Source organism: Nycticebus coucang, chromosome X (assembly GCF_027406575.1).
Source record: "Nycticebus coucang isolate mNycCou1 chromosome X, mNycCou1.pri, whole genome shotgun sequence".
NCBI lineage: Eukaryota > Metazoa > Chordata > Mammalia > Primates > Lorisidae > Nycticebus > Nycticebus coucang.
This window is the reverse complement of record NC_069804.1, coordinates 22,094,990-22,167,078: the sequence shown is the minus strand read 5'-3', so window position 1 is coordinate 22,167,078 and position 72,089 is coordinate 22,094,990. Positions and strand designations below refer to the sequence as shown.

Here is a 72,089-nt window from a genome sequence, read left to right as displayed (position 1 = left end):
TTAGAAACCATATCCACACTGGTTAGGTCATGCTGGAAAACTCTTACTCATTTCTTTATGCCAGATTTTAAGATGGAATACTAATAAACTGGCAAGTCCAAGAAACATAATGAAGTGTTGAGATAATTTTGACAACAGGTCCCAAGAAGAATAACTGAAGACATTATGAATGTATAGCTTTGAGAGGAGTTGCAAATAAGGTAGGATGCTTTAAATACTTGGAAGGATGCCATTAGGAAAAAGGCTGTTAAATTTAATTGATTTACTTTCAACACTTCTTTATTCTCATTTATCAAATATTTATTGAATACCTACTGTGTAACCTATTATTGAAATATACATATCTTTAAAGTATTATGTAGGACAAGATCAAGGGCATGTATATTCTACACTTTATTTGCTTATAGGGAAAGACTGTGCATAGTGTTAGGTAAGGAGCTATTGAGATTGATGAAGATTACTATTGAGAATAAGAAAGATAAAGTGGCTCTTCTCAAGGAGATAATAGCCCTTATGTATACTATGTTACATGGTACATAGTATATCATGTGTACAGGTAATATAGATGTCAATAAACATACGCCAACATTATTTCCAAAAGTGTTAAGCACTCTTTAGGTGTTAGAGACTCAGAGGAAACTAGTTTAGTTCTTGATGTCAGATGGTCAGAGAGTCTTCTCTGAGGAGATGATGACACTTGAGCAAAATCTTGAGTGACAACATGGAGCCAGCCATGTAAAGAGCAGAAGAAGAGCATTCTAGATGGAAGAGTAAATGCAAAGGCTCTGTGAAAGGAGTGATCCTTGTGGGACAATTCCAAATGGGACAGTATGAGGAGGAAATGGTCTGATGTTGCCCTTTCTCCATTGCTATCTGCAGATGGAATGTAAGTGACGATGGCAGGTATATTTTTCCTCTGTGCCAGTCTCAGCTATGGTGGCAAGCTGAAACAGTAACTGATCAGTTACCATAGTTTCCAATGGAGGCAATGTAGCCTGTAATTTTGCATACAGCTATCATTACTAAATCTGCATAGCATTTGATGTAACTCAATAAATAATTTGAGTCATAATTCGAGAAGGAAGGTGTGACTGCTTATGGGGTAATGTTTTAAAGAAAATTACTTAAAATATTTTCTCCACACAGCTTGCCTATCAGGAGCACTGATGAGTAAAATTTGGTAGTTGATTCTAATTGCTTTTCTCATATCACAAGAAAAATTGGTAAAAGGAGGTTTCAGGTATGCCTTGATAGGTAAAGTAGCGTTGATTCAGGTACTAAATGAAACAAAACCCTTCATTTGGTTTTTAGCATGGTATTTAGTGAATCTTATTTCTTTCGGTTTGTACATCTTTAACAATGAAATAAAAATGCATGCTTTGTGGAACGTATAATAGAGAAGAAAGAGAGACTTTTAAACAATCCACCATCTCCTCCTTCCCTACAGATTCCCGAGCAAGTTTCCCCAATTTGTCACTGAGTGCTAACTAATTAAGGAGTTGTCACTTTCCTGGCCTTTTCTCAGTGTTATGCATGCTACAGGATATAAATGTGGGTGTGAGGGTAATCCTTCATTATATATTCAAGGGAACTGCCAAGTGTTTCCATTTCTGTTGTTATCATTTGAAGATAAATAATTTCAATTTATTTTAATAAAAGGCAACCAGACGTGGATCTGTACTAAGCTTCTTCATGCCATTGATAACCCTCTCTTAATCAATTTTCCCAGCCACTTGCCTTCTGTATTTCTGTGTGAGAAAGCCAAGGTCTTAACTAAGCCACAAATTGGCACTAGCACATGGAAAGAAGGAAAAAAAAAACAATTCCAAATTGTACTTAATCTTTTTATGAACTGGGCATCCTTTTGATACATTTCGAGTTCTTCAGGAATCAACTTCTAGAATCCTTATATGAATCTACTCATTGATATCCCTACTTCATATCTTCTTTTCCTTGTTTTCTCAAACATATGTAAGATATTATATGTTTTTTGTCATTCAAGGTGTTGTGGGATAGGTACAGAGAAGTATGAGAAAGGGATATTATACATAGTTCCTTCTCTCGAGAGGTATATGGTCTACCTGAAGAAAATAAGACATATGTACAATATAGATAGGACTAGAAAGAACATAAACATTGTAGTGCATCTGAACTGTGTTTACCACCAAAATGTTCTCTCATTTTGCCTATGGTGCTAGTTTAACTCTTTAAGTCTCTGTTCTCTTATGTATCAAATGGGAATATGCAAACTAGATAACAGTGTGCATGTAAAAATTCAATCTGACAAAATATATTGATAAATTCTGTACTTGGTCATAGAGATCAACAGAAATACAACAAAAAATAATAATGAACATCAAACATTTTACAGAGACACTGAGCATTTCACAGTTAGGTAGGAAACGTGATAGGTACATTTGAGAAGACTTCATGGATGAAGTAGGATTTAAACTTAGACTTGAAGGGTGGGTGTGCTTTATAGGTGTGGAAGCAAGGGAAACAGGTCAGTGGAAGGGAACAACATATGTATATGTGGGGGCAGCATTATCATTGATTATTTTCTCTCAATTTGACCTTCTTTAAAACGAGTGTTAGTGTTGAACTTTGTTTTATTTTTAAAACTGTTTGCATTACTCTAAGATGATATTGAGTTGAGATTTTGTTCATTATGTTGCTTTCTGGTTACTTAGACAACTAGTGAATATATTCTCTATTTTCCATCAAATACTGGGTGAAAATATCCTATGGCATTTCTCCCAGGACTTCCAAGAAAGTAATACATAAAAGGGCCAATGTAAGCAAAATTTGGAAAGTGGAAGCTTTCCGTAACACTCTTTCTTTGGTCCATGCTGCTTATTTGCCTACTTTTCTCACCCCAATCAGATATTCCTTGCATCTGGTAGCTTCATATTGTACCTTGACTGTGTTTGCCCATCCAAGTGAAACAATTTGATAAATGAAGATCACTGAGCCTAAATAATGGCTGGTCATAAATGTAGTGCCACTTAGGAAGTATTGGCGTTTTCAGAGTCAGACCAGAAAGGAAAAGCAAACCCTTAGTGGTAGGCTTAGTTTTAGGTGATAATGCATTACTACTTAAAGTATAGTGCATTAGTGAAATTCAACCCCAGCTTTGAATAAGACAGGTAAGCTAGACGTCTAGACTTAAATTAGAGGGCTAAGGTTGAGCCAAATAAGAATGAGTGCCTAAAGCAGTATGCTTTTTAAGGAGATGATTGTACAATTAAATGGACTCCTTTTAAGCTCCTTGGGAATGGACCTTCATGGATTTCATGTGTTGGTGAAAGTGGCAGTTATGCCTTCAGAGTCATGGAACTGTGTCTTTCCCTGTCCCCTTCTCCACTGTATGTACTGAGAGAGGCTCTGAATAGGAGTGTGTTACAAGAGTCAGTGGTATTGCGGGACACCAGTGTTCAAGAAATCTAGTTTGGACATCTGCAGTAGACACTGTGATGCACTGACCAGATCTCCTTTCACTCAGGGATGAGTTATCTCAGCTGCCAGGAGGGCTGCCAGCAAATAGCCTTCAAGGATTTTCTGTTCCTTTGGGGATTGCTAAAGTTGTGGAGGATAGTCCAAAGTCACACTCCTTCCCGAGGTGGCTCACATCCTTGACTGATTGATAGAGGAGTGCAGTGGCCACCTTTGCCCATTGGAGGACCACTTTTTGGGGCCATTCTACCTCCAGAGTTCCATTTGGGTTTAGCCAGGTCTGTTGTTGGTTCTGCATGATAGGTCAACATCCCACTACTGTTTGCTTCCCTCCCTTCCCTAAGAATAACCCTTTGGCAGTGTGCTGAATGCTGGACTTTATCTTAGAGGATAATTCTTAGGGAAACCAACTTGCAACCCCTCTTACTTAAAGTCAGTTTCCTAGGCAGTGTAATGTAGGGCACAGGTATATAGTAAATGAAATTAACTTGTGTTGACATAATCATTCTCTCAGCATTCAGAGTGGTGGGGCTTATCCTTGAGTGAATGGAAGCCCAAGTGGTCATCTGGAGTTACTAGATGCCTTGGCTACTTATCTCAGGTGCTGTTCAAACTGTGTCTTTTTCTATAAGCCATGTCATTTAATAGTTAGGTGAAGGCACTGTGTTTTCAGGAATTCTCCAAATGCACCCTGTTGTTCCTAGGAGATATAGTCATGTTTGTTTGTTTTTTCTATTAGACATTATTCCTTCAAGGTTGGCACATTTGTCATTTAGTAGTTGGAGACTTGAAAGCTCTGCCTAGAATTTTGAAATATCGAAGCATAGGAAGGTGAAGTTTTCATTAGGGAATAAAAGAAGAGGGAAAATTATATATTAAACTTTTTACAGATTCTTTACAAATAAATCAAAGTATCCAAGGTTCTCTTTTAGACTGTTCTTTGCCATTGCTTTCTCTTTTTCTCCACCACCCACTCAGATTTCTTCATCTCTAAGAGCTGCATTTAGCATTTTTTCATAACACATTATATTAATTTCACACCAATACTTTAAGGAGTGGTATAGCTGTAGTTGTCATTGAACAGTATATGAAATAACCTTGGCATTGTGGTAATTATTTGTACAGTGACTTTGGTTTAATTGTATGTGGGCTTTGCCTTCACATATAAAAAGGTATTAGTATAATCCTCATTAGTAACTGTAACCCCAGAAGTTAAAATTTATAATAAGAGTTTACATTTTGATAATGCCGTTCATACTAGTACCTGAAGTACTTTGTCAAAAGGAATTCTGAAGGATAATACTTGTTTTATTAGGGTTTTTAATATTTGCAGGCTTCAGATAGAAGAAATTATTCCAAAGTCACTTGGGGACAGAAAAGCGTTTCTCTTTCCTTATTTTAGCTTCCAACGAAGTTGCTTCCTTCAAAATAGGAAAGAATTGCATGGCAATGTTGGCAGGAGAGGGATAATCATGTATGTATTTAAATTATTCTTAAAGTTCTTGGAATATTATAATTTAAGCTATACCAGTAGTGTACCAGAACTGGTTGCCACCACCTTGTGAGAGCTGATAGTGGTACAAGTATTACCAACTCTTTATCCAGTGATATCACATGGGTAGCTTGAAATCAGCCATCCTGGGAGTATTTACACCACTGCAAAACTTAACGATCAGGATTTTTCTTCACCCTACTCCAAGGGAGCCAGTTGCTAAACATTTACCAGTAGACCACTGCTATCTACCCATATTCTCCCACCATAAATTATAATTGTATATGAGGGGGGTGGGGCCTTGGTGTGTGTCACACTTTATGGGGGCAAGACATGATTGCAAGAGGGACTTTACCTAACAATTGCAAATAGTGTAACCTGGCTTATTGTACCCTCAAGGAATCCCCAACAATAAAAAAAAAAAAGAAAGTTTTAAAAGCATAATATAGCAAACTCAGAAGAACAGAAGCTGGATGAACTCACAAGTTTTGGTTAACTTCGGAAAGGTAATTTTGCTGCATCTGATTTTATGCACCAGATCCAACATTTTCCAACATTAATGCTTCTTTGTAGGTGTTTTCTGTGACTAGGTTTATACTCACTCTAAGCAATAAAACAAAAAACTTTCCCTAAGGGGTTAAAGTGACTTCTCTTTGCTTTTGAGTTTAGAGGTATTATCCATGAAATAAACAGGAATGACTTGATTTATTGCTTTTATATGATGAAGGTCACTTGAATTTTGGTACAAATCACTTAAGGATATGTGTTTAGAGTGGAGCTGATGTGAAGAGTTATGGAGCAGTTGGGCAGGGGAGTGGGAAGAGATCATGGTCTATTCATTCAGATAGGGTGGCCAGAAACTTGGAAGCCCTACCTCTGGCGTATGAAACTACTATCCTTTCCTCTCCAGGATGTGTGAAGTCCATCATTGTAATAAGAGACACATCTGAACACATTCAGCTTAAATGTGGTATAGCCACAGTTATAGCAGAAAACACGAAATTTTCCATGCATTTGTACTTTGATTATTGCACTTGGGAGGTTCATAGTCAGAGTATTCCCTCCACATTGCTCCTTATTGAACCCCCCAAAACTTATCTCAATAGATATGATTATCTCCACAGAGACAGTCCCACAGTATTATAACACGATTATAAATTTGGCAATGCATTTGATTGTAATAGCTAAGTATTATATAAAACTAATGTGAGACTGGAGCAATAGAAACTAAATGAAATAATGGTATACATAAAAGACTGTGAAATAATAGTTAAGGGGCAAGATCACAGAAAATTCCTCTCCTGAACTTGTATAAGTAAATGGGAAAAATATTTATTTTTTATTTCTCAAAAAGAAGTAGAAAGCAGATAAGGGGACTGAGACAAGCTTATGCTATAAACTTGAACAGTGTCAGAAAAAAAAAAAAGTGAAAACCTCCAGATGCTCTTGTGTAACAGAAAATAACTCTTAGCAGCTAGAGATTTAGTAAAATCCTGAGAAGTACTCTGAATGCCACTCAATTGGGGGGAAAATTTACTAAGATAAATAAGCAACACTGGGAAATGGTAGAAATAATTTATGACTATACTGTTCCTATATTCAGGGGCAAGAGCAACACAAAGCTTGTTTTCTGAGAAATAGTGCAGAGAGCAAGCTGGCTAGACTGGGCCTTGGTATAGGATTTCAGAAAAGAGGGCGGCGCCTGTGGCTCGAGGAGTAGGGCACCGGTCCCATATGCCGGAGGTGGAGGGTTCAAACCCAGCCCCGGCCAAAAAAAAAAAAAAAAAAAAAAGATTTCAGAAAAGAAAGCTGAACTCAGATTTCTCAACAAGTATTTCAAAAAGTTTAAGTCAAATGCTGATTCCTCCTCTATTCACGTGAATTCAGGCAAATATTGAAAATACTCACTCTGAAGCTCAGAAGAACTATAAAAGGAATCTGAAATAAGGGGTGAATGGTGTCAAGGGGAATTCACTCAAAAACGTATCTTAACAAAAAGAGAATGTGAAATACATTAAGTATGAAAAGGAAAGTAAAATAGGAGATATGATATATGGTGGAAAAAACAGAAAAAAAATCAGTAAAAGAAAGAGGGGAAAGAATAATAGCAAGAACAAAACTTTAATAACCTAATCTTGAGTAAGCACAAACTAAGATACAGAATTATTGTTCTAGAATCATTCATGGTGCAGAAGAATTTACAAAGAATATTAAGTAGAAGAACCACAAGGAAAAGAAGATACAAAAGAATAAGATATAAAAGGAGATCGAAGCTCCTTTGAATGATATAAAAAAGCTGAGAACCATGCATAAGTTTTTAGTTTATATATGAATGAGAAAGACACAGTTGAAAATGAGATTTCAATGCAAAATCTGAATCAAAAAAATGTTTAGGTACATTATAGCTGAAAATTTCCTAGAAACAAAGGAAAAAGTCCTCTGAAACTTAAGGTAACACATATCAGCAGATAAAATTATTTGGAATTAGTGACATTGAGATATTCTGGTTAACTCAATGTGCTTAAGAATAAATAAATAATTCTTAAGGAATCACAGTCATTCAGATATCCAGGGAGAAAATGTAATTGCTTCACAAGGAGGGAAAATATCAGGACAGTCACTATTATCCATGAAGTAGTGAATTTCCACATCCAAATAAAAAGATTGTTATAGCTACTTTTAATTTCAAGATGGAAAAATGGTCTGGGGCAGTGATTTTCAATGTGTGTGCTGTGGCACACTGGTGTGTAGTGAGAGGATCTTAGGTGTGCCGCGAAAATTTTTAAAGATCATTAAACTATTTTCAAAAGAAGTTCAAAGCACAGTAAGGATATTCTTTTTTTTTTTTTTTTACTCTTTTTTTCTATTGACATAATTTAGGTGTGGCACGGAAGTTTAACTATAGATTCAAGTGTGCCATGAGATAAAAATAGTTGAAAAACACTGGTCTAGGGAAAGTAAATGGTATACATTGAGTTAGACAGTTAAAAGCAGTTTACACAAGCACCCAATTTTCTGATTTGTGGTCAAGCTGGACCATTATTATGTAGCTTCTTTTACATGTGAAAAGTGCCATGAAACTTTATTCTGTGTCTTAATTGGCTGTTGATCATCCTTACTATCATTTATTTTAGGAAAGTCTTTATAAACATTTCAGTTAGCTATACGATGAAACTTCATGTTTTCCTGCAAAGATGGTACCTCCTTGAATACTGAATTTATAACTATTTCTGGGTAAAAGTAGTTTAGAGTAGAGGCCAGAGGAAGGCAGCTGCAGTTTAGTATTAGGGGCATGGGCAGTAGAATTTGACCTAGAAGAAAGGCCATGATCAACCTGCTAAGGTACTCAGAAGAATAAAACTTTGGAAATAGGCTTTAAATTCAATGGAGAAAAGATATCATATGAGAAATACAGTATTTATTTTCTATTAATCTCTCTAGGCTCTGTTCACATAATGATCCGATTATATCAGTCACTTTGGACAGAGAACATGAGACAATGGAGCAGCCTGAAAGGAGAGTTACTCATGGCCCTGTCCTGCCCCTCATGCATCCTTTACCCATTAACATTAGATCATCTTGATTATTTGTAAATTGCTGATACTTTCTGTCATTAAGATTTTTTTTTTTTTATTTGAAATGAAGAAAAGAAAGTAAAGTGCTAAACTTTACTAACCAACCATGAACTGTGTTTTGGGTATTGCTTTCTGGAATAAAGTATACTTTATTTATTCCATTTTTCCCCCTCTGTGCAACTGAGAAAATAAAACTTCATAAAGGAAAGACACTATCATTTAGAAATTATGATCATGACCTTCTGTGTGAATTATAGGCTTTGTAACAGCCTATAAATCTATGAAATTTCTTTGCTGATAGTGTTGCAGAAAGACAAGGCCCAGTGGAGAGAAAGAACACCCAAACACCATGTTTAAAAGAGGTTGGGCTTTATTTCAGCCAGTGAAGCCACAGCAAAGAAGAATTCAAAATGGCTGAGCTCCCAGACTGGCTCAGTCTTCTTTTTATCCCCAGTCAAAAAGTTCCAGCCCATGAGTATCTTTCTCAGTAGTCAGTTTGAATCAAACTGGAGAAGTGGGCTCTGGCCATTAAAGAACCACAGGCTTTTACAGAAGTGGAAACAAGCATTAGTTTCCACCTCCCAGGAAGTTAAGTTTTTATAAATTCCTAAGAGCTGAGTCACCACGGGGAGGACCTCACAGGTGTATCCTTGGGGTCTCCTTGAGAAGGCCTCTGTTCTCTTAGACCTCACTTTTTTCAGGTATCCTCTCAATAACAATAGCATTTAAAAAAAAAAATACTTCAATTTCCTTTCTCCTTCCTTACTAAAGCTTAAGAGTAAAGAAGCTAAAGTCTTTATGCAAAATGCATTACCACAGTCACATAATAAGGAGCTCAACCCCAACTACTAAGGAATTGGAGTGTTTAACCCAAAAGACAAGCAGATTCCTGATGTGAGGATGTTCCTATATACAAGGAAGAAAAAGTATTTGTCACTAAGGTGACAGATGAATTTTTATATCTTCAAATACCTTTAAGGTCTACTGAGATTATTTTCTTCTGGTTGGCTGAAATGCTTACATTTTTTATACTTTTGAATACAAATTATTTTGTAGTTAAATTGTTTTTTTCAGTAGAAGTTGAGGCAGATGAAAGTACAGTTTACTATAGTTGAATCTTTCCATCAGAAATGCAAATTTCCTTTCATATGTAGCTACACATCTGAATTAAATATGAGTCTTAATTTGGTATTATATCTGTCTGCTTAAGGAACAGTGAAAATTATTAATTACTACTTAAAATAAATCAAGAGTTTTAGGACTTGAAAAACCAATAATCCAAAGTTAATCATTTATTTATTTAATCAACCATTTAGTCATTCATCAACAAATTGTATTAAGTACTTATGATGTACCAAGGCTGGAGTTGTACTAGTGGAAAAGAAAAAAATCCATAATTTCACAGGCTTTCCAGGCTAAATAATTAAAAATGAAGTCCTAAAGACAGACCCTAAGACTATAAAATGTCTGGAGAGTTCTAGTAATGTCCCAGTTCAGCAGAACATTCTTCCATAAAGGACTGCATGGTCTTAGTCCAGCCCTTCTCTGCAAGGGCATAGTCAGTCCTTTTCAGCTTTCTTTGGTTTCCTTGAGTGGAGTACAGCCAAGATCTCCAATTACCCCATGCAAAGAAAATGGGGCAAATACTTACTGAAATTTTTCTTTCCCTTTCTTCTGTTTACTTGGTCCTAAACACAGCACAGGTGGCAGGTAATGTGTGGCGAGATGAGATAAATAAAGCCCCAATTTTCTAGGTAGAGAACCACATAGAAGAACCCCAAGGAACCATAATGTCCTGGGGAGAGGGGAGAGTTTGTGAAAGCAACTGTTACAGAAATGTCACACTTATCTTTCTCAAGGCCACATCAGAAGAACAAGAACAAATATACCGTTTGAAGAGAAGGAAAGAGAAATTTATTATTTTGCTTACAAAGGAGGAAAAATATCAGACTATTCATCTGAAAAATACCAAATTTTCTGAACATAAGCAAAATGGGGAAGGCCTATTGTCATTCAACTACGGTTAATGGTTCTAATCTTCCCATCTGCCAATAAAGCCATGACCTCCCAGAGTTCTGCCAAGCAGACTCTGGGCCTTCATCTCCATCTCACACAGTTCAGCTGAGCCATTTACTTTAGCACAAAGAACAAATTACATTTCCCTCCCCTTCCCAGCCACAGCTGGCCTGCCTGAGGGAGGGATGCAGGCCTCAGTTTTCAAAGAGAGTGGGGGAAGTTTTAAAGAGAAAATGTTTTTACCATTTTTTATTTTTTTCAGACTACTCCCTCTGTTACACAACCCCTTCAAGTTCTTTATGAACTCTCAAACTTAGCCATGACTTTTCATAAATGTATGTGACCTATTTGGCAGAATAAACTATTTCCTAGGTCCCAGACTGAGCACTGAGTGGTGCATATGAGGGACGAATCCAAGCGATACTGAAAAGTCTTTGAAATTAGAATAGAAATTGAAATGTTAAACTACAGAAGGCTGGCCAGAACTTGTGGTCTCAACTCAGCTGGGTTCATTATTGATAAAACAATAATATCAATGTTCTCCATAGAACTTAAACATAAATTAACCCAGAGTGTGATAGTCATATATCTAAGATGGAATACAGAATTAGTCAGTATACTAGGAAAATCTTACTTGTGTGGTAAAACACAATCAACAAACACAACACTGAAATTACACAGTTGTTGGAATTTTCTGAGAAAATAAAGAAGCTATTGTAAAAATGCTTCAAAGAAGTAAGGATGAACGCTGTTGAAAAATGGAAAGATAGAAAATCTCAGCAAAGAAATAGAAAATGAAGAACCATGTGGAGATTTTAGAATTAAAATATAAAATAGCTAAAGTTAAAGAAAAGCTCAAGGAGGAAGAGTTTAATAGCAGAATGAAGCTGAGAGAGGAAAGAATCAGTGAATTTGAAAATAGATTAATATATGTGTATATATATGTGGAAATGATTCATTTGAAGATAAAAGATTTAAAAACAATGATAAGAGCCTCAGAAACCTATGGTATAATAACAAAAAGTTAAACATTAGGGTCACTGGAATTCAAAACACACAAGGGAAAGAGTGACATGCATAAAAACATTTGAGTAAACAATGTTCATAAATTTCCCAGATTTAATGAAAGATATGAACCTACTACAGATTTAATACTATAGATTCAAGAAGTTCATGATATCCTAAACAAGACAAACCCAAAGAAATCCATACCCCCCAGACATATCATAATCAAATTGTTGAAAACTAAAGTCAAAGAATCTTAAAAGTAAGCAGAGAAAATCATCACATTATTATTTATCGGAGATTAATGATTCAACTAAGAACTGATTTCTTATCAGAAACCATGGGTGGCAGAAAGTATCAGAACAACATTTTTAAATTAATAGTTTAAACATTTTTAAACTAATTTTTAAACTAATAAAAACAACCTGGAATTTTATATGAAACAAAAGCAATCCTTCAGAAATAAAGGTAAAGTCAATCTCAGAGGAAAAAAAATTAAGAGGATTTGTTGCCAGCATAACTGCTCTGAAAGAACTGCTAAGCAAAGATGTTCACGAGAAAGAAAATGATATGAGAAAAAAACTTGGAATACTAGGAGTAAAAAGAAAGAGAAATTATAAATATCTGAATAAATGTAATGACTATTATATTCTTCTTTAGTTATTTAAAATATACTTGATGACTGAAAACAAATGATAATATCTAGGTTTTTAATCTTAGTGTTATACATAAGACAATTAAAACATGAAGAAGGTAGGATAAATTTCTACATACCACTTGAAATGATAAAACATTGATTCTATATAGACAATAAAAAGTTCAGTATATATTATTAATGTAATTCCTATAGCAGCCACTCAAAACTATATAAAGGTATATAATAAAAAATAGAAAAATTAAAATGGATCACTACAAATATTCAAATGTTCTAAAAGAAGACAGTAAAGAGGGAACAGGGCAATAAAAATAGAGCAAAAATATTATATGAACCATAATTACTGCTGGAGACCTCAATAATTTCTCAATAATTGAAAGAACAAATAGGAAATCCACAAAGATACAGAAGAATGTACGACATAAATTAACTGTGTATAGTTAACATTTATGGAATGTTCTAGCAATCAACGGCAGGATGTAAACTCTTCTCAAATGCACATGGAGCATTGACTAAGATAGAATTCATCATGGAGCATGAAATAAAACTTGACAAATATAAAAAGACTGAAATCAGAAAATGTATTTCAGTTTGTTCTCTGACAATAAAGGAATTAAATTGGAAACAAATATGAGAAAGACAAGAGTAAAATCCCCAATCCCTTGGAATATACACAACACACTCCTAAATACCTCATGAAAATAGGAAATCTTAAGAAAAGTCAGGAAATATTTTGAACTAAACAAATATGAAAATATAACCTATATAATTTGTAGGATTCAGCTAAAGCAGGGCTTAGAGGGAAAGTACAGTGTTAAATGCTTGTATTAGAAAAGAGAAAATATCTATAAAATTAGTACTTCGTGCTTCCATCTTATGAAACTAAAAAAGGAAAAGCAAAATAAACCAAAGCGACTAGAAGGGAGAAAAAAATAAAGCTAAGGAGAAAAACTAATAAAATTAAAACAAAATACAGAAAAAATCAATGAAATATAAAGTTGATATTGTGAAAATATTAATGAAATTTATTTAAAATTTGCCATAAGATTTAAAACGATTAGGAAGACACATATCACCAATATCAGGACTAGAAGAAGAGATCTTACTGCACACTCCATATATATTAAAAGGTTAATAAGGGAATATTATGAACAATTCTCCAAACATAATTTAAATAAAATGGAGATTTCCTCAAAGCTCATAAGCTGAGTATTAATCTTTGGTGGTGACAAAATAGATAACCTGAATAGTCTTATAACTATTAAAAAGAAATCATAGTTAAGGTTTTCCAAAAAGGAAATCTTCAGGCCAAGACCATTTCACTGGCAAACGCTACCAAACAATTAACGGAGAAATAACACCAATTCTACACAGTGTCACCCAGAAAATAAAGAGAAGAGAATGTTTCCTCCTAAAATACATTGTTTGAGGCCATCATTCCTTGATATCAAAACTCTACAAAGACAGTACAAACAAAAAATAAAACTACATGCATGACCAGAGACTCAATAAATCCTCAAGAAATTATTAGCAAATAAAAAAGGAATAATGCACTAAAACCAAGAAGGCTATGTCTTAGGAATGCAAGACTTCTAATATTTGAAAATCAATCAATGAATTCTATCGTATTAGCAATCTAAGTTTTATAAAACCACAGTTATGTCAATTGAAATAGAAAAAGCTAGAAAAAAGCATTAATAAAATCCAACATCTGCTCATGAGAAATACTGTCAGCAAACTAGAAATAGAAGGAAATTTCCTCATTCTGATAAAGGGTAGCTTTCTTCCTAATAGTAAGAACAAGGTGTTTACTCTCACCACTCCTATTCAATAATGTACTGGAAATCCTGTCTAGAGGAATAGAGAAAGAAAATGAAATACAACATGTATAAATTGAAAGGGAAGAAATACAACTGTCTCTATTCCACAACATGACACTTTATAGGGGACATCCCAAGGATTCTAAGCAAACTTTGTAGAATTAACAAATGAACATGATGAGGTCACAGAATTCTAGGTCAAAACACAAAAATCAATCATATTTCTATGTATTAGCAATAAATAATTGGGAACAGAAATTTTTTTAAAGTGTAATTTTTAAGAGTCCTCCAAAATGAAGTGCATAGGTATGATCTTATAAAGGATATAAATATACTGAAAACTTTAAAATGCTGGTCAATGAAGTAAACAAACATCTAAATACATGAAGAGACATATCATGTTCATGAATTGGAAGACTCAGCATAGTAAATACTTCAATTTTTCACAAAGTAATTTATATATTTAAGAGAATTCTAATCAAAATCTCAGCAGGGATTTTTATACATGTATTATTTATGGGTGTGTACCCAATAACCCTCAAATGCAGTGACGTAAAACAATACACATTTATTACCATACAGTATCTGCAAGTCAGGTATCTGGACATAGATTCCTTTTACAGGTCTCTCATGGGCTGCAAACATGGTATAGGCTGACTTATAGTCATCTTATCTCTTGACTAAAGAGGGATCCACTTCCAAGCTCATGTAATTATTTAGCTATTAGCAGGATTGTTTCATGTGGGCTATTGGATTAAGGGCATCAATTCCTTTATGGCTGTTGCCTGGTTGAGGCCTTTCTCTTTTCTCCTACATGTGAGCCTTTCCAACACATTTGTTTCAACAGAGTTATCATCATCGTGACATCTAGATAGGAGAAATAGCCTGAGGTTAGACAGAGATAAAGGGGAAAAGGCAGTACTACTATCCTTAGCCTGAAAACTTTGCTCTGTAACTCAGCCAAATGAGACACCAAATCAGAGTGGCTGTTCAGTAGCATCACACTGCAGGAGCTATGTGGACATAAGCCCCTAGCCAACCTTTTCACACTGCGGGGATAATCCCTTTGTGAACTTCCCCTTTTGGGACAGGCAGCACTCCAGCTATTTACTGGAGCCAAGGTACATGGGCTTAAGCTGCCACCTACAGCAAAAAAGGAGGCCACAAGCTAACAGTAAAGATTTGTTAAGCAAATAGAGGTATATTCAATAAAAACTAAAATAAACCAGACAGAGAAGATGAGAATAACTAACTAATCCTTTAATGCAAAGACGTAGGTGGATAATCACAAGAAATAACACCAAACAGGGAGCCACTTACCTCCCCAAAAGAACAACAACAGCAAAAAAATTCAGTGACTTACCCTAACAAGATGGCAATACATGAGCTCTCTGACCAAGAGATCAGTTTAAGAAAACCCAGTGATCGGGCTGCACCTGTGGCTCAAAGAGGTGGGGTGCTGGCCCCATATGCCAGAGGTGGTGGGTTCAAACCCAGCCCCAGCCAAAAGCTGCAAAAAAAAAAAAAAAAAAAAAAGAAAACTCAGTGATCTCCAAGATAACACAGAAAACCAATTGCAATTTAGAAATTTATCTGAGAAATTTAACAGAGTTTGAAATTAAAAAAACCCAGAAATGTTGAAACTTATAAGTACATATGCTAAACTGAATAACTTTTTAGAGATTCTCCACAGCAGAATGAACCAAGCAGAGAAAAGAATCAGTGATCTTAAAGACTGACTATTTGAAAATATACAGAAGAGAAAAAAGAATTAAGAGGAATAAAGACTGCTTAAAAGACGTAGAAAATTACCTCAAAATATCAAATCTAAGAATTATTGGTGTTCATAAATGATCTGAGCCAAAACAAGGGATAGAAAGTTCATTCAAAGAAATAAGAATAAAAGACTCTTCAAAACTTAAGAAATAAAAAATTCAGGTACAAAAGGTCATGGAACACCAAATAGATTCTAGCCAAATAAGAGTACCCCAAGACACATCATAATCAAACTCTCAAAGATCAAGGACAAAAAATCCTCAAAGCAGCAAGAGAAAATAAGAAATTACATATAAATGAGCTCCAATTCATCTTCCAACAGACTTCTCAATGGAAACCTTATAGGGCAGGAGGGAGTGGAATGACATTTTCAAACAACTTAAAGACAAAAACTGCCACCCAGGAATATTGTATCCAGCAAAATTATCATTCAAATATGAAGGAGAAATAAAGTCTTTGCCAGAAAAAGGAAAGCCAAGAGATCTACCACCACCAGAGCCATCTTGCAAGAAATGCTAAAGAGAGCCCTTCAATCTGAAAGAAATGGAAACACTAACATGGGAAAGATATTTTTTGTTTGTTTCTTTAGCTGAAACAGCAGAAGGTATGATTTATTGTTTACTTGTTACACTCGGCCACAACTGAGAGCAGAACAAGTCCAGAATGTCAGGTCCAGGGCAAAGGACCAATAGAACTGTTTTGGTGTGAGCAAGGTGGGTCTCTCAGGGCTGGTCTTGGTGATTGGATGGCAATGAGATATTAGATTCATGGAGAGCAAGTTCTAGACAGTAGTGTGCAGTCCAGTAGCTTTGCGTCCTGAACCTCGGGCATCCCATGTTCCTTCTCTTGTGGCCTTCATGAGTACACCAGTGGGCAGTTTGGACCTCTGCCTCATCTTTCTCCTTTTGTGCTTCAGCTTGCGTATTAGCTTCTTCCTGCACTTGGCTCTCATGGCGCGTAGGTTTCTAGAAAGATGGCTCTAAGGCCAAGAGTGCAAAAGAAATTTTTTAAGGTGTGAAACCTATCGGTAAAATTAAATACCTGGACAAACCAGGAAAACTCTAATATTGTATGTGTAGTGTGTAATCCACTCATAACTCTGGTACAAAGCCCAAAAGGCAAATCTGTCAAAAACAATAATAACAAGAGCAACCTGTTAAAAGATAGTTAATATACAATATGTAAATTGAAGCAACAAAAAGTCAAAATGTGGGGCAGATGGAGATAAAATATACATTTTTTGTGTTTTTATCTTTGATTCAATTCTTTCAGATATTTCCTTAAAATATCTTTTTGCACCTAAAAGATGTTTTTAGAACCATCATGATAACCAAAGTGCTAAAATCTATAACAGATTCACTTTTTAAAAAGCAAAAAATTAAAATATACTACCAGAGATAATCACTTAACCACAAAGGAAGATGGTAAGGAAGAAAAGAGCCTCAAAACAATAAGAAAAAAGCAACAAAATGGCAGTAGTAAATACTTATCAAAATTAACATGGAATGTAAATGGTCTCAATTTTTTGAGTAAAAGGATTTGGGGAATATACCCTCTTGAATTTTTTGGAACAGTTTAAGTAGGATTGGGGTCATTAGTTCTTGAAATTTTGGGTAGAATTCAGCAGTGAAACCATTGGGCCCTGGGCTATTCTTTGCTGGAAGACTTTTTTTTAGTGCTTCTATCTCCTTACTTGCTATTCAGGTTTTGGATTTCTTCCTGGTTTGGACGTGGTAGGTTGCATGTGTCTAGGAATTTACTCATTTCTTCTTTATTGGAATATAGTTGTAGTTGCCCATAGTAGTCACTAATAATCCTTTGGATTTCTGCAGTATGAGTTGTAATATCTCCTTTTTTCATCTCTGATTATATTTATTTGGGTCTCCTCTCTCTTAGTCTGGCTGAAGGTGTGTCAATTTTGTTAATAATTTCAAATAAACTTCTTGTTTTGTTTATGCTTTGTATTATTTTGATTTCAATTTCATTTATTTCTGATCTGATCTTTATTATTTCTTTTCTTCTACTAAGTTTAGGTTTGGTTTGCTCTTGTTTCCCTAGTTCTTTGAGGTGCATCATATCATTAGATTGTTTATTTGAAACTTTTCTACTTTTTCAATGGCACTTATGCTATAAATTTTCTTCTTATTACTGCTTTACTGTATATCATGGGTTTTGATATATTGTGTTCTTATTTTAATTTGTTTTGAGAATTTAAAAAACTTTCCTACTTAATCTCTGGTAATTCAGGAGCATACTATTTAATTTCTTATGTTTGTATAGTTTCTGGTGTTCCTCTTGTTAACTGATTTCTAGTTTAATTCCATTGTGGTAAGAGGAAATACTTGGTATGATTTCAAATATTTGGAATTTTTTAAAGACTTTTTTGTGGCCTAATATAGGATCTATCCTTGAGAATGATTCATGAGCCTAGGAGAAGAATGTTATTCTACAGATGCTGCACGAAACATTCTATAAATATCTATTAGGTATGTTTAGTCCAAAGTGTAGAATAAGTCCAATTTTTTTTGTAGATTTTCTTTCTGGATGATCTGTCCAATACTGAAAGTGAAGGGATGAGATCTCCAATGGTTATTGTATTGGGGTCAAATTCAGCAACACATTGAAAGGATTATTCATCATGATACAGTGGGATTTATCCCAGGGATGCAAGGATGGTTCAACAAATCCAAATTAATCAATGTAATACATCATTTCAGCAGAATGAAGTACAAAAACCATATGATCATTTCAATAGATTCTGAAAAAGCATTTGATAAATTATAACATCCTTTCATAATAAAAACTCTCGAAATGTGGGTATAGGAGGAACTTACCCTAACAAGATAAAAGCCATATATGACAGACCCACAACTAGTGTCATACTGAATGGAGAAAATCTGAAAACCTTTCCTATAAACAGGGGTGTCTGACCTTTTTTCTCCTCTCTATAAATGTGAAGACCAAGAGTAGTCTGGGGCCACACTTCAAATATACAAACACTAAGGAAAGTTGATGAGCAAAAAAAAAAAAAAAAAAAAAAAAATCCATACATACTTTTCACAATGTCTAACACCACAGATAAGCAAAACAGTCCTCAAATAATCAGCATGCAGCCTGAAGACTGCAGGTTGGACACCCCTGAAAAATCTGTAACAAGACAAGAATACCTACTTTCACCACTGTTATTTAACATAGTACTGGAAATTCTAGCTAGAGTAATGAGGTAAGACAAAGACAAAGAAATGAAGGGCATCCAAATTATAAAGGAATAAATCAAATTATCTTTTTTTGCAGAAGATGTTATGTCTAGAGAACTAAAAAAATCTACAAAAAACCCTTTATACGATGCAAGATACAAAATCGACATACAAAAGAAGTAGCATTTCTGTATGCCAAAAATAAGCAATCTGGAAAACAAACCAATAAAATAATCACATTTATAATAGCTATAAATAAAACAAAATATTCAGGAATAAATTTAGTCAAAGAAGTGAAGATCTTTATAATGAAAACTATGCAACTTTGATGAATGAAATTAAAGATGACAAAAAATGGAAAGATATTCCATGTTCCTGGGTTGAAAGAATTAATAATAAGAATTAATAATGTTAAAATGTCTGTTCACGCCTGTAATCCTAGCACTCAGGGAGGCTGAAGTGAGTGGATTACTTGAGTTTAGGAGTTACAGACCAGCCTGAGCCAGAGTGAGACCCCATTTCTAAAAAGAAAAAAATAGCTGGGCATTATGGTGAGCACCCATAGTCCCAACTATTTGGGAGGCTGAAGCAAGAGAATCACTTGAGCCCAAGAGTTTGAGGTTTCCATGAGCTATGATGCCATGGCACTGTACCACGGGTGACAAAGTGACATTATGTTGCCGCACCCCCGGCATCAAGCCGTGGCGGGATGGCTCTGTCCGCGTTGTAAAAACTGTGGTAAGGCGGTGAGTGCTCCCCGGAGCGTTGCCCCCGGTCCCCCTGGCCTGCAACAGCAGCGCATAAGTTGCCTAGCATGCCTTTTAGTGAACGTAAGAATTCATGAGGTGCGGCATAAAGGCCTGAATAACCTTTACCCTGAAACCTGTTTGAAACTTGTTTGTTGAGTTGAATGGTTAATTGTTGCTTGAATGTCCTCAGAAACTAAGAATAAACATAATGACTTACTAATCCATGACTTCATCTATACAATGGAGACTAAATGTCTCCAAGGGAACACGTTCCCACCATAAAGGTCAGTTAATTGAAACAATGTATCAAGAGAATGCAGGGATGATAAGTTAAGATGTTCCTACCAGATACCCGCTCCCTCCGGTCTCTTATCTCTACCTTATGTCCCTTTGAAACTGTTTCTTTGAAATAAGTTTTCTATGAAATTGCTTTCTCTATAATTTTGTCACTATACACTTAAAACATATACATAATTCACTATCAATTCACTAACAACATAAAAATCATAATCAAATATAAAAATATAAAAATACAAAATGTGAACAAAGCAGTTTTACAAAGAAAGAAGGTTTAAACATAGATAAAGAGAAGTAAAAGAGTAACTGCTGATAAGCAGCAGTCCTTTGTTCCCCCTTACGGGCAGAAACATTGTCTAAGAAAAGACAGTTGACTACTCCCATCTACAAAACTCGATAAGAACTTTGTAAGCATCAGCAAGTCATAAAAATATCTTTTGTAGTTTGTAAGACATTGTCAAAAATGTATAAATACCATGCCTAAAAATCAGTAAAGTACAACTGCTTTCTTCATCATCCTTGGTGTGTGGCAGTTTGTCATTTTCCTGCGTCGCCCTTTCAATCAACCTGAGCCGTTCTCGCCCTGAAAGCCCTCGGACTGAGACTCATTCGACTGGCGGTCCGCGGCAGCTGGCGCCTCGAACAGGGACCTGAAGGACAGGTGATCTTTCTTTTTCTTTCTTTCCTCTCCTTTTCAGATTGAAGGCGACTCTCACCAGGGAGCTGCAGTCCCGCCGGTAAAGGCTGACCGGTTAAGTGTGAGTAATCCGCAGGACAACATGGGGCATACATTGGGTAAGGAAGAACACATGCTCAGTGTCATGATACAGCGTTTGTTAGAAAAAAATGGTTTTCATGTGTCTCTCAAACGGTTGGAGGAGCTTATGCATTTCATAAAGTTGGTTAGTCCTTGGTTTCTGGAGGAAGGCTCTCTCTCTCTCTCCGACTGGAAGAGAGTGGGACGCGAAATGCGGAAATACATGCAAGAACATGGAGAGAAGGTCTTGCCCCCTCAGGCTTTTCCTTTATGGTTACAAGTTAGAGAACTTTTAGCTGACAATACCTTTTTAGAAGCATTTATAAGAGAAACTGATTCGGAGGTTGGTGATCCTGAATCTAAAGGGGCACCGATTCCTGATGAGGTTCCCCCCGAGGTTCTTAAAGATCCTGAACCGGTACCAAACACTGAGAGCGTTGTCCCTTCGGCTCCAACGCTCAAAGACATTCTACCACCACTCCCACCGGTCGATAATTCCTCAGACAGTGACGAGTGGGATGTGGTCGATGAATTTACTAAACCAGATGAGAGGGACAGAATGAATGATTTTATTCACCCCCGCCGAGCTTACCCGGCTGTTCGTGTCCCAAAAGTCACATCTAAGACAACCTCACAAGCTCCGCTTCCCCGCGTACCTCCTTGTCTCCCTCCGCCGCCCGCGGGCTTTCAAGCGGCGGTGCGAGAAGCCCGTCAGCAGGGAGATTTTACATTTGCTTTCCCGGTACGCTTTCCCACTGAGGATAGGGCACCACCCACCTGGGAACCTCTGTCGTTAAAAACGCTTAAAGAACTGCAACAGGCTGTCCGTACATCGGGAGCTTCTGCCCCTTATACCTTACAAATTGTGGAATCAATTAGCAGTCAATGGCTTACCCCGTATGATTGGCAGCAAACGGCCAAAGCCACGCTTTCCCCAGGTGATTATATTTTATGGAGAACAGAGTATGAAGATAGATGTAGAGAAAGTATTAATCAACATGTAGGAAGAAAAGCACAGCCCACGCTGTCCATGCTTCTAGGGACAGATGAATTTGCTTCTTTTGAAAATCAAATTAAACTACCCCGACAATTTTTAGAGATAGTCAGCCATAATGCAGTCTCCGCTTGGCGAAAAATACCTCCTCCGGGAACCAAGGGCACAACTTTAGCAGGCATAAAACAGGGTATGGAAGAGTCCTATCCTGACTTTATTTCTCGCCTGGAAGAAGCTATTAATAGAATGCTTCCACCATCAGAGGGCACAGAATTATTACTCAAGCAATTGGCTTGGGAAAATGCAAATACGCTGTGTCAGGACTTAATACGTCCACTCAGGAAAACAGGTACCTTACAAGATTATATTAAAGCATGCATGGATGCCTCACCAGCAATTGTCCAGGGAATGGCGTTTGCTGCAGCTATGCGGGGTCAGAAATTTAGTTCGTATGTTAAAGGTGCTTTTGATAGAGACCCCAGTAATACATGTTTTGGGTGTAATCCCCCACATGACTTACCCACTTGTTATAACTGTGGGAAGCCAGGTCATATACAGAAGGATTGTAAGAAATCCACCGGTGCTAATAATAATAATAATAAGTCCCGTGGATTACCCCCGGGACCATGCCCTCGTTGTAAGAAGGGCAGGCACTGGAGAAATGAATGTAAATCTAAATTTCATAAAGATGGAACCCCCTTGTCAGACAAGGGTGCTAACTTTATTGATACCAACCAGACAAAAAACTAGATAAGGGGCGTTCTCCTAGCCCCGACTCCAAGGGAGAGTCTCCTGCTTCTACCGCAGTACGACCTAAGTTAGAGCCCACATCTACTATTAATTGTATACCACCTGAATGGACAATTCATGATCTCCCACGTGGGACTCCTGGCAGTGCAGGCTTAGACCTTGCCAGTTCTAAAGATATAATCATATCCAAACATGATGGTGTTGTGTTAGTTCCCACAGGAATAAAAGGAAAGTTATTACCAGGTACTGTTGGTGTTATATTGGGACGAAGTTCCAATTACACCAAACATTTTGAAGTTGTTCCAGGAGTAATCGATTCTGATACTGAAAATACAATTAAAGTCATGGTAAAGTCTCTAGTAGAAACTACACAAATTCATAAGGGACAAAGAATTGCTCAATTACTATTGTTGCCATATATACCACTCCCCACTTATCACTTACATGATGCCAGGGGAGAGGGACAGTTTGGATTTACTGATAAAGATTGTGTGGCTCTTATACATGATTTATATGATAGACCGATGTTAAAAATGAAAATAGAAGGCAGGCCCATTAAGGGCCTGATGGACACAGGCGCTGATGTAACCTGCATTGCTGCCTCCGACTGGCCGAGATCCTGGCCGGTTCATCGAACTGGGTCTTCTTTAGTTGGTCTCGGTTCTGTTTCTGGTGTCATGCGTAGTACATCTCATTTGTTATGTGAATATAAGGACAAGAAAATTTACTTTCAACCTTATGTGTTACCCTCTCTACCCTATACTTTATGGGGACGAGATCTTTTACATGTCCTAGACATGAAACTAGTCACAGGGGATCAACTGAACGATCAGTGTTTTTCATAGGGGCCACTGCAGAAAACTATGCCTGTAAGATAAAATGGTTAACAGATGTTCCTGTGTGGGTTAGTCAGTGGCCCCTAACAACAGAAAAGTTACAGGCATTACAAATTTTAGTACAAGAACAATTAGATAAAGGTCATTTAGAAGAATCCACTAGTCCGTGGAATACTCCTGTGTTTGTTATTAAGAAAAAATCTGGTAAATGGAGACTTTTACAAGATTTAAGAGCAGTAAATGCCATTATGGAAGACATGGGCTCCCTTCAACCTGGGCTTCCGTCTCCTGTAGCAGTACCAGAACAATGGTCACTTATAATTATAGATCTGCAAGACTGCTTTTTTACTATTAATTTACATCCTGAGGACTGTCCTCGTTTTGCTTTCAGTGTTCCTTCTCTAAACTTACAGGAACCGTTTAAAAGATATCAGTGGAAAACTTTACCACAGGGCATGAAAAACAGCCCTACCTTATGCCAAAAATTTGTGGCGGCTGCATTAGCAGCACTGAGAAAACAATTTCCTAGTGCTTACATAATTCATTATATGGATGATATCTTGCTAGCTCATCCTGAGCTGCCAAAAGTACAGCTAATGCTAGAAAAGGCTATAGAACAATTAACTAAATTTGGCTTAGTCATTGCCCCAGAGAAGATTCAAAGAGATAAACCATTAAGTTATCTGGGACAATGGATTCACTCTGACTATATTGCACCTCAAAAGGTGCAAATAAGGAGAGATAAATTACAAACTCTTAATGATTATCAAAAATTACTGGGAGAAATAAATTGGATTCGACCTTTTCTGAAGATTACTACGGGAACCCTTAGTCCTTTGTTTACTATCTTACAGGGAGACTCTAATCCCCGATCCCCTAGACATTTAACTCCAGAAACCTTGCAGGCTTTACAAGTTGTTGAACAGGCTTTAACTCAAGCTAGGGTTAAACAAATTAATTATCAAAACCCATGGTCTTTACTCATTTTTTCTACTGAGTATACTCCTACAGCTTGCCTATGGCAGGAAGGTATTTTAGAATGGATTCATTTACCACATGTTCAGACAAAGATTGTTGCTGATTATCCATACCTGGTGTCTTTATTAATTGATAAAGGAAGAAAAAGATCACGGGAATTATTTGGTAAAGATCCTCATGTAATTGTAACTGCTTATAATAAAACTCAAGTGGAACAACTATTTCAAAATAATGATGATTGGGTATTGGCCTTACAAGGCTATGCAGGTCAAATCTTATACCATTATCCTAAACATCCTTTAATTGAATTTACAAAAACAGTTTCACTTATATTTCCTCTTATGTGTTCCAAACAGCCTCTGTCTGACGCAATAACCTTGTTCACAGATGGCTTCTCTACAGGTCGAGCTGTAGTTTTTAGCCCAGGCCTGTCTCCTCTTATTAAAGAGGTCACACAAGCCTCTGCCCAACAAACAGAATTATGGGCTCTAATCTCGGCCTTTAATAATTTCAAACAAAGGTTTAACTTGTACACAGATTCAAAATATATTGCTTCTCTTTTTCCAGCTCTTGAAACTGCTCTTTTAACAGGAACCTCAACTATTCTACCTTTATTAAAGAAACTACAAACTTTAATTCAGCAAAGGAATAATCAATTTTATATTGGTCACATAAGAGGACATACTAACTTACCTGGCCCTTTGGCCCAAGGAAATGCCACTGCAGATTTATTAACACGTACTATAGTGGCATCAGTGGCCGACGCTGAAGAAAGCCACGCCTTACATCACCAAAATGCTAACGCATTAAGAAAAATGTTTCAAATTACTAGAGAACAGGCAAGACAAATAGTCTTAAAGTGTAAATCCTGTCCTGTTACTCATCATCCTTTAAAATTTGGTGTTAATCCTCGGGGTTTACGCCCCAATGTATTATGGCAAATGGATGTAACACATGTGTCTAGTTTTGGAAAATTACAATATGTACATGTTACTGTTGATACTTTTTCTCATTTTATCTGTGCCTCTGCAAGACCTGGCGAGGCCTACAAAGATGTTGTACAACACCTATTTTACTGCTTTCAGCAGCTAGGTGTTCCTCATCAATTAAAAACAGACAATGCTCCAGCTTATACCTCTCGAGCATTTGAACAATTTTGTATACAGTGGAAAATTGCTCATTCTACGGGGATCCCTTATAATCCTCAGGGTCAAGCGATTGTTGAAAGAACTAATCAAATATTAAAATTACAAATTGAACGCCTACAAAAAGCTCATAAATATTTCTCTCCTCATCATATTTTAACCCATGCTTTATTCGTCCTAAATCACCTTAATGTAAACTCCAATAATTTAACCCCTGCTCTCTCCCATTGGCAGCCACAATCGGCTGCCACCCTTCCTAAAGTTCTTTGGAAAGATTTATTATCGGGCCAATGGAAAGGCCCTGATGTATTGTTAACCTCCGGACGAGGCTATGCTTGCATATTTCCACAGGATGCCGACTCTCCCGTCTGGATTCCAGACCGGCTCATCAAACCGGCTCCTCCGGAGACCCCGGCGCAGAAGACAACACCTGCGGCGGATGAAGATCCTATCTGCACAAATGAGGACGACTGTGGAAATTTCACCGAAACCCTCCAAGACCACGTGGACACAGATCCGTGCCCTGGTGAAACAAGCTAAACAACTTCTCATATCTCAAGGAAACCCTCTAACTCCTACAATGTACTTTCTTGCGTTTCTATCACTAATCTCTACTCCTAAGGTAGAAACTGCAGCTTATTGGTCTTATGTGCCTAATCCTCCTCTGCTACACCCTGTGGGCTGGCTAGATCCAGACCCCATAAAAATTCTTTCTAATGATTCTATCCGCTTAGGAGGTTTAACTGACTCAGAATCCAGACATCATGCTGCGGCTTTAATTAATTTCACTGGCAAAGCCGACTCCTTGCCTATTTGCTTTACTTTAAGAGGCAACACACCTCCTTTTTGTTTACCTACTAGCTACAGGGTATTTTTAACTGATGCTCCAGATCCTCATGATGCAAATAGACGTTATGTTTGGGAATATGAAATACAAACTATTGGAAGTCCTGATTATAATGAAACTTGTTTGTCTGTGGACCACTTGCCTCTCCCTAATTGTAAAGAAAAATATAGAGATAAAAATCAATTCTGGGAATCCTCTTTAACAAAAACCCCTACTTAGCTTTCTTGCGGATTCCCAGACGCTGCTAACAAACATTCTCCCATTAATTCTAATACAATTATCTGGGATTATTCTCCTACTTCCTGCTATGATCATAACAAATATTTATCTAATCAATTGGATAAATATCATAAGTATCAATGGTCTGGTTCCCCTCAGCCAATACGGAGGTGGTTCACACCTGGTTTAGTTGAGCCCATATGGGTGGCTCAATACAACAATAGAACTCAAATACATTATGACTTGTTTAGACTTATTGCTGCTTCTAACTTAATCTTAGAAAAGAAACCTAATATGCCAAAACCAAATGCAATGTCAGTAAGAACTTGTGTTGGATATCCATATGCTCTACTTTTAGCTCCAAATAAGTATTTAACTATTACACAATCTAAAAACTCTTATCATATTTCTTGTACCGCTTGTAAAGTTACAAATTGCCTTACTTCTACTGATTTATTCAATGAACGCTTGTTTAATTCTGTTTTAATTGTTAAAAGACCCTCTTATGTACTATTACCTGTTGATTTACAAGATGATCCTTGGTATGATAATTCTGCTTTACAAGTTTTACATACTGTTAATCAGTTAATTCGACCTAAGAGGTTTGTAGCTGCTTTAATTCTCGGTATTTTAGCTTTAATTTCTATAGTCACAACATTTGCGGTAGCCACTACTGCTTTGGTTCAAGAAGTTCACACAGCTCACTTTGTTAATTCTCTCAGCAGCAACATAACTCTAGCTTTAATGACTCAAGCCAGCATAGATAATAAACTTGAAGCAAAACTTAACATCCTAGAAGAAGTAGTTTTAGCCTTAGGACAAGATATAAAGTTTATACAACATAAACTTCAAACCAGATGTCATTCTGCCTTTCCTGCTATTTGTGTAACTCCTTTACCTTATAATATGTCCACTTCCTGGGACAAAACTAAAGCTCATCTACAGGGTGTCTGGAAGGACAATGATATTACACATGATTTACATACTCTTCAAAAAGATATCACTGCCATCAGTGAAGCTCATTTACCTAGCACTTCTCTTGATTCACTGGCTCAATCCCTCTCTGACAATCTTAAATCCTTAAATCCTGTGTCTTGGATTCAGTACATTGTGTTTATTGTCATTATTGGATGCTTGATATTCTGTGTTGTTTTACTGTTACCTTGTCTCCTTCGTTGTGTCTTTTCCTCCTTAAAGGCTGTTCGCCAAGACCTCTTTGAGCTACGTTTCATTAACAAAAAAGGGGGAAATGCCGCACCCCCGGCATCAAGCCGTGGCGGGATGGCTCTGTCCGCGTTGTAAAAACTGTGGTAAGGCGGTGAGTGCTCCCCGGAGCGTTGCCCCCGGTCCCCCTGGCCTGCAACAGCAGCGCATAAGTTGCCTAGCATGCCTTTTAGTGAACGTAAGAATTCATGAGGTGCGGCATAAAGGCCTGAATAACCTTTACCCTGAAACCTGTTTGAAACTTGTTTGTTGAGTTGAATGGTTAATTGTTGCTTGAATGTCCTCAGAAACTAAGAATAAACATAATGACTTACTAATCCATGACTTCATCTATACAATGGAGACTAAATGTCTCCAAGGGAACACGTTCCCACCATAAAGGTCAGTTAATTGAAACAATGTATCAAGAGAATGCAGGGATGATAAGTTAAGATGTTCCTACCAGATACCCGCTCCCTCCGGTCTCTTATCTCTACCTTATGTCCCTTTGAAACTGTTTCTTTGAAATAAGTTTTCTATGAAATTGCTTTCTCTATAATTTTGTCACTATACACTTAAAACATATACATAATTCACTATCAATTCACTAACAACATAAAAATCATAATCAAATATAAAAATATAAAAATACAAAATGTGAACAAAGCAGTTTTACAAAGAAAGAAGGTTTAAACATAGATAAAGAGAAGTAAAAGAGTAACTGCTGATAAGCAGCAGTCCTTTGTTTCCCCTTACGGGCAGAAACATTGTCTAAGAAAAGACAGTTGACTACTCCCATCTACAAAACTCGATAAGAACTTTGTAAGCATCAGCAAGTCATAAAAATATCTTTTGTAGTTTGTAAGACATTGTCAAAAATGTATAAATACCATGCCTAAAAATCAGTAAAGTACAACTGCTTTCTTCATCATCCTTGGTGTGTGGCAGTTTGTCATTTTCCTGCGTCGCCCTTTCAATCAACCTGAGCCGTTCTCGCCCTGAAAGCCCTCGGACTGAGACTCATTCGACTGGCGGTCCGCGGCATTATGTCTCAAATAAAATGTTAAAATAACATAAAAATAAAATAAAATGTCTGTACTACCCAAGGTAATCCATAGACTCAATGCAAAAAGTCTTCATCAAAATACCAATGACATTTTCCACTGAAATAGAAAAAATAATTCTTTTTTTTTAGTAAGTCATAAACACATGTATACATTGATGCCTTTATGTGGTACAATGTGCTGATTTTATATATAATTAGGAATGCTTACATCAAACTAGTTAATATAGCCTCACCTCATTTACTTAATTATCGTGTTAAGACATTTATAGTCTATATTTAATAGATTTGACATGTATCCTTGCAATATGAACCATAGGAATGGTCCCACCATTTACCCTCTCATAAAATATCCCCCTCCTGTCCCATTCCCCTCCTTTTTCCTCTATCATCTTAGGCTATAGTTGGGGTTTATCTTTCTTGTGAAAGTGTGATTATAAATTGGTTTCATAATGGTACTGAGTACATTGGATACTTTTCTTCCATTCTTGAGATACTTTACTAAGAAGAATATGTTCCAGCTCCATCCATGTAAACATAAATGAGGTAAAGTCTCCATCTTTTATAAGGCTGCATAATATTCCATGGTATACATATACAATTTATTAATCCATTCATGGGTTGATGGGCACATGGGTTTCTTCCATGTCTTGGCAAATATGAATTGAGCTGCAATGAACAATCTGGTACAAATATCTTTGTTGTAAAGTGTTTTTCGGTCTTTTGGATATACACCTAGTAGAGGAATTGCAGGATTGAATGGCAGGTCTACTTTTAGATTCCTGAGTGTTCTCCAAACTACTTTCCAAAAAGAATGTATTAGCTTGCATTCCCACCAGCAATGCAAAAGTGTTCCTTTTTCTCCACATCCATGCCAACATCTGTAGTTTTTGGATTTTGTTACGTGAGCTACTGTCACTGGAGTTAATCTCAAAGTGTTTTGATTTGCATTTCTCTGATGATTAAAGATGATGAGCATTTTTTCATGTGACTGTAGCCCATATGCTTGTCCTCAGGGAACCTTCTATTCATGTCTACTGCCCACAATGAAATGAGATCACTTGTTCTTTTATGATTAATAAGTTTGAGTTCTCTGTGGATTCTGGTTATCAAACCTTTGTCAGAAACATAACCTGCAAATATCCTGTCCCATTCTGAGGGCTGTCTGCTTACTTTATTTACTATGCTCTTGGCTGTGCAGAAGTTTTTTAATTTGATCATATCCCAATAATGTATATTTGGTGTTGCTTCAATTGCCCAGGGGTCTTCCTCATAAAGTATTCTCCCAAGCCATTTTCTTCAAGAGTTTCCCCTGAGCTCTCTCCAAGAATCTTTATAGTTTCATGTCTTAAGTTTAAATCTTTCATCCAATGAGAGACAATTTTTGTTAATGGTGACAGGTGTGGGGCCAGTTTTAATCTCCTGCAAGTAGCCAGCCAATTCACTCAGCACCATTTGTTAAATAGGGAATCTTTCCCCAAATTTATATTTTTGGTAGGCTTGTCAAAGATCAAATGATGATAAGTGTGTGGATTCATCTCTTGGTTCTCAATTCTGTTCCATACATCTATCTCTCTGTTTTTGTGCCAGTACCATGCTGTTTTGATCACTATAGATTTATAGTATAGTCTGAGGTCTGGTAGTATGATTCCTACTGATTTGTTTTTATTTCTGAGTAATATCTTGGCTATTTGAGGTTTTTTCTGTTTCCATATAAAACAGAGTACTAATTTTTCCAAATCTTTGAAGTATGACAGTGGTACTTTAATAGGGATTGCATTAAAATTGTATATTGCTTTGGGTAGTATGAACTTTTTAACAATGTTGATTCTTCCCAGCCATAAGCATGGTATGTTTTTCCATTTGTTAACATATTCAGCTATTTCTTTTCTCAGAGTTTCATAGTTCTCTTCATAGACATCTTTCACATCCTTTATTAGGTAAACTCCCAAATATTTCATCTTCTTTGGCACTACTGTAAAGGGAATAGAGTCCTTGACTGTTTTTCAGCTTGACTATTTTTGGTATATATAAGGCTACTGATTTGTGAGTATTGATTTTGTAACCTGAGACACTGCTGTACTCCTTGATAACTTCTAAGAGTTTTATAGTTGAGACCCTGGGGTTTTCCAGATATACAACCGTATCATCTGCAAAGAGTGAAAGTGTGATCTCCTCTGATCCTATTTGGATACCCTAATTGCCTTCTCTTGCCTGATTGCAATGGCTAAGACTTCCATTACAATGTTAAAAATCAGTGGAAATGATGGGCAACCTTGCCTGGTTCATGATCTGAGTGGAAATGTTTTCAATTTTACTCCATTCAATATGATATTGACTGTGGGTTTGCTGTAGATGGCCTTTATCATTTTAAGAAATGTCCCTTCTATGCCTATTTTCTTAAGTATTCTGATCATGAAAGGATGCTAGATATTATCAAAAGCATTTTCTGCATCAAGTGAGAGAATCATATGGCCTTTATTATTTTGTTTGTGTGATGTATTATATTTGTAGATTTACATATATTTAACCATCCTTGGAACCTAGGATAAAACCCAATTGGTCATGGTGTGTAATTGTTTGATGTGTTACTGGATTCTGTTTGCTAGGATCTTATTGGATATTTTTGCATCTATATTCATCATAGATATTGGTCTATAATTTTCTTTTCTTGTTGGGTCTTTTCCTGGTTTGGGAATCAGGGTGATATTTGCTTCATGGAATGTGTGAGGGAAATAGCCCTTCTTTTTCTATGTTTTGGAAAAAGTTAAGTAATATAGGTACTAGTTCCTCTTTAAAGATTTGGTAGAATTCTGTTGTGAAGCCATCTGGGCCCGGACTTTTCTTTTTGGGGAGATTTCGTATAGTTGATGTTATTTTAGTACTTGATGTAGGTCTATTCAACATTTCCAGTTCTTTCTGGCTAAGTCTAGGAGGGTGGCATGCCTCCAAGTATTTGTAAATTTTCTTCAGATTTTCATATTTCTGAGAATAGAGTTTTTTGTAGTATTCATTGTGGATTCCTTGAATTTCTGAGGTGTATTTTGTTATTTTGCCTTTGTAACTTCTGATTGGTGATATTAGGGCTTTTAATTTTCTGTTTCTGGTTAGGTTAACAAATGGTTTATCAATTTTTTTAAACTTTTCAAAAAACAACTTTTTGATTCATTGATCTTTTGAATAATTCTTTTGTTTTTGATTTCATTTAATTCTGCTCCAAGTTTAGTTATTTCTTTTCTTCTGCTGTGTTTGTGGTTGGAATGTCCTTCCTTTTCCAGTTGCTTGAGATCTCCCATTAAGTTGCTGACTTCCTCTCTTTCTGTTCTCTTCAGGAAGGCTTGCAATGCTATAAATTTCCCTTTGAGGACTTCCTTTGCACTGTACCACAGTTTCTGATAATTTGTGTCTTCATTACTATTTTGTTCCAAAAATTTGGCAATTTCCTTCTTAATCTCATCTATCACCCAGCTATCATTCAGCATATGGTTATTTCGTTTCCATGTCTTTGTATGAGTATGCAGATTCCTGTTATTGATGAGTTCAACTTTTATTCCATGATGATCTGAGAAAATACAAGGAATAATTTCTATTCTTTTAAATTTGCTGAGGTTAGACTTGTGACCTATGATGTGATCAACTTTGGAGGATGTTCAATGGGTTGATGAGAAGACTGTATTCAGTTTTGTTTGGATAAAAAGTTCTGTAGATGTCTGTTAAATCCCATTGTTGTATGGTGAAGTTTAAGTCCAAAATTTCCTTGCTTAGTTTCTTATTGGAGGCTCTATCCAACACTACCAAAGGGGTATTAAAATCTCTGACTGTTATGGTGCTGGAAGATATCGAATTGTTCATGTCTATTAGGGTCTCCCTTATAAATTGAGGAGCATGCTGGTTGGGCACATAAATGTTAATAATTGACATCTCATCATGTTGAGTGTTTCCCATAACAAATATGAAGTGACCATCCTTGTCTTTCCTTACTTTTGTTGATTTAAAGCCTAATGTATCTGCAGATAAAATTGCAATTCCTGCTTTTAACTGATTTTCATTTGCCTGGATTATAGATGACCATCCTTTCATCCTGAGTTTATATTTATCTTTTAATGTAAGATGAGATTCTTGTATATAGCACATATCTGGCCTGAGTTTTTGTATCCAGTCAGCCAACCTGTGCGTATTTAGAGGACAATTTAAGCCATTCACATTAATTGAGAGTATTGCTGAGCCTAGTAGTATTTTGGGTCTCAAGTTTTTTGAAAGTCCAGTGGACATTTTTAATCCCTTTGCCACTGTGGAAACTGGGATTTGATTGAAAGTCTCTGAGTGAGTTTACTTTGGTGGTAGAGAATTGTGCTGCTCATTGTGGAGGATGGGTCTGAGAATATAATGGACAGCTGGTTTAGTTATGGCAAATTTCTTCAATATGTGTATGTCATTAAAGTATTTGACTTCTTTGTCATAAATGAAACTCATTTTAGCTGGATACAGGATCCTGGGATGAAAGTTGTTTTGTTTTAGGAGATTGAAGGTTGATGACCATCCTCTTCTGACCTGAAAAGCTTCAGCAGAGAGATCAGCAGTCATTCTCATATCCTTCCCCTTGTAGGTTATGATTTTCTTTCATCGAGCTGCTTGCAGAATTTTCTCCTTCATATTAACTTTGGCTAAGTTAATTACAATGTGTCCAGGAGATGTTTCATTTGGATTGAGTCATGCTGGGGTTCTGAAACTGTCTGCTGTCTGAATTTAAGTATCAGTTGCCATGTTTGGGAAGTTCTCCTCGATTATCTTTTGGAGTAGAACATCTGAGCTTTTCAGAACATCCTCTTCTCCTTCAGGAATTCTTTTATTTATTTATTTATTTATTTTTATTAAACCATAGCTGTGTACATTAGTATGATTGTGGGGCACCATACACTTGGTTCATAGATCGTTTGACACATTTTCATCACATTAGTTAACATAGCTTTTGTAGCATTTTCTTAGTTATTTTGCTAAGACCTTTACATTCCACATTTACTAGGATTCACATATACCCTTGTAAGATGCACCGCAGGTGTAATCCCATTAATCCCCCTCCTTCCCCCCTCCCTGCCCTCCCTTTCCCCTTTCTCCCTATTCTTAAGGTGAATGTTTGCTGTTTTAGAGTGGTCCCACTAGTCTCTCAGGGAATGATCCATTTTTGCTGTCTACTTCTCTTCATCTTTGAGCATTTGAGAGCGTTCAAAAGCTTCATCTTCAATGTCAGAGATCCTTTCTTCTGCCTGCTCCATTCTATTACTGAGGGATTCTACTGTATTTCTCAGGTCTTTGAGGGATGCAAATTCTTGCCTCAATTTGTCAGAATCTTTGGTGATTTTGTCTTTGAATTCATTGAATTCTTGAGACAACTTCGGAAGTACTCCTTGAACTTGTAATTCCCACTTTACTTCTATTCTGGTAATCTTATTTGCCATCTAAATTCTGAACTCGATTTCTGACATCTCAGTCATTTGTTTATGAAAGGGATCTTCTGTTGCATCCCCCTTGTCGTACCTTAGGGGTGTTGATCTACTATGATTATTCTTGTTGCTGGAGTTTTTCTGCTGATTCTTCCCCATGGTTATTTTTCACCATTTGGCTAGAGAAATTGGTAAGGTGAAATTGAATTGAGGGCTCTTGGAGTTGTAATTAACCAGCCCTTTAGCAGAGTGCTGGAATTGGTGACTGTGGCTGTTCTCCTACAGCTGTACAAAGGTCCCATTCAGTACTACAGCCTGAGACTCTGGGGGCACGCTTGGTATTACGGGGCTAGGTGGCTCTGTCTTATCTTCAGCTAGACTCTGTCCAATCCTAGTGAATCAGTGACTTTGGGTGAAATCTCAGCTGTGGAGGAATATAAGCCACTAAGACACCCTGCTCCCCACAGGCAACAACTGGAAGAGGAGAGTCAAACCCTCCCACTACAGTCCAACCAGGGTATAACCCTGAAGGATCTCCAGGTGATGAGCCCAGATCAAGAGTTCTGAACCAATTGTCCCATTCAGCACAAACACACATCAAGTGGGAGAGTTTAAAAGGTCTCCAGCAACTGGACAACAGGGGTCCACTTGTAACTCAAGTGTGACTCACTCCGGTGTTCCGTGGAATCAGAATGGCCCACCCAGCAAAAGAATTAGTCCAGGGAGGCCGATACCTCCTTTCCCACCTTGAACCTCCATCACATCCAGTTACTGGTAACACTGCAGGGATGTGGCCCAGCTCCCTCTACTACTCAAGTACACCAGGGATTTGTACCTGAGTTAAAGGGGAGTCAATACCTCTGCTAACAGGTTGTCTCACTGTGTGACCTGCAGGCAGGAGAAGTTCAGGCCTGATTATCTCTGGAGTTCATTAGAAACTGGGGAGTAGGGGCTGCACCTGTGGCTCAGTGAGTAGGGTGCCTGCCCCATATACCGAGGGTGGCAGGTTCATACCTAGCCCCAGCCAAACTGCAACATAAAAATAGCTGGGTGTTGTGGCAGACTCCTGTAGTCCCAGCTACTGGGGACACTGAGGCAAGAGAATCACCTAAGTCCAAGAGCTGGAAGTTGCTTTGAGCTGTGATGCCACAGCACTCTACCAAGGGTGACAAAGTAAGACTCTGTCTCCCCTCCCCAAAACAAAACAAAACAAGAAGCTGGGGAGTGTTCCACCTGCATCTGTACTCAACTTGGGGTACCATCACAGACTGTAGTTCTCTCCCTCAGAGACAAAGCCTCTGCCCTGGCCACACTGGCTTCTTTTTTTATGTCAGTGCCATGCTAGTTTGATTGCTACAGGTCTGTAGTATAATTTGTGGGTTGATGTCTGCCTCCTTCCCTGTTCCACAGAATTGGGGCGGTATCTCTCCCAAATTTGCCCCAGCGTGGCTCTTTGGAGCTACCACCACAATCAGGGGTGGTGCTGTGGGACTGCTCTGAGGAGAGTGCTGCTGTTCCACCACCACAACGTGGGGTAGCAGGAGCAGGCTGGTGCTGCTGTGGGTCTTAGGAGTGGGTAGTGCTGGGGTGGGTGCGGCCATGCTGCCCTGCATGGGTCAGAGGAGCAGACGGGTGCTGGTGGGCAGTGCCACCAGCACTTGTAGGTTGCTGGAGCGGGCGGGTGCCAGTCAGTGATGCTGCTGCCCAGTGGGCAGGTTGCAGTTGCAGACGGGTGCTGGCGCATGGATCTCAGAAGTGGGCAGGTGCCGGTGGCCGGTGAGGCTGCATGGGTGGGAGGAGCTGGAGAGTGCACGTGGCTGGTGACATCGAGTAGGGCAGAAAATGGTCTGCTGCCTGTGGGTGGTGCCATTGCCCCCTGCATGGGTTGCAGGAGTGGGCAGGTGTTGGTGGGCGGTGCCAACTGCTGCCACCCCTGGTCGCAGGAGCTGGCAGTGCCGGTTGGTGGTGCTGCCACACGTGTCAGAGGAGTGGCGGCTGCTGGTGGGTGGTGCCACTGCCACTCTGGTGGCAGTAGCAGGCAGGTCATTAATTCTTAAATTTGTATGGAACCACATAAGACACAGAATAGCCAAAGCCATACCAAGCAAAAAGAATAAAACAGGAGGAATCACATTACCTGACTTCAAATTATACTATAGACCTGTAGCAATCAAACTAGCATGGCACTGACATAAAAAAAGACATGAAAACAATGGAACAGGATAATGAACTCTGATATAAATCCACACATTTAAAACTAACTCATCTTTAACAAAGTCTCCAAGAACTTACAATGGGGGAAAGGAAAGTGTTTTTAATAAATGGTGCTAGGAAAACTTGTTAACTGTATGCAAAGAAATGGAACTAGAATGCTTTTCTTTTTGCTGTTCACAACAATGAAATCAAAATGGATTAAAGACTTAAATCTAAGATCTGAATCTATGAAACTACCAGAAAAATATTTGGAGGAAATGCTTGGAGAAATATTTTTGGAGAAAAATATTTGGAGAAAAATATTTTTGGAGAAAAATGTGCAAAATTTTTTTTGTGTGAGACTTCAAAAGCACAGACAATCAAAGCAAAATTAGACAATTGGGATTACAACATGCTAAAAATCTTCTGCACATCAAAGTGAAGAGATAGCCCACAGAATGGGAGAATATATTTGCAAAATATCTATCTGACAAGAGATTAATAACCAGAGTATATATATGTATAAGCTCAACTCAGCAACCAAGAAAATAATCTGACTTAGAAATTGACAAAAGATCTAAATATACATATCTCAAAAGAAGACATACAAGTGTCCACTGTGCCTGGCCTTTAAATTATATATGTGTATTTTTTCTTAATAAATTAAAAAACTATACTAATTAATCAATAGCTTTTTGGCTAACAGATATAGATATCAATCCAATAGAATAAAGGGTTCAGAAATTTACCCATACAAATGTGGCCAATTGATTTTTGACAAAGGTACAAAACAGTTCAATGAAGAAAGGATATCCATTTTAATAAATGGCATTAAAACTATTGGACATTCATATGTAAAAATAAAATTTGAACTAAACTTCACATCTTATAAAATATATTTAGGTCATAGACTTAAATGTGAAATGGAAAACTATAAATCTTAGAAAATATGGGAGAGAAATTTTTATAATCTTAAGCAAAGAATTCTTAGACAAGACATAAATAGCATGAACAATTAAAGAAAAAATTAAGTGGACTTCATCAAAATTAAAAACTGTTGGTCTGTTAAAGATAGTTAAGAAAATGAAAACAGAAGCTAAAGAGTGGGAGAAAACATTTATAAATAATACATCCAACAAATTATTTTTGTTCAGAATAATTAGAGATTTTTTATAACTCAATATTAAGAAAACTACAATTTTAATATTTATAAAACTCTTATAACTAATTGACAAGCCTAGCAAGGTTTCAAGGTACAAGAATGATACAAAAATCAATCATATTTCTATATGCTAGCAACAAATATGTGGAAACCAAAATAAAAAATGCGATGTAAGGCTGGGAATGGTGGCTCATACCTGTCATCCTAGCACTCTGAGAGGCTAAGGTAGGAGGATACCTTGAGGTCAGGAGTTTGAAATCAGCCTTAGCAAAAATGAGATGTTATCTCCACTAAAAATGGAAAAAAATTAGCTCAGTGTGGTAGTGCAGGATCTGTAGTCCCAGTTACTTGGGAGGCTGAGGCAGGAGGATCACTGAAGTCCAGGAGTTTGATGTTGCAGTAAGCAATGATGACGATACTGTACTCTAGCCAGAGTGACAGAGTGAGATTCTATCTCAAAAATATATATGTAATTTATAATAGCTTCAAAAATCTAAACACTTAGTATTAATCTAGTAAAACATTCAGACTTTGAATACTGAAAAGATATCAAATGTTCATGAATTAAATCAAAGGAGATCTGAATAAATTGAGATCCGTAGAGAATTCATGGATTGGAAGATCTAAGTTAATAAATATGTTAGTTCTCTCCAAGGTGATACATATATTTAACACTATCAATAACAATATCCTAGCACAATTTTTAGTAGATAATCTCATTCTTAAATTTGTATGGAAATGCAATGAAGCTAAAATATCTAAAGTAATTTCAAAAAATAAGTTAAAACTTATTACATAGCTACAGTAATCAAGACAGTATGATGTCCTTGGAAGGATAGACACATAGATCAAGGGAATTGAATATAGAATCCATTAATAGATCCGTACAAGTATGAAAAAACTATGCAAAAGCAGTTCAATGGAGGAAAGATAGTCTGTTCTACAAATGGTGCTGGACATCCATAGGTAAAAAAAGTGAACTTCACATAATCTTCATACCTTATACAAAAATAAATTTAAAATATATCAGGGATTTAAATGTAAATGTATAAAAACTTTAAAAGAAAAATAGAAGTACATCTTAGGACCTAGCAGTAGGTGAAGAGATCTTAAACATGACAATAGATCATGATCCAGGAAAGAAAAGAAATTGATAATTTGGAGTTAAAAACATTTTGTTTTGAAAAATCCTGTTAAGAGGATGAGAAGACAAGCCATAGACTGGGAATGACATTTGAAAGTCATATATTTAAGAAAGAACTCATATTAAGAACACTCGAAATTCAACTGTGTGAATTTGTTGCTTGTAACATGTGCAAGAGGCATGAAGAGACATTTCAGAAAAAAAGAGAATCAAATAGCCAAAAAAGTACATCAAAAGATACATCATTTGCCATTAGAGAAATACAAATGAAAGCCACAATGAGATACATATTTATTATAATGGCTAAAATAAAAAAGTAGTTCTAAAACCAAGTGACGGCAAGGATGCCGAGAAACTGAATTTCTCACACATTAGCTTAGCCAATCTGTAAAATATTTTGACAGATTCTTATAAAACTGAACATGCATTTAGCATGCAATCCAGCAATTACTCCCTTGGGCATTTTTCCCAGATAGATGACAACTTACATTTACAGAAAAACTGGTACATAAATGTTCATAGCAGCTTTATTTGTTATAGCCCCAAACAAGAAACAACTCCAATGTCTTTCAGTGGGTCATTGGTTAAATAAACTCTGGCACATCCATACAATGGAATACCACTCAGCAATAAAAAGGAAGAAAATATTGATGCATGTGACAACTTGGGTGGATCTCGGAGACAGTAGTTTTAGCGAAAAAGGAAAATTGCAAAGCCTGGATATTTTGTATATGTTTCCTGTTATATTCTAGAAATGGCAAAAATATTGAGTTGAAGTACAGATTAGTGGTTACTAAGGGACAAGAACAGAGGATGAGGAATTGGTGAGATTAGAAGGCAGTAGCGTGAAGGAGTTTCCTCGTGAAGATGGAGTAATTCTGTATCTTGATTTGTTGTCTGTTACACGAACTTGGATACACACACATACACAAATGCATGTAAAAACTGGTGAAACATGAAGAAAGTCGATAGTCTGGCTAATAGTACTGTAGTAGTGTCAGTTTCTGGTTTTTATATTATACAGTAGTTATATAAGATATTACCAATGGAGGAAGCTGGCTGAAGCTTCCATAGAACTCTATGTCCTATTTTGCAACTTCTTGTAAGTTTTTAATTATTTCAGAGAAAAAGTTAAAAAACATTGAGCAAAAGAAGCCAGACACAAAATAATGGGCAAAAATCTCAAATAGATGCTTCATCGGTGAAGTTATGAGGCTCACACACAGCACATGAAATGGTGGCCAACATCATTATCCATCATTATCCATCAGGGAAATATAGAACCATGGTGTGATACCACTCCATACCTGTTAGAATGACTGTAATAAAAAAATAGTGACAATACTGAATGATGGCTCTGATCAAGCTAGAAATCTTACTCATTGCTGGTGGAATGCAAAAGCAAAAAATGCTACTTAGGAAAGCAGTTTGGCATTTTCCTATAAGCATATACTTACAGGGGACCTAGCAATCTCGCTTCTAGGTATTTATTCTAGAAGAATGAAGATTTATGTTCATGGTAAAAGATGTTCAGGAATAATCATAGTAGCTTTGTTTGTAAAACGAGAGATAATCCAAATTTCTTTTGCTAGATGAATGGCTAAAAAACTCCTTGATAGGTTCATACAGTGGAATACTACTCAGTATGTTAAGTAATGATTATGTGCTAAGGAGGATAAATGAATCAAGGAGAGATAATGGGAGCTGTTGGAATTTAGGAGGGTGGCCAGGGAAAGGTGCAACTGAGAGAGTAGTTTTATAGTAAAGACTTGAGTGAAGGCGGGGGCCCCAAAGTCATCTTTTCACAGGAAGAAATTATGAGGGAGAGGGAACAGCAAGGGCAAAGCTCTGAAGTAAAGATACGTCTGGAGATTTCAGGCAGTGCGAGGCCAGGAAGACAAGAGCCAAGTGAGCAATGGAGCAGGAGGGAGCAGATGAGGACAGAGAAGTAATAGGTCAAGGGGCAGATTTGCTGGATGAATGTGTCAAGGAATTGATAGAAAAACAATCATCATTCTTCTGCATTATACATTAACATTTTATCATCTCTATTTGGAGAGAAAATCCCTTTTGTATCTAGCTGGATCCATTTGTCTACAGTTTAATGTTGTTGTTTTAGCTTGGCCACATTTCAAATGGAGTCACTACTCCTTAGTTGGTCTTCATCGTCATTTAATAACCAATTGAAGTTGGTTATGAAATTGTCTCTCAGTTTTTAAATCGCTTCTCTCCATCTTAGCGTGGAAGTCTGTTTTCATCTTTGTCATTCTTTTTTCTGAACTCTTTGATGATTCCTGTTGGGGGGCCTAACGCAGCCACACACAAACCCTTTTCCCCTCCTCAAACAAAGACACAAAAGATCTGGCTAGCCCCACCTTCTAGAAGTTCACCACAAAAGACCCTAACCTGACAGGCAACCTGTGCAATGTGCCCAACCCCAGGGCCCCATATGAAAATGGTCTCTCACAGGCCCCCGGACTCAGACTCCATCTTTGTACTGCCCAGGCAGGTCACTCCTCCCTTTCAATAAAGCTGGCCTGAACATCTCCTCTGCAGCCGCCTCTCTGGGCACCACCATTAACACCTTTCAATTCTCCAATCCCTCTTCTGTTATGCAGTCCTGGATTGCACTTGCAATTTTATTAGGAATCTGACTTGAGTTGTACCTGGGGGCCATGTATACACACATACATAGGAAATATGTAGCTAAATGTACCTTTATAAAATATTCCTTACAAAATTTTACCAAATATTTCTCTACATGTTGATGTAAAATATGAGTTTGTTAAAGTTTCTTGTGTATGGCAACTTTGGGGAAACCCCGTATATTCTCCTCCAAGTTTAAAAAATACGAAATTGAAGTTCACCCATTTTCGGTTATAAACAAAAGTGTAAACTTTTCTGATAAAAGGAATATTTGACCAGTTTTAGAGATAGTTATATTTTTTTGAACACTCAGCTCTTGAAACTGCTACTTGGTGTGAATACTGTTCACTATTTCTCTAATTTGAACTTTTGAGGGGGAGAAAATTAGTTTTCTTTTTTTTTCTCTACTCTCCTCGCAGCCTTAATGCTGAATATTTTTAAATTTTGTATACATGGAACTCCCTAAACATGGTTGAAGAAAAATTAAAACCATCAGGGACAATCCAAATTGCAAATCTTTTTCAGATGTTGCAGGAAAAAAAACAGTTTTAGCATATGAATAATGACGTGCAATATGGAAACCATTTATTTCACTAAGGGCTAAAACATGTATCAGGAAGATAAAATTCTACTTTCCCAACTTCTGTAGCTGGAACAAAGTCTTGAATGAGCTGATGGGCATTTTTTTCATTGCTAAGGAAGGCGGGTGGGGGGAGGGAGACCGTTTTCTTGGCAGTAGTAGATAGGAAACCAAGAAATTAAGTATCCCCACACTGAAAGAGAAGGGAGGTCCGTACAGATCCAGTTAGTGCATTTATCTCCCTGTCTTCAGACTGACCCATGCTGAATAGATGCCAGACAGATAAAAGTCTATCTTAAGGGCAGATTTCTTTTTCCAGGAAGAAATTCTCAATGGGAGGAGCATTACTCATTCATCACTGAATAAGCACAACAGGATGGCTGCTTTAAAGGGAACATTGTCTGTTTTGGTATTCTATCAAGTAAACTTTGTAGATTAATTTTCATTAACTGCCAACAGAAAAGGCAAGTGTGAACATATAAATTCTAGCTAATATCTTATATGTGCATGTATATATCTCTGTGTGTGTGCGTGTGTGTTTGTTTATGCAAGAACTATGTAGGACTCACAGGCCTCACCTTACCTCTAGGAACAGGAGGGCTTATTGTTCTGGGATGTGATTTGGGGGAATCTTATAACCTTGAAACACCTTTACAACTCCAGAGTTGATGCTTGAAATTCCAATCAGCCCTTTGTTTCTTTAGGGTAAGGATTTTTTTCCTCACTTAATTGCTGCCTCCTCAGTTATCACTGAAAGCTTATCTACATTTTCACCTAATTGTGAAAGAATTAGATATGACTTCCCAGTTTTGATAGGGAGAGATACGAAAGAGAAGGATGTGCGAAACACAAACTTGGAACAGTTGCAGAATGGGGAGAGTGGGCCCTAAATGTTACCTGTGTCTCGAAGTGGATCCACTTGATCAGAGCATCACTGCCTACTAAGTACATTACATAACTTTCACTCCATTCGTTTCCTGGGAAAAGTGGGCATATAAATTCATGTGTGTACACAAACCTATCTTTATACATATGTGTACATATAATCCCTATTTTACATTGGAAAATCGATACGGGAAAAATTGCAAAAAGGCTTGAAAGTAGATGTCAGTGATAGACAAGGCTTCGTCCACCGCACTTCCTGGTTATCTGAGTGTGTGGAACTCTGTGCCTTTGAGCTGTTCTACAAGTCTCTACGTTACATGTAACTGATAGCAATGCAAATGGTACCTGAACGTTATGTGTCTCTAGCTGTGCATATTCTGTCATGGAAAAAGGTAACCTTACATTGATTTGTAAATTCATTGTAGCATTTCTCATTCAACTATACAGTTTGAATTCTCTTTTGAACTCATTGAAACATTATACTACTTTTCTCATTAATACAATAAAATTTTTGACAAATGATCATTATATAATTGTATGAAAGATTTGATTTTACCTCTTAAAAATCATCCTTAACAGTTTTGCATTAGTCAGAGTTCTCCAAGGAAATAGAACCCACAGGATGTGTGTGTGTGTGTGTACAGAGAAAAAACAGAGAGAGATTTTTGAGGAATTGGCTCACACAATTGTGGAGGCTTGGTCAATCCAAATTCTCATGAGGTAGACAGGCAGGCTGGAGACTTAGAGAAGCATTTCAGTTAGCATCCCCATGAAGTGTAATGGCTAAGTTCCTTCTTGGTTGACGGAGGCCAGACTTTCTTCTTGTAAAGCTTTTAACTGATTGGAGGATGCCCACACATGTTATGGAGGACCATACATTTTACTCAAAATCCACTGATTTGAATATTAATTTAAAAAGTTAATCTCATCTAAAAACACCTTCACAGAAACATCCAGAATAGTGTTTGATTAAGTAACTGGGCACCATGGCTCAGCCAAGATGACATATAAAATTAGTCATAGTAAATTTATTAATAATTTTGGTTTAATCGTTCATTAATATTCCTTTGTGTTGTTACAAAAGCAGAGTAATATACTCTTTTGTTATTATTTTTAATATGTCCGTGATCAGGGGATTACATTTTTTTAATGAGTAGATACACAGCTGATAAAAATGTTGAAATCATGTAATGGAAAAAATGAGCCAAAGTTAGAACTTATGTCTTATTTTATAATATAACTTTTCCATAAAGTCCGTATTAAAATGCCAATCAGGGGTTTTTATGATTTGTGAAATGTATATGATGCTGAAATAGGACAGATTCTAATTCTAAATATTTATATGAAACTACTTCTAGCTATTTCAAAGATCATTACCAACACTATGTGTACTGTAACGGAAACTCAGGGGAGCTCTCTCAGAAATTATTTAGAATTTACCAATTACTTTGAGTGAGTTTTTTGTGTGTGGAGCCCAGGACTGAAGTAGACTCATCTGTAAACTTTCAGATACTTTTTTCTATGAAAGGCTTTAGAAAACCAGCCTGGAGTTCTTCAATAGCTGTATTCTTATCTCCTGGTGACATTTTATCATAAAAGTAACCCAGGCGTGGTTAGTGGCCCTCAAGAGAGTAAAGTTTGCCAGTAATAGCTGCATATAAATAGTCAATTATATAGAAGGGATGGTTCAAATGGATTCTTCCCAGGAGGAATAAACTTTGAGATGAGAAAAGAACAATGCCTACATATTCTTTGTATGAGAAATTGAGAAGTGGCCCTCAAAGCAATATCAAGCTGGCCTCTCAAGAGCTTGCTACTTGCTATAAATTGCCTAAAATTTTAAATGTTAATATATGTGTCACATTTTGGGACTCCTTCTTCATGCATTGAATAGCTAATAGCTGTATTAGTAAAGAAAGAAGATATGTTCTAAATTGTGGGGAAAATTATACTAATCTTCCTCATATGCCAGATTTGTATTTATTGCTTCATTTATATGTGCAAAACACTACACAGATGGATTTATGGGGATTGTAAGCCTTCTTTTTTTTACTAGTCTTATGTAGTAAATTTAAGAAAATCATATGAATGCATTTTATTTAGAAATGGAAATAAACTGGTCCTATAGAGCAGTGGGTCTCAAAATTCACAATCATTTGGAAGGTGTGTTTAAACACGGATATGTGGGCCCTACGAACAGTTTTTATGATTCAGCAGGTCTGGGGTGGGGCATGAAATTTGGAATTTTAACAAGATCCCAGGTGATTCTGATGGTATTGGTTCTGGGAGCACACTTTGAGAACCAGGACTAAGGACTGAACACATTCAGCATTGTGCACTGTTGGCCTGAGAGAAATTCTCCCAAAGACAAATACATTCCCCTCTTTATAAAAAGATCTCATATAGGGGTGGCGCCTGTGGCTCAAAGGAGTAGGGTGCTGGCCCCATATACCCAAGGTGGTGGGTTCAAACCTGGCCCTGGCCAAAAACTGCAAAAAAAAAAAGATCTCATATGGGAAGGGAAATAGTTATTTAGGTTATTAATGCAAGATGATAAGTTATTATCCTTCTTAGATAAGTTTTTAAATTTTCAACTTGAAAGTTTAGGCTTGATCTCTCCTTGTCACCAAATAATGATGCTCAAAGAAAAATCACAGTGTTAAACTACTTTTTGAACCCAAGCCATTCGACATATATTTATCCACAAGTGATAACTATTTTAAATATACTCCAAATATGCATAGGTGTAAATTAGACATTTATTTTGTATATAATATATACACATATATGTACATTATTGTATGTGTTATATATGTATGCATATATAAATATACATATGTGTGCATTACTATATATGTAATATAGATTATTAATTTTATGTGTCAGCTGGACTAGGGATTTGCCCAGGTAGTTGGTTAAAAATTATTTCTGGGTGCGTCAGTGAGGGTGTTTCCAGAAGACATTAACATTTGAATTCACAGACTGAGTAACACAGATTGCCTTCCCCAGAACGAGTGAGTCTGCTTCAATCATTTGAAGGCCTGAAGAGAACAAAAAGGCAGAGGAAGGAAGAATTCTTGCTCTTTGCCTGACTGAATTGGGACGTTAGTCTTCTCTAGCCCTAGACTGGGATGGCCACCACCAACTCCCCTGGTTCTCAGGCCTTCAGGCTTGGACAGAAACTACACTGCTTGCTGTCTTGGGCTTGCAGATGGCAGATTGTAGCTTAACTTCCATAGTCATTTCAGCCAATTCCTAGATCTCTTTGTACGTGCATTAATATATACATACATATATGTGTGTATATACTATTGGTTCTATTCCCATAGTAAACTCTGACTAATTTAAATATACATTTGCTATACATGAGAATGTGTATATACTGACTGTCCCCAGCTTAATGATGGTTAAAATTATGATTTTTTGACTTTACAAGGGTGTGAAACCATCACATTCAACATAATGCACAGTATTTAATAAATTGCATGAGATATTCAACACGTGATTATATTTGTGTTCTATGATATTTCCGAACTATAGGTTAATGTATATATGTTCTGAACATGTTTAAGGTAGGCTATGCTATGCTATGATCTTTGGTACATTAGTTGCATTAAATGCATTTTCTACTTAAGATATTTATTTTCAACTTCCGATAGGGTTCACTGGGAGGTAACCCCGTAGCAAACTGAGGAGCATCTGTATATTTTTAAATAATGTTTAAAGGTGAGCTGTAGTTGCCTTCAGCCTAGGACCTTGCTATTAAAGCATAGTCCTCATATCATCCTCATCATAATCTAGGAAATACATAATCCCAAACCCTACCCCAGATCTATGAAATCCAAATCTGCATTTTAACAAGATCTCTAGGTGATTCATTTTCACATAAAATCAAACTGAGAATATCTGACATTCTTCTTACTAAAGTATCACAAGAATAGAAAAGTATCCAATGTACTCAATATTGATACGAAGCCAGTAGACAATTGAATACCCATATAAGAGAAAAACTCAGTTCATTCAAGTTGGGGGAGGAGAGGGAGAGGAGAAAGGAGGAAGATTGGTGTGCTCCCACCTAATGGGCACAATGTAAGGGTATATGGCACACCTCCTGGGTGTGGGACACAACTACAAGGGGCACTTAACAAATGCCAAACATTGTAACCTAATCGTTTGTACCCTGATATTAATTTGAAAATTTAAAAAAGAATAATTTCTTAAGAAATAAAACCAGTGACTTCAATGAAGAAGCTGAAACTTTTTGAAGGCAATGAGAAACACCTGTGGATTGGAAGGCAGGCTGGAGGAATCAGACTTAATGAGGTGTTACGGTTGGGAGGCAGGGAAGAGCTGAGCTGTTGACCATTCTGACTTTGGTCATGCTGAGTTTTTCTATTTGTGTAAGAGAAACCCATTAATTACATAGCCTTAGATTCTAAACAACAGGGAGAAAAATCAATTAGAACACCTTGGAGAGTGAGAGAGAATTGGGAAACATTCATTATCAGATAGCCAGCATTTCTTGAGAGGGAAGATTAGGTATGACCTCTCCATGTCACTGAGTAATGATGGTCAAAAAATAATCATGGGAAAACTACTGCTTGTACCCAAGCCATTTGACACTTCAAAAAAAAGAAAAAAATCTACAGGTAGTAACCATCCTAAATATGCCTTGGTATTTTTAAGAAAAAAAAAAAAAAGGGCAAACTAGTCAGTACAAATAAGAGGTAAACAAGTTCAGCAGAACTCTTTTGTCATTTGTTTTTGCCACTATTTCTTATGTTCTTTTGGGTTCTGAATTAAATATGGATCTTCCAGTAAGAGTAAATAGAAATAATGTCTTTTGTTGTGTTATTTGAGATTTGAGTTCAGAGTAGCTTATTTTCATGCATCTTGGGAAAATTACTAGAATAAATCTTTTATAAATCTTTGGTGCAACAAAGGCAGTCTCCTCTAATTACCATCTTTCCTCCCCTGCACTCCTACAGCCTTTTATCCATCCTGTAGTTGAATGGATCCTTTAAAAACATAAATTATAATATATTACACCTTTGTCCAAAACCCTCTGGGTATATTCCATCACACTTAGAATAGAATCTGGAATCCTTATTGTGCCCTCCAAGGTCATTTTCTGGTTGCCGGATCCCTCTGCCGTCAGTCTTGCTATTCCCTTCCCACACGCTCTCCTTGTTCTCCTTGATTGATAAGTATGTCAAGATCTTAGGGCCTTTGCCCATGCTTCCCTCACACAGCTCCCTTCTTCAAATCTTCTGGGTTTCTACTTCAATCATCTCTGTGATGGGACTTTTCTAACCATCCAATATGTAGTTGTACCCCTCAATACTTTTGTCATTCTCATATACACTGTTAGCTTTCTTCATCTTGACACTGTAGGAAATAATAATTTGTGTACTTGTTGTCTCTCTCACACTAGAAAAACCTCCATCTGTTTTGCTTCCCACTCTATTTCTATGCCTGGCATATAAGAAAGGTTCAATAAATATTTATTGAGTGAATTATATAATCTAGTCAACTAATCCTTCTGTTCAAGCATCCATATGATTTCTTTTTTGACATACCTTAGCTCAATGAATATATTTACGTAATAGGTTTTTGTTTCCCCTTCTGTTTGAGAAAATGGCCACAGGGAGAAAACTACTATTTACTTATTGCATGTTCTTCAACATTGTACATTTATAATTTCATTATTTTTATTCACAGCAATTTTGTAAATGAGTCGTTATTGACTTCATTGTATAAATGACTAAGTGGAGATATTGAGAGTTTAAATGATTTATCCAAATTCATGGAGCCAATGAATGGTGGCATTCTGTAGATTAAGAGACATCACAAACAGAGTGAAAGATAATCCACAGATCAAAAAAAATGTTAGCAACCCATATAATTGATGAAAGATTAATATGGATAAGAAATACAGGAAACTTACAAATAGAAAACTAGAAAAAAGAAAGCCCAATAGAAAATGGAATAAAGACTATGAACAGGCAATTTGCAAAAGAAGAGTTCTGATTGGTTGATAACAGATGATATTTCACCTGGCTGGTAATCAGAAAACTGTAAATTAAAACTACAAGCTATCATTTCACACTCATCAGATCAGTGGAAGTTAGCTTAACAATTCTACTTGTGGGGAAATAGGAATGCACATATTAAATTACTGCTGGGAGTGTAAATTGGTTAAACCACTTTAAAGAGGTATGGATAATCTCTAGCAAAGATAAAATGAGCATTCTGTATGACCATCAATTGCACTTCTTGGTATGTATCAAGGGGTGATATTGAAAATATTTAATAACTTCTATCAGGGGTGCTAACCAATCAGAACAAACATAAGCTGTAAATGATTGGCATGGTCATATGTGTCTATTTCACTTGACTGCCAGTCCTGTATGTTCCTGAGGGAAACTCCTGCATACATGCATGAGGAAATTAATATAAGAACATTCACTACAGCATTTCTTGTAATAGCAAAAAACCCTGCACACTCTATGCATAGAGTAATGGATAAATTTATTGTCAGATAGCCATGGAATGGCATAGTATTCAGTAACTTGAATGAATGTACCATACCTGTATAAAGCAGATTTGATAAATTTCACTATATAATGAGCAAAGAAACCATTTATGTAACATTTAAAATATGAAATATCATTTTTTTTGCGTATAAGCACATGTGTAAGTTGTAAACATAGAAAGTATACATAGAGAGGAAGTATACCAACTTTAGGAGAGTAATTGCCTTCAGAGTGCAAGGGAGGGAAATAGCATCAGGTAGGAGGATTTAGTACTCTCTATAATCTTTAATTTAACAAAGTAAGGCCTAAAACAAATATGAAAATATATTAACACTTCTAAATTTGGATATAGACATCTTTTTTTAAATTTGTGTATGTTGCATTACTTTGATAAAACGAGCATAAATAACATGGTGGCACTTGTATAGGACCTGTATCTCTACTCTCAAAGGCAGAGAGCTTTTCACTTTCTCGGCTGCAGTAGAGAGACCTAGTCCTATTTTATAGTAGTTCTCTTATAAGTAGTGTCAGGAATGTGATTAGACACCAGCGTCACTGTGGTTAGTTGTTTAGTGGTCATATCCCAGGAGGGCCCTGATTTATGTCAGGCCATGTGATCCAAGGAGTATAGGAGGGTCAGATTGTGGGACTGCTGGAAAAATAATGAATACTTTCTTCGAACAGTAGAGTCAGATTAATCAGGGCTTAGGTGCTAGATTGGGATATGTATACTTGCCAGAGACACCATACTTCAGAAGTTTTGTTACCACTCTAAACATGGGACTTTGTGCATGCACAGTTCCTCATTTTGCTACTGCTAGGTAAGGCTTATGGAGAACTTTTTGCCATCCTGTGTCCTCGCTTCTAGGTTTTTCACAGGAACATGAGTCTTTCATTTAGTACTGGCTAGAGCTCAACAAGTCCCATGGTTGGCCATGAAAACCTACAAGATTAGGTTTCTGCATAAACAATTGGCCTTAACTCTAGTGATAGAGATCATTGGCCCTGGGTATCTAAGTATGAAAAACCAGCAATCTGGCCCATTTCTTTTTATCTTTTATACAAAATTATGATTGAGATAGGAACTTCTAGGGTTGAGAGTTGCAATTGACAGATCTATATAAACCCTTCAACTCCTAGCCCTATCATAATACCTGGTATTGTTGAATATCCAAAAAAAATTATAGGAGCCATCTATATGATAGCAAAAAAAAAAAAATCCATGAAAAAAATTGCATGAAACATTTCCTTTGGACTAGCCAATTCTGTCTTTGAATGATTATTCTCCCAATTGTTCAGTAGAAATTTAACCCATGGTTTATTTTCCTTCTCTTCCAAGTTCTTTGAACTTCATTTAATATTTTGTACAATCTGTGCACTCTAAGATATTTTCTGAAGCAGCCAATGTGATTAATATTTATCCAGTTTTCTACATTAGCTACTTAAATATTAGCATAGAATGCTGATATATTGAGACACCAAATCAAAGATAAATGAACAGGAAATGATGAATTAGATATGTAGTAAATAAGAAAAGAATTCTATATTTTAGAAAGTTATCCTAATTCAATTTCTTTGTGGTTTAGGTTGATATGAAAAAGAGATAGTCCCAAGAAATATCTTTCTCTTATCTAAATCATAAATGTAAAGCTTAACATGTATTTTTAGAGCTAAAATGTAAATATTTAAATATGATAATGATGGTAATGAAACTAAGTTTCATGTAAAAGTGCTTTGGGGGCAGATAAATTTAAGTGATATGAGTTGTCTTATTTTAGGTCAGCTTCAGATTTTATAAATGGGAGATGATGATGATATAAGTATTGTGAATACTGTCCTTGGAAAATGGCTCTTACTCTTCATTAGAAGTAGATATTGCTTGTTCAGATGATCTTATGACAGTTTCTAAAAAGAATGGGATGGATAAAATATGTGATAAAATAAATAGTTCTGTAGATAGTATGAAAATTCTCATATTTCAAAGAAATGCTAAAAAAGAACTTTATGTCTACATGACAACCGTAAGTGATAACAGAATCCATAATATGGTAATATATATGAGCTTTCTTTATAAGTAAAAAAAAATTAATACTACAGCTTTAATGGTCCCCTTTTCCTGAAGTTTACCTTTCCTTAAACAGAGGGATGGGGTCCTAGCAACTACTGTTTATGTTAAATGGCCCTGTTACCACCAGTCCTCCCACCCACAACATGTGATTGGCCCGAGAGTGGTCTATGATCCAAATGGGACCAATTAGATCCTCTCTTACAGAGATATAAACTTGGAGCTGAGATATCCTAGCTCAATCTAGGTTGATGGCATGAACCGATGTAATGATGATCAGGGAGCTATGAAATCAGCCATATTCCCCTATGTGTCTGAAGAAACAAACAGTAAAAGGCAGTTCCTGATGGGAAAAGAATGGAGCAGACAGAGAAAAGGAGAGGTCAAGAACATATATGTTCGATAGATAGACCCAAGCAAGTGTCCTTTCCATGCAAACAAATCCCAAAACAAAATTATCGTGTTTTTGAAGTTCTTTTATGATACATTAACCTTTATAGTTTATAGTTTGTGAGAGTGACAACTACATGGAATTGGCCTTCTTATTATCACCATTTCCTCTTACTATTTTCTCTTGTTTTAAAAACCCATTAAGTGTAATATTAAATTTTTTATGCTGGATACTTTATATGTATATCATTTAGTCTTCATGAAATACAAATTAAAATCACCATCCATATTTTATAGCTGAGTAAACCAAGACTTAGCACCTTTATAGAAATTGCCCAAACTCACATAACTGATTGCAAGTGGTCAAACTGAAATTCAGAGGCAAGTCTTTCTGACTCCGGAGATGACACCCTTAACTATTATGTTATGCTTAAATTTGGAGGCAGCAACTGGTATCTTCCAAAAAAGAGAGGGGTAAATCTTTGCCCCTCATGTACATGAGCAGAAACTTCAGCTTATAGTGCATAAATGAAGGACGTTTGTGCTCTGAATGACAGAGGCCTAGAGGAAGTAATGGTCAGCCAGGCTGTGTGTTCTCAGGTAAACCAGACAGACACACGGTGTATGCGTGTGTATGTGTGTGTGTTGTAGACAGGTGTGTAGCAAGGAGACCCTTTTCCTTATCCCCTCTATTTACCATCATTTTACCCTCATTTTAACCATGAGAAAGCTAAGTTAAATTAGTATGGAGTGTCATATGGTGCTCCCCAGGAAGGCACTATAAAAGAGTGTGTGTGTTTGAGGAAGGGCCTACAAACAGAACAAAGTTAGAGATGCCTGGGAAGAGATACGCCCTGGCCACATTTATTGATTCCAGAGAAAATTAAAACATTTATGTAAAATGGCACATATAGGTTCTCAAAGGACACAAGCCTAAAAGCAATTAGTTTATGTCTCAAAGGGATTTTTCTGAATATGAGAAATAGGTTCCAACTGAAATTTTAATTAGGATCCCAAAACACATCAGTTTACTACACACTGTAAGCTTAGGAAGATTAGATGGACTTTCTTTAAGCTGGGTAAACATCACTGCTAACATTCTACCCTGTTGGAAGAACGAGAAGAAAACAGAAGCTTGCAGTAGGAGTGGGGACCTGAAGGGTGACATTTACATGTGGTGGAAAAGCAGTGGCAAGCTTTCATTCAGTATTGTTCCTGTGCTAGGTGAGGAAGAGGCATCAAAGTTTATCCTAGTTTTGTGAACTTGAATGGCACTGAACAGCTTGAGCAGCAATTGGGAAATGAAATGGAGGAGTCAGCATAAAGAGAGAAGACCAGCCCTCCTTCCATCTTTCCATTTAATTATAGGCATTTATCCAATCAATACACTAAGAAACCCTGAATTACCTTTCTTCTTTTTTTGTTAAGGGAAGGGCATCAGGGTTACAGGAAGGGAGAGAAATGTTTTTGCTGACTTTCTCAATATTCTTGTAGAAAATACTTGCTCTTGGCTTTAAAAAAAAAAAATTGATTTTCAAACTCAGGTAGGAAAACAAAGATGACCCATCAGATCTTCTCTCCTTATCCCCCACCATGTGAAAAGATTTATTATTTTTTTATTTTCCTGGTGTTCATGAGAAGACTCCTATTACTTTTGGCTATTATTCACCCTGAGCCCCTCTAGACGGTTGATTGCAAGAAATTCTCTGGTTGGCTACATTTCAAATCTGTCAGCCAGTGTTGTATTCCAGGTGCAGCCAAGTGTGAATTCTGTTAAAGTTATTGGTTCAGATGACCTTGATAGTGGGTCTCTTCATGACTGCAGTTCAAGTTTTCTACTCTGCTGGTTTCTCACTTCTTCCTCTAATTGCCGCTGACTGTTCAAAAACTGGGCTTGTTTGATATGCTTCCAATTTTTATGAAATTACAGCATTTCCCTATAGAATCCTACATTTCCAGTGTCCCCATTAAATAAACATCCAGGAAAAGAGTTTAATTTGCTTATTAGAGTCAACTCTCATCCAAGTAAAGTACACTCATCAGACCCTCTTCTCAATGGTGGAAAATTCACTGCCTCAACATAAGGTATTTTGTGGCAATTTTTCTAATTTATCAGTTAGGATGCTTTGGGCTGGTGTTAACATACTCAACTAATAATGACTTGATGAATACATATACTATTTTATGTAATACAAGATTCAGAGGTAAGAGATTCCTGGATGTATTGCTTGGGTCCAATACTTACTGGGGTAACACCTATGAAAATAAAGAAGAAAAGTATCAGGAGTCGTCAGGAAATCCTTCTGACTGCCTGCAGCTTGGGTTTTGATAACTGTGGAAGGATAGAGGAAAGAAAGGAAGATTAGATAGAAACAGCCTATAAAAAATCAGAGCCAGGGCGGCGCCTGTGGCTTAGTTGGTAGGGCGCCGGCCCCATATACCGAGGGTGGTGGGTTCAAACCTGGCCCCGGCTGAACTGCAACCAAAAAATAGCTGGGCGTTGTGGCGGGCGCCTGTAGTCCCAGCTACTCGGGAGGCTGAGGCAAGAGAATCGCTTAAGCCCAGGAGTTGGAGGTTGCTGTGAGCTGTGTGATGCCACGGCACTCTACTGAGGGCCATAAAGTGAGACTCTTTCTCTACCAAAAAAACCCCCAAAAACAAAAAAAACAAAAAAAAAAAGAAAAAGAAATCAGAGCCAGCTTGCCAATCAGAGAGCTCTGCTGCAAATATGGCCCACGTTGGGTAGAAATGCCTGGGCATTAGTGCTCGCTGTGCTCAATTGGTTACTGGCTGGGGCTTCCTGGAAGAACCTGGCTTTGGCCCAGGTGCTGTCATGGGTTGTTTGCAGCTGGGTGCTGTCAGCTAACTGCACTTCTCACAGCTGATCAGCAAGCTTTTTCTTGAATGAAAATGTGAGCTGTACACCTCTCTTGCTGCCAGACAGGGTTAATTCAGCAGCACAGTTACGTGATCCAGGAACTTCCCAAATTTCTGTTTGGTCATACTTAGGCTATTGGTATTCTTTTTTTTTTCGTATATCCAATATTTTTATTCATTTTACAGTGAATAATACTCTTTAGCACATACCCACTATATTCCAATTTTATCTCAAGGCAATTATGATGCAGTTTCTTTTTTTTTATTAAGTCTTTTGTACATAGATCATAAATACATTTATGCCCATTTCAGTGTGTTGATTATTTGTACAAATTATCATTTCTCCATTGTCTAAAAATGACTGTCACAGCCTCGTGTCTTCACACAACTGTGTTCAAAAGCAGGAAGGACAGCTTATTCTGTCTGTTTGTAAGGGAGGGAGATTTTTCTGGCAATCTGCTAAGCAGACTTTCCTGCCAGTGCCATAGGCCAGGTTCGTGTCCCATGCCTGTGCTCTATCTGCTAGGGAGGCTAGGAAAACGAATTTCTGACTTTTGCCATCTCTATATTGGTAAGTGAATTATGCCAGCAAATAGGGAGGGAGGAGGGAGCTGGTAGGGGGGATGAATGATGGACAGGTAAACCACTAGTGTCTGCCCCCCAAATGTGGTTAAGGTGGCACTTCATAGTTTTATTCCCAGAAATTCACACATTAGAGATTATAAATTGAGACTGAATTTATGACTTGTCACACTGGCAGGTTCTTTTGCTTATCTAGCACTTCCCAAGTATTCCCATCCCTTCCCACAGTAGGGACTATAAAGCCTTTACTGCAGTCTTTCTTCAGATTGTTCCTTATTTTTATTGTTCTGGCTCTGTAGTTTACTAAATGTGTAAGTGAACAGATATCCAACTGAACCATTCAGACTAATCCCTCAAAAGGACTTGTGAAAAGGCTGATTACTCTACCAGTGATTATAATTCTCTTATTTTAGGCTTTCAGTTTATCATGTATGTTTCTTTAGTGCTAGAAAGCTGCAGAGACACTTAAGGCCCAGGGAGAAGAATAGCAAAAATACTGCATAGTGAGAAATACCTTTACACAGGGTACTTACGTTGCTATAAACGGAGGAACCTGTGTGCTTTCCCTAATAATGTCTGTTTCATCTCCCCTATGATTCTGTACTCTCTATCTGGCTTCTTTATTGAGTCTATAATTTTCAGCACAGAGGCAATAAACTCTATTTACCCACTTTTTGAACTCATGAAAACTATGCAACCTCTCTGAGCATTAGTCTCTTAATCCACAAAATGAGATAAAAATGTCCCTTTATGTGGGTGTCATGTATAAAAAAAACCAACACCATATATTCTTATCCTTAAGCACAAGGTGAGGTGTGGGCCAACAGATGTCACAAGACAAAACAAGGAACAGAAATAGAAAAGTTTACTTTTATTCAATGAAAAAAAAAGGCACTTATTTTCATGCATTTAGATATTTACTGTGCTCCCACTGTGTTCCAGGTATTGTTTTTAGCCCTTATGATGCAGTGGTAAAAAAACAGATGTTTTGTATTAATGACATTTATATTTTCAGTGGGCAAAAGACAAAAGACACTTCTATGTTGAATACCTTCAAATACAATGCCTATTGAATTAATTTTTCAAGTCATTTAGTTATTCTTTACTTTTGAAGTGAAGTATGTTTCACATTTTTATTGCAATAAAAAGTAACATTTCATAGAAATTTTTGGAAATAGTTTAAAATCATCCATAACTCCATAATATAGAAAGCTATGGTTATTATTAAGATGTGTGTGTGTCTATGTGTGTCCATTTCATGTTTTTGTCTATATAGATATACGGGCTAATGTAATTTCCAAGAAACAATCGAAATCATTTTATAAACTGCTTTTCCCCCGACTTTTAAATATTCTTTAAGAATGGTCTATGAAGCGAGTGTATGATGCCCCATGATCATATCAGTGTATACAGTTATGATTTAATAAAAAGAAATTTAAAAAAAAAAGAATATGATTTCTACTAGTTTTAATCAGAAGTGGATATGCTACAATTAATTTAACTACTGCCCTATCATTGGACTCTGAGGGATTTAATTAATTGTTTTAATTAACACTATGATTAGCCTTGTTTGTAAATACTGGTTATGTATGTCTGATTATCTCTTTAGGGTAAATGCCTAGAGGTGGTATTAGAGGGCCAAATTCTATTAAACATACACAGATTTTATGCATAATCTCAACTATCCCTCTAAGGAACACAATTTCACCAAATTGTAACTTACCAGTGTTTACTTCTCTGCATCCTGTAGCATTAGGTATTTTGGGTGTTTTTTTTCTTCTAATCTGAGCCCAACTTACCAAAGAAAAGAGTTATGTTGTTGGTTTAATTTTTATTCCTTTGATTATAAAGAAGCCAAATTCTTGTTTACATATTTAATTGTATGTCTTGTGAATTGCCTTTCACATTTCTGCCCATGTTTCTAATATGGGATTCGTCTTTTGTTTTTTGCTTTGCTAAAAGCTCTGTATATTAACTATCAGTAACTATGATTGCATTATATATTTTAAATTATTTTCTGCTGTTTCCTTTGCCTTCGTTGGTATTTTGACATTGAGAAGATTTTCATTTTTACATTGTCAAGGTTAATATTGTTTACCTTTAGTTTTGTGTGGTTGATTTTATGTTTAAAAATTATTTTCTACTTTGGTATGAGAATTTATTTTTATATATCTACTTTTTTTTTTATAAAAAGCAAGAATCTGTAAGTAGGAGTTGGTTGGTTGATCAATTGTCTTGCTATGTATTATGTATTTTTCATTTATTTATTTGATTTAATTAATTTAAAATAGACTTTTATTTCTTCACTGATTTAAAATTCTACTTTTATTGCATGCATTCTTGCTCATGGTTTGTTAATTATAGCAAATAAAATTGTTTTAACTGTTATATTTTTGATAAAGTAAATATCTGCTAGTGCAATTTCTCTTAGTTCATTTGAATTTTTCAAAGTTGTCTCTATGCAAATTCTACAGTATATATGTTAACATTATTGTAAGATAAGAACTACAGAAGTTTTGAAATCAAAGAGAACAGATAAAAACTTGGGAAAGATGTGACACTTTGGCTGGACTCAGAATGATTAATATGATTTGACTTGGCAGAGAAGAAAAAAGGGCATTCCAAATGGGGAAAACAGCCTACCCAGTATCCTGAATAGTGAACAAGTGTTACATCATGGATGATGGGAGAAGGAAGACAGAAGGGATCTAATATTTGTTGAATGCCTACTCAGTGTGAGTCACCATGCTAAGAATCTTACAGCAATAACTCTGAGGTCAGATGAATCCTCATAGTTTGACTACTGTGTCAATGTATGTTCAGTGCCTTGCTTTTGATTCATCCCAATTTGTATGTAGAACTCAGTATTTCTTTGAATTACTGAAGAACAACTTACTCACACAAAAACCTTATTGGTCTATCAATGTGAACTACAGTTTCTTGACCTCAACACTTTGAGGCTTTGAGGCTGAAAAAAAATGCCGTTTGTAGGGTGTTGTCCTGTGTATTATGAGATGTTTATCCCTGACATCTATCCACTAGATGCCAATAGCAATCCTGCCTCCTGGTAGGGACAACTAAAACTGTCTACAGACATTGCCAAATGTCCCTTGGGGACAAAATCAACTCCAGTTGAGAAATATAAATTATGCCAAAGATAGGGAAGTTCGTGAAAGGTTTTATATTACACAGGGCAAAATAAATGTCTCCCCCCGACCCCGTCTCTGAAGTCCCTTCATGGTTTTGTGGCAACTAGTTTTGGGGTTTTATTTTTGCTTATCTATTGCAGGATTTCACAACTGTGGTACTACTGACATTTGGGACAGATAATTATTTCTTGTGGGAGGAACTCTCCTATGCATTGTGAGATGTTTAGTGGCACCTCTGGACTGCACCTGGGAGATGCCAAGACCACCACTACAACCCCCAGATGTGACGGCCAAATCTGTCTCTAGACAGTGACAAAATTGGCCCTAGTGGAAAACCGCTGATGTAGACTATATCAAAGATAGGAAGTTTATAGTTTTTTTTTTTTTTCCTGCACAACCCCACAAGAGATAGTCTAGAAACCCTATATTTTTTCCTTTGAAATCCCTTCTTGGTTACTATGCAATTGATTTTGGTTGGTCTGTTACCATAGGATCTCTTGGGGATTATCAATTTCACCACTGTTGTCTCTGGCCAATAATTCTTTGTTGTGTGGAGCTGTCTGGTAGGCTGCAGGGTGTTTGACAGCCTCTTACCCACTAGATGCTAGTAGTACCTCACCCCCCACCCAAAATTGTAACAACCAGTACTGTCTCCAGATCTTGTCAAATGTCTTCTATGGAGAAAAATCACCCATGGTTGAGAACCATTGTTCTATTTTTACTTACCTTTCTCCATACACTGGCTCTCCTTTTCAGCCTTTTCTTTTTTTTCCTTTCCTTTCCTTCCCTTTTCTCCTTTTCCTCCATCCCTCCCTCCCTCCCTTCCTTTCCTTTCTTCCTTCCTTTCTTTCCCTCTCTTCTCTCTCTCTTTTTTTTTTTTTTTTTTTTTTTGAGACACAGTCTCACTATGTTGCCCTCAGTAGAGTGCTGTGGCATGGCAGCCCACAGTAACCTCAAACTCTTGGGCTTAAGCAATTCTCTTGCCTCAACTTCCCGAGTAGCTGGGATTACAGGTGCCCACCACAGTGCCCGGCTATTTTTTGGTTGCAGTTGTCATTGTTGTTTAGCAGGCCCGGGTGGGCTTGAACCCACCACCACCTGTGGTGTATGTGGCCGGTGCCCTACTCACTGAGCTACAGGCGCTGAGCCATTTTCAGCTTTTTCTTATGGAAGAAATGTACACTTTTTTTCTCACTCATAGACATTAAATGATAATTTTTGTTATTGTTAGTTAAATGTCATTGTGGAACCTCACTATCTCATGTGGTTTAATCATTACTTTTTTTTCTAATATGCCTCTATGAGGAATTCTGGCAAATAACATATACTTTAACTTACTAAATAGTCATCATCTCACCTTTGAGTGGACAGGAACAGGCCATTTGAACGTCCGTTGCAGGTTCTGCTGTAGATTGCCTTTACGTTAAATTTGCACATACTTCCTTGTATCACTAAATCTGAACTTGTAGGCAGCCTCAAGACAAAAATATTGTCTTCTATGTAACTGTGTTGAAATAAAAGTAATGTAAATATTGGAATAAGGCACTTCTGGGGCAAATATCACTTAAGTCCTCTTTAACCAGATTTAGTGACCTTATGCAAATTAGCTCCTCTGACCTTACTTCATCCTCTGCAAAATAGGAGTAAGATTACCTTCTGAATAGGCTTTTTTTTATTGTTTGGGGTTCATTGATGGTACAAAGAATTGGGTTATACTGTTTGCATTTGTTAGGTAATGTCCCTTTTATAATCGTGTCATACCTCCAAGAGGTGTGCCATACACCTAACCCCCCATCCTCCTCCCCTCTCCCTGCTCCCTCGCTCTGCCCCCCACCTTGAATTGATTTGAGTTTTTCTCTTAGGAGGGTCTGTATTAGATCATCTACTAGCTTCATATTAGAATTCTGAATGGGCTTCTTACAAATATTAGAGATTCTGAGATAAAGTACCTGGTACATATCACTCAAAAATGTTAATAATATTAATTAATTTTATCAAGAGATATTGAGCCCTACGTAAAACACCCTTTAAAGCCACACTTGAAACTTCAAATACCAGTACCTAGAGGGTTTGCCTGTTTCTTTCTCTTACTTTCTGCCTTGTTGGTGGTCACAGCTGAGGCATGCTGGGGAGAAAATTGCTACACTAATTTCTCTCTTTATTTTACCAGAAATCTTAAGGCTTAACTAATTCTAATTTCTCACAAACACGGAATTTTAAAGTTTATTTAGCATCACTGTGGGGATTTCTTTGTGCAGTTGTGAGGTGTACAGTGCTGTTAAATAAGGCATAAGAGATAGACATAGATAAAATTAGATTTTTGCTAAAATTTGTTCCTATGGCAAAAGTGTCATTTGATTGTGTTTTTAATGTTTGCCCCAGTGGAAAAGATAAATTTTTCTCACATTAATTTTTCCCTGATGTATGGTATATGTGGTTTAGACCTTTCCAAGAAAAAAATGAAATTAAAAATAAAATATAATCAAAAGAAAAGAATTAGAAGAAAACCTGTCAGTTGCATTATAAAAATCATTGAAAGTGCAGAATGCACCTTTTATAGTTATTAAAAAGGATTTCTTTGTTCCATTTATTATAGGTATTCAAGGATACAATTTTCCCTAGGTTAGACAGTCAAATGTTCATACAAGGCTGGAGTACACAGTTTTAGCTATCATATCACAGAATTTTAGAGGTGAATGGGACCCCAAATTATTTAATATAACCATCCCATTTTATGAGTGGAGAAATTAAGGTATAGAGAATACAAGTGACCTCAGAATTTTTAACCAATGGTTAGTGGCAGAATTCATGTAAGAATCTGATTCCTAGTCACTCAGACACCCTGCTCTGTTGGTTACATCATTCTGATAAAATAGAATTGTGGAATCTTCTGGAAGATTTGGAATTTATTTTTTTTCTGAAAACTTTATTGTTGGGGATTTTTCAGGGTACAAGATGTGTCACACGCTGAAACCCCACCCCCTTCCCTCTTTCTCTCTTTGTTCTTCCTTTCCCCCACCCCCTCCCTCCCTCTGTCTGGAATTTATTTTCTAATGAACCAAACAAAATTAGAGAATGATAACAGAGATAATTTTAGGAATTATTGTGGCACCAACCATTAGAGGGAAAAAGAATTTTTTGACTGAGATAAGCTTGAAGCTATGCTTCAATTTAGTACAACTACTATGTATTTTAAAGCATGACTGTTTTCTTCTACCAGATATTTTAGAAAAGACAGATGTACATGGAAGACTAGAAAAGAAATTAGAATTTAACCAAAACATAACATTTAAGGTTTTTTCAAATAATCTCTCACTCTCATTTTGGAACTTTTTTTTTTTTTTTTTTATTAAGGAACACAGACACACACTGAAAACTTAGTAGTTTTCTTGAAGATTTGGTTGTGTCTTCAAACTTCAAAACGTCCTTAGGTATCTTGAGTACTGAATTTCTTTAACATGTCTTGAATGTTCTAGTAGCCTGGTGTAAGTTTTCAATGTAAACATTAATAAAAGTGTTTGGATTTTCCTCCAAAATTTCTTGATGTTTTTTCTGCCTCCTTTCTTCGTTGATGTAACTTGTATTGCTTAGCCATTTTTACAAGATCTTCTGGGACACTCTGATTTGCTTCTTTCAGAATTTCAATCAATTCACTGGCAATCTTCACATTGTCTTCAGTGATAAGGGTAATTGATGTGCCAGTCCTTCCTGCTCTTCCAGTACGTCCTACTCGGTGTACATATTCTTCAACATTTCGTGGGAATTCATAATTGTATATGTGTGTGACATCATTAACGTCGAGACCTCGAGATGCTAAATCAGTTGCTATCAATATCTTCACTCTTCCACTTCTAAAGTCTTCTAATGCCTGTTCTCTATCTTCTTGTTCTCTGTCACCATGCAGTGACTGCACAGGGATACCTTGGATACCAAAGTCACTTGATAAGTCATCAGCAACAAGTTTTCGGTTGACAAACACAATGACTTTGTCGTCGGGTGACATATTGTCTAGGAATTCTTGGATAAGTGCTCGTTTTTCTCTTTCAGTGGTTACAATTACATTTTGCTTCACTGTATGTACAGCAACTAGATCTAGAGTGCCAACATAAACCATCATAGGATCTTTCAAATAAGAGTGTGCAAGGCGATGAATGGTATCTGGCCAAGTTGCACTGAACATAACAGTCTGCCGGTCTGGGCGCACATCTAATAAAATCTTCATTATCTGGGGTTCAAATCCCAGATCCAGCATTTTATCTGCCTCATCTAAAACTAAGTAGGTTATGCTTCTTAGGTTGACTAAGTTGTTCATTTGCAGATCGTGTAGTCTCCCAGGAGTTGCAATAATGATATCTACACCTTTCTTGACATCTTGTATTTGTCTGTCTCTGTCTTTACCACCATATATGCAAACACTTTTAAGATCTTTGTACGAATACTTAGAACATTCAGCTTCCACCTGAAGAGCTAATTCTCTAGTTGGTATAAGAACCAGCATCCCAGGTCCATTCCTTTGAGCTCTTGGTATTGGTTGAGAGTCAAGATGTATAAACCCAGGTATTAAATAGGACAATGTTTTTCCTGTACCAGTTTGTGAGATTCCTATAAGATCTATTCCTTGTAGAATAATGGGCCAGGCTTGACACTGAATTGGGGTTGGGCTCCGGAAACCTGAAGATGTTATGCTTTCCAGGAGCCCAGAGTAGTGTCGGAAAGCATCTTCGAATCTACACGTAGGATTCGGGATGCGACGCTTTTCACCATCTTTCAAGTCCTGACACATGATGTTAAAATTCTCCTTTCTCCAATTATCTACCTGTATTTCCGACATTGATCTTGTTGCTTTGGATTCTATGTAAAAGTTTTTCTTAATTGGTGGTAATTCTGTCCATTTTGTTTTTTCCCATTCTACAACTTTCGCCTTGATTCGATCCCAATCTATTGATGGCTTATGTTCTCTAACATTCTCATTTCTGCTGAAGTCTCTTCCAACGGGGGTTTGGGATGCTACATTATCAACATCGGATTTTGACTGATAGCTTTCGTGTTTTTTAATCAAAGTTTCTATAGCTGCTTTTGCCTTTTCTTTCATGTCCTTGCTGCCATAAATTTTTACCTCTGCCTCAGAATCTCCCTTTATAATTTGTATTTTAGTGTTTGTTGAACGTTGTAGATCATTTATTTTTGCTCCACTACGACCAATTACTACGCCAATCATGCTGTTCCTCATTCTAAAGCAGAGTGGTGGTTCACGTGAGCCTGGGGCCCTAGGCCCCATTTGGTCAGAGGGGCCACTCCTACCCCTGCCTCTGCCACCTCTTCCCCCTCCGCCATCCCAGCTGGCCCTAAGATTTCTTGGTTTATGGTCCACCCTCTTCCATTCTGTGTCCCGGGACATTCTGGGACAGCATTAGTATTGGCGCCAGTCTTTCGAGTACATACGATTGGGAGAAAGTCAGGTCTGCGGAACCAACTGGCAAGGTAGTGGCAGTTAGGAGAAAGCCAGGTCTGTGGCCTGCAGTCGCCTTCGCCTCTGAACCAACTGGCAAGGTAGCGGCGGTTGAGAGAATGTCAGGTCCGTGGAATCAACTGGCAAGGTAGTGGCAGTTGGGAGAAAGCCAGTTCTGCAACCTGCAGCCGCCTTAGCCTCTGAAGCAACTGGCAAGGTAGTCCTGGCAGGCAGCTGTTACCTGTTTGTTAACTTTGTTACGTAGGGAGGGGCTTTGAAAGCCTGACCAATCACGGGGCTAGGACTAGGGTGACGTAAGCAGGCATTTGTGATACAAAATTTAAAGGGGCACTAACTCTCCAGGCCTGACCAGGCTGGCACTTACAGGACCTCTAGTGTAACTGCTTTCTTAACATCTGTGTCCCGAGTTCCTTTTTCACTCTCCTGGTGACAATTCTGGCTTAGCTTGGGAGCAATATTTAAGCAGTCCTTGAGCTTGTACACATTGTCCTTTTTATAAGACAATTATTTCCATAAGAGAAAAAAATAGTAGATTAAAAAATTAACTTATTTCTTTATATATTTGTGTGTTTATTTATTTTGGTAGAATTCTTTTGGAGTAAATACAATACTGTGTCTAGATAAATTCACTGTTTTCCTGTCCTCTAGTGAAATTTCTTAGGTACACACTCAGGGGTGGTATTTTGCCTCTGATTTTTTCAGGGGAAGTCCTACACTTGTTCAGGAAGTTTCCAGACATTATTACAGGGATGATGGTTAGAAGAGAGGTAGAGTCATGCCTAAAGTAACTTAGGGGTTATTTTCAATTATTTGCCATTTTTCTCAGTGACTTAATTCTTTTAGTTCCCTGTGGTTTGATAGATTCTGAGTTTTTAGTACTAGAAAGCTGTGTGAAAAGTCATTTATAACATACAATATCAAAGACATCCTATCAGCAGTCTGGACAGGTGGACATCCAGCTTCTATTTAAATAGTCTCAGAGGTAGGGAGCTTGCTTCATTAAAAAGATGTCCATTTCATTATGAGGCATTTTAATGGTTACAAACTATGCTGCTTCTTGCTTTCTTGGGTCCTCCTTCTGATGTCTTAAATTGCACAGAATAGGTTTTATTCTCCTGTACCCTTATGTACTTGAGGATTACTGTTAAATCCCCTTAGGTTTTCTGGGTATCAGGGAATAGTCCCAGTTTCTTCAACATTTCTTGTGATGACCTGGTTTCCAAGATGCACATCATACCCTTCCCTCTCCTTTGAAAATGGCTCAAAGGACTTTTCTAATATAGCACATAGAACTAAGAAACAAACAAAACCTACAGAAATGGCCTTACTACAATCTTAGGGCCTCTTTACTGAGCATGATGGTTCTACTAATTTGACTTGAGAACTCAGACATGGAGTTGCTTACAGTAACATGATGAGCATTTAAGTCTGTTCTTCTTTATCCTGTACTTACTTGGTTAATATTTTTTTTTGTAATTTGCTTAACTAAAAATAGATTATATGTTTATCTTTTTATATTCATCCCATTAAGTTTGGTCAAAGTAGCCTATTATAATTTTAATGTTTATTCTCTCATCTATCATATTATCTTCCAGTTTCAAGTCTTCTGCCAATTTAATGCTCATAGCTCATAGCTTGCTCTCTTCAGCCAGTTGATGATTCAAATTTAAACATAGTCTAGTATAGGACAGAAGGCTATGGCACATTAGGAAATACCTTCTCTATGTCAGCAATTTTCCTGAAAGATGCTTCTTAAAGAAAAAAAGATTTCTGACCAAATATGTTTAGGAAACACAGAATCCTATATCCCCCTATTAAAATCAAACTAGATATCCTAGAAGCTAGTTTGATTTTAGGACATTTGATAATTACAGGACATTGAGAAAATCAATTGTTTAACACAAAGTTTTCCAAAGGAATTTTCCAATGTGTCACTTCATCAATTATTTAAAGAAAATTTTTATTTGGAATAACTTTGGAGTTACAGAACACTTACACAGATAGTACAGAGAGATTTCCATATGGCCTTCAACCAGTTTCAGTTTTCTGTAATCCTATCATCTCACATTATCGTTATATATTTTTTCTATATGGGAAAACACTACTGGTGTTTTACTATTGATTAAACTCCAGACTTTATACCACCAGTTCTCCATTAAGGTATTGTTTTCTATTTCAGGATCCAGTCCAGGAAACCATATTGTATTTAGTTTCATGTATGATTTGTGAGATTTTCTCATTATTTTCTTATTCTTTATAACCTTGACAGTTTTAAGGGTTAATAATCGGGCATTTGTAGAATGCCTGATGTAATTTCTCATGATTATATGTGGTTATGGGTTTTTGTGGAAAAATATCACAGAGATGAAATGCTTTACTCTATCAAAAAGACTCCTCATTGATAATGTTAAATTCAGTTACTTGGTTAAGCTGTGTTAATCAGGTCTTTTCCACTGTAAAATTATTATTTTTTTCCATACTCTATTTTTTGGAAGTGAGTTTCTAAATCCAGACAACTCGGAAGGGCCAGCTTAGGTCCCATTTAAATGCAATTTTTATTAGTATTTTGTGCAATTAGTAATGTACTTTATTATATAATTTGGAAAACATGGCTCTGTATAAATACAAATTAACTAATCATTATTTTTTTTCACTTTGTTGTCCAACCAGATGTATTCTGATCAAATCATATGTATAAACCCCTACACATTTCCCAGTGAATTATACTCAAAGCTTAAGGCATTCCCAATATCTTCTAGTTTATTAACTATTAAAAGAGGAAATTTGTTTAGTCAAATAAGGCTTTTATTTAGTGAAGAGTATGTTGTTTCTCTGTCCCTGTTTTTATGCTTTCATCTTTACTTTAAATAATAATATTACAGAACCATACGATTCTATAGGTGTTGGATATATCAGAAGTCTTGTTCGCCTTCATTATAGAGAAAATGAAATTGAGGCCACATATTCTTTCTGGACTCCACCAAAGGTACTTAGCAAATCATTGAGAGTACAAATCTGGAGCCTTTTCTAGATTTATGGACAGGAGCTCCTATACTATGAAGTTACTTGCTTCTACTCCTATTGTAAGTGATATGGAAGAAGAGAAGCCATGAAAGTGAAATGAAGAAAAGTCATATTATTGGGATGGGATAGTTTTAAAATTTAAATACATAACAGAACAGTTTAAGGTATAAATAATTGTGGAGGATTAATTACTGCAATGACATAGAGCTTTTATGAGTATTGTAGGTACTGAGAGGGATTGCGCCTTCAGGATTATTCATTACCATTATGAGTGGCCTTATCAGTTGGAATGATTGGTTGTCATCTAAATTAAGGGCCATCAGTGTGACATTCTTTGCTCCAAGTATCCCTACAGTAGATTTATTTGTTGTATCTAAAATGTTCCCACTGTATACCCGTGTGCTCATGATCTGGTATGTTATTAATGTGCTCTTGGAAAAACAGAACACAAAAATGTGAAGTTGTCGATTACAAGTTTTCTGGTTGACATTCTTTCTAGGACATTCTTATAGGGCAGAGAGGCAAAGAAGGAAGGGATTGACTTTCTGGTAGAAGGGTGGGTAAAATTTGCCCCAAAGTAAAAAGAAGAGTAATGTAAGGAAAGACCTGAGTGTGTTTAAGAGAGTCTTACTGTTTTACTTAGGGTGGTTCCTATGGCCTTATAAGCAACAGTAAGAGCATGAACTATTGCAGACAGTCAATTGGGGTAATTTTTAGTTACTCTAGTTTCCATAGAACTCATTTATAGATATGTTAATACTGCTGACCTAAAATATTCTTGTAGATAGGACTCCCTTAGAAACGGTCTTGATAGTATTTTATTTTATAAGAGTTCTTGATGATCTTGATAGTATTTTATTTTATAAGAGTTCTTTGATGATCTAAGGCAAACTTGATTTCTGGGATTCCAGTTAGCATTGATGATTGCAATAATTATAGTTGATTTTTGCATCTGTATAGCACTTTACATTTCTAAATACCCTTTAAGAAATAGCCTCCTTGAGATGATACATATCTGGCCATTATTCTATTCAGCAGATATGCTATATTGTGGCAAAAGCTACCATAATTATTGCATATATTGATGTGGGTTTTTTTGTGTGTGTGCACAGAATCATACTCATAGCATAGAGACTGAAGAAATGAGAGCAGTATGGGGTAGCAGTCAAGAACACTGGAGCCTAAATAACTGGGTTCAGATCTCACTTTCTTATTTGCTGTGAGTTCTTGAGAAAATTTCAAATTTCTTACGCTTTTGTTTTATATCTGTAGAATGGCATAATAATACCTATCTTATACACACCCACACAGACATACACAAAGTTACATAACTTGGTGCATAGTAGGCGATCTCCAAGGGTCAATTATCCCTGAGAAACAGAAGTGTAGAGAGATAATTACAGTGGGTTTCTGTCCAAGGATTTTCCTGATAGTTTCCTCTGGTTCACATCAAAATGAAATAACAATGATAATGATATTTTTTTCACAGCTCTAAATTTATTCAAGTTAAACTTACAAATTCTAATATTATACCCTCTCTCTTTTGTAAAATATCCTTTAAAAATGAAATGAGGATTACACATTATTTTAAAATATATTTCCTAGGGCATAAAAGAATGTAAAACTAATGAGAATAGCCAGATTAGGCTTTAAAATGTTGCTGGTATATGAAGCTAAAGTACTTGTAAGTGCTCATGTAGATTAGTATTGTCTAAATGTTTGTATTTTCCCAAATTCATATGTTTAAATCCTAATCCCCAAGGTGATGATGTTGGGAGATGGTACCATTGGATGGTACCATTAGACTGCAGAGCCCACGTGAATCAGATTAGCTTACCTTTATAAAAAGAGGCATGAGACAGACCCCTTACTTTTTCTGCTGTGTTATAATGCATTATCTCATTAAATCATCACAGTTACATAGGAGGCATTTTTTCCTTTTTCATGTGAAACATTGAAGCTCAGAGATGTTATATAATATATCTAAGTTCAAGCAAAGTTATGGCAAATAACTTAGATAAATTTAAACATAGATCTAATTAGTTTCAAGGCTGTTTCTTTTCCACTCAACTCAAGTTTGTAGGGGAAAACATGCTTGATTTGGTGCCCAAGTCTAGAGATGGGATGAAAAAAAATGTTTAATGAAAGATGACTCAATCCTCTGGGTTACAGAGGATTGCTTTGTTGAAGCAGAGAATCTTAGATTGATTTGACAGGAAAGTTGGCAGGGAAGCAGAGGAGTTTGATTTCAGTCTTGTCCAGTTTATAGTATTGTGGGGCATACAAGGTGAAATGTAAATGAGCCTGGAGATATGGGACTGTAGTTAAGATGAAAAGACAGGAAAAGAGATTTGTGAATAATTCAAAAAGAAGCTATAGTTGAAACTCGAATGAAGATTCCCAAGAAATAGAGAGAAATGAAAGACAGGTTTAAGAACATCTTAAGGAAACAGAAAATTTATATGTTTAGATAATGAGAAGAGGAGAATAGGAAGGTAGGCGAAGAAACAAGAAAATCAGAAGAGAGTCAGAATATAAGAGGAAATAAGGCAAGAGAACTTGTGGAGGAGTTTGGAACACAATATAAAATATTTCAGAAGGACAGGAGGTAAGTAGATTATTGAGTTTGAGAGAAGAAAATCATCAACGACCTTTAAGAACGCCCCTTTTATGAAGTGACACAGAATTACGTATTTCAAGGGAAACAATTTGCATGAGAGACAGCTAGGCTGCTGGGAACTTTGTAGCGACAGACTGGAGAACTTTACTCAAAGGGACTGTCTTAATTTTCAAACAAGCCTTCTAGGAAACCAAAATTTTATGGACAGAATATTGGAATTGTTCTGTTGTGGATCTAATGGATTTAAGGAAAATTACTTATGAATATTAGAAGAAAATGAACTTTAATAGTCTTTCAAAATATGTGGGAGGATGTAGGATAAGAGAGAGAATCACAAGGATACAAGAACCATTCATTAGCAGTTCAGAAAAGGAAAGTGTGTCTAAAAGGAGAGAGGGGAGTGCTGAGAGTTCTTTCAAGGAGATTACAGTGCTATTTTTAGCTATGCATTAAATCTTTCTCTGTCAAACTTAGTTTATTCTCCAGAGTGGGGTATGCATTATTAGGTATATGAAGAAGTAAGGATACTGAGGCAATTAATTCTTTTTTTAAGCACAAAGAGTAAAAAAAGCAAAAGCTGATTAGCAACTGCAATAAGCTCCTATGGTGAAATTTTTGCTTACCAACTACTTTCTAAGGAAATGTTCACATATTGGCATTTATTTTTAAAATAATAACCACCTTCAATTATCTCTTGCCTGTATTTTGAGGCATTTGAAGGGGATTCCAGGACCATTTCATTTCCGGTAACTGTGATGTAAGTAAGTAGAAAGAACAACAGTATCATCTATATAATTTGCATTGTATAAAGAGGTCAAACTGATCCTTAGAATCATGGGATTTTAAAGGTGTAAAGGATTGACTTTGGAAAACATCTCTTTCTAACCTTCTGATTTGCAAGTGAAAAAGCTAAGATCTACAGATGGCTCTGTCCAGCAGAAATATTATGTGAGTATAGATTCATGGTAAATATAGCTAAAGTCCCTGGACATATATTTAAAACAAACAGACTCTTAAATCTGGAAAGAAGGTGCCAAACTAGCTAAAAACTTTAGAATTTGAGGAATGACTCAATGGTGAGATCCTTGGGATTTCTTTTTCTGGATTGGGTGCTGGAGAAGCCTGCAACCCAGAAACACCCACATAAACAGCCCCCCAAATTTAAAAGGTCCCAAGTAAAACTTCTTCTTATAAGCCAAAGATCCAAGAAAGGAGAACCTAGCAGGAAAGAAAAATATTTTGGCAATAACTTCCCTACTCACCATCACACAGAACAGAAAACAGAACCATATTCTTGTCCTCATCAGCAAAGGCCAAGAGAGGGGCCTAAATTTCCACCTTCATTCATTGGTAATGAAATGCTCCTCCCTACTTCTTACTTAGTGATATACAAAGAGACCAAATGGAGAAACTACAATTTTAGCATTTCCCAAGTGCTCTTCTCTGCACTACACCATCGTGTCAGTAGAAAGCACATGGGGAGCCTGGACTTCCACCCTCACCCAGCAATAATGGGGCATACGCCATTCTCTCCACAGTGTAGATGAAAGCTAGATGGGAAGCCCAAACTTCCACCTGTATAGCAATAATGAAGCTCAGCATGACTTTTCTTGCCATTGTGGTATTACTGGAGATCTGCTAAATTAGATTTAAATAGGACCCAAAGTTTCATAATAGAATACACGAAATGTCCAATACATAACTGAAAATCATTCAGTATATCAAGAACCAGGAATATTTCGAGTTGAATGAGAAAACATCTTTAATAAATGCCAAAATTTAGAAGAAACAGACATTGGAATTATCTGAAAAGTATTTTAAAGCAGCAATAATAAAAAATTATTCAATGAGCAATTATAAACATGCTTGGAACAAATGAGAAGAAGAAAGTTTTAATAATAAGTAGAAGATATGAAGGACTAAATGGAAATTTTAGATGTGAAATATAAAATAATTGAAATAAACTCACTATATGAGCTCAATGAAAGTAGAGGTGAGAGGGGAATGAAGCAATGAGCTTGAAGATAAAACACTAAAAATTATCCAATCTTAACAATGGAGAGAAATTAGACTACAAAAATTAACAGAGCCTCAGGAACTTATGGATAATAATAAAAGGTCTAACGTTCATGTTATTGGACTTGCCGGAGAGGAGAGAGAATGTAGGTATACACAAATATTCAAATTAATAATGACTGAGAATTTCCCAATTTCATGAAAAGTATAAACCTGAGGATTCAAGAAAATGAGCAAAAGCCCAAACAAAATAAGCCTAAAGAAATCCATGCCAAGCCACATAACAAAGTATGGTGTATGTATACCATGGGATGATACTCAGTCACGAAGAAGGATGGCTTAATGCCTTTTGCAACAATTTGGATGGAACTGGAGACCATTATCCTATGCAAAGTATCTAAAGAGTGGAAAAAACAAGCACAACATGTACTTATTATTAAATTGGAACTGGCCAGTGGGCACACATATACATAGAGGGAAGT

The 72,089-nt window shown here is 36.6% G+C and overlaps 1 protein-coding gene across 1 annotated transcript; it reads right to left on the bottom strand.

Moving 5' to 3' along the window:
- Positions 1 to 61,880: 61,880 nt before the first annotated feature.
- DDX53 (DEAD-box helicase 53) lies at positions 61,881 to 63,722 on the bottom strand. Its single transcript, XM_053580726.1, has one exon. The coding sequence runs from the start codon at positions 63,705 to 63,707 to the stop codon at positions 61,983 to 61,985; it is 1,725 nt and encodes a 574-aa protein (XP_053436701.1). The 5' UTR covers positions 63,708 to 63,722; the 3' UTR covers positions 61,881 to 61,982.
- Positions 63,723 to 72,089: the final 8,367 nt, after the last annotated feature.

What these genes read in the sequence shown, in the direction of transcription:
- DDX53 (XM_053580726.1), bottom strand. Translation starts at nt 63,707, where the DNA reads ATGAGGAACAGCATGATTGGCGTAGTAATTGGTCGTAGTGGAGCAAAA.